Below are 72,089 nucleotides of genomic sequence, written 5' to 3' on the forward strand. Positions count from 1 at the left end.
GGACCTATTGCTCCGACGAATGCCGGAAGTTGGATGCGCGCCTGGTGTAGTTTCATATAACACACTCCTCAAGGGTTTCTGCGATGAAAAGAGAGTGGAGGAGGCACTTGAGCTGCTCCACATGATGGCTGATGGTCAAGGTAGTATCTGCTCACTAGATGTGGTGTCATATACAACACCGTCATGATGGCTGATGGTTGATGGTCAGGTGGATAAAAACTTACAGCCTATTCCTTGAAATGCAGGTATTTCACCGAATATTGTGACATACAATACAATCATTGACGGCCTGTGCAAAACTCAAGCGGTTGATAGGGCCGAGGTTGTCCTTCAGCAGATGATCGATAAAGGTGTCAAGCCAAACATTAGGACGTACACTTGTCTGATCCGTGGACATCTTTTTACAGGACAATGGGAAGAGGTGGTTCGGAGGTTTAAAGAAATGTCTGCACGTGGTATTGAGCCAAATGATTTTACTTATGGTTTGCTTCTGGACTATCTATGCAAGAATGGAAATTGCAGTGAAGCTCGAAATTTTTTTGATTCTATGATTAGGAAGGGCATAAAACCTAATGTTACTATCTATGCCATTATGCTTCATGGATATGGTAACAAAGGAGCTCTTTCTGAAATGCATGATCTCCTGAGTTTGATGGTAGCAAATGGTATTTCACCTGATCATTACATCTTTAACACTGTGATCTCTGCATATGCTAAAAGGGCAATGATAGATGAGGTGATGCATATATTTATCAAAATGAAGCAGCAAGGTTTGAATCCAGATGTCGTCAGTTATGCAACATTAATAGATGCACTTTGCAAGTTGGGAAGAGTGGATGATGCTTTGCTCCAATTCAATCAGATGATCAATGAAGGAGTGACTCCTAGCATTGTAGTTTTTACCTCCCTTGTTTATGGACTTTGCACTGTTGACAAATGGGAGAAGGTTGAGGAATTATTTCTCAAAATGTTGAATCAAAGAATTCGCCCTAACATCGTTTTCTTCAACACAATATTGTGTAACTTATGCAGAGAAGGACGGGTTATGGAAGCCCGGAGGCTCACTGACTCGATGGTATGCATGGGTGTCAAGCCTGATGTTATCTCATACAACACATTAATAGATGGCCACTGTTTAGCCAATAGAATTGATGAAGCGTCACAGCTACTTGATAGTATGGCCTCAGTTGGCTTGAAACCTGACATTTTTTCTTATGATACATTGCTTAATGGCTATTGTAAAGTTGGCAGGATAGACAATGCATATTGTCTTTTCCGAGAAATGTTGAGGAAGGGAGTTATGCCTGGAGTTGTGACTTACAATACTATGCTGCATGGTTTGTTTCGGACTAGAAGATTTTCTGAAGCAAAGGAACTGTACCTCAATATGATTAAAAGTGGAAAACAGTGGTCCATTCGCACATACAGCATAATTCTAAATGGGCTTTGCAAAAACAATTGTGTTGATGAAGCATTCAAAATGTTTCGGAGCATGTGTTCTAAGGATCTTGAACTTGACATTATTACTTTCAACATCATGATTGATGCTTTGTTCAAAGGCGGCAGAAAGGAAGATGCCATGCATTTGTTTGCTGCTATCCCTGCTAATGGTTTGGTTCCGGATGTTGTGACCTACCGCTTAATAGCTGAAAATCTCATAGAAGAAGGGTCGCTAGAGGAGTTTGATGGTCTGTTTTCAGCAATGGAAAAAAGTGGTACTGCTCCAAACTCACGAATGTTAAATGCTCTAGCTAGGAGGTTGTTGCGTAGAGGTGACATAAGCAGGGCTGGGGCTTACCTCTCCAAGCTTGATGAGAAGAACTTCTCACTTGAGGCTTCCACTACTTCCATGCTTATATCAATTTTTTCGAGGGAGGAATATCAGCACTATGCAAAGTCCCTGCCTGAAAAGTATCATTTCTTCAGTGATGCCAGCAAATGAGTGTTGAAGAAAAAATGAGTTCAGTTTTCAACTGTGCTGATCATCTTTATGTGACATGTAAATTTGTTGGAGTGACTATTCTGTCTTGTGCTCTAACTTTCTTGGCCATGCTCTGTGGTATTCTTCTAGAGAAATGTTCTCTTGTTAGTGCACTTCAGCATGAGGTTTGTCTACAGGTAAAATAATCGTGTGCGCAGTCCTAGTTAGTTTGACAGCAGCAATCAGATGCATTTATTGCATAATTTGTGAAGGAACCCTACCCTCCCGGGTTCTTGTAATCAAATGGTTGCACTTTAAGCATTTCCCATTAGATACTAACTGGACCCTATTATTATTGTTCTTGTAACAGGGAAAGAAGATAAGAGTTTCTTCCTCCTAGGATAAGGAGACACTATTATTGCAAATGTACACTATCATTTGGACACTGGGTGATTTAAAAAATACAGTGGAAGAAGTTGGCTCAGGAGTTTAAAAGTCTCTAGAAGGTATGGATAAAATAGTAGATTGTTCACCACCTTTAGTGTGCATTATTACAGTTGGTTTAATCTGAATGGCACCAATTTCAGATGACAATAAGGGTTATGGCTTTATCGAATACTACAAGCAGGCATGCGTAGAATATGCAAAGCAGAAGATGTCTACTCCAGAATTCAAAATAGATATAAATGCTCCTACTGTCAGTTAGGCAGATCCAAAGAATGGTGGTGAATCTGCATCTATTGCGCAGGTTTTTTTTAGCATCATATGACAGAATGGTACCTTTTATGTTTCTTCTTTCATGATATTGTGTATAAGTGTATGGATGTGCATTTTTGTCTTCGTGTTAAATCTCTATATGTCAAAAAACTGCCCAAGACTGTTAAGAACAGCTGAAAAGGCTGTCTGAGTGCCAAATTCCAGAAGTCGTTCTTTCTCCTGCAAAATGTGGTCATGAAGATGGGTGCTGTTTTGTTTACTTTAAGGGACAGTCCATGTCCAAGATCCTGATGACGAGTTTCCTTCGTTCTCTGACATCTTTCTGTAGCCAGTCAATTTTTCTCCAACAGGTGAGCTTCTGGATTGTTCACATGCAAAACCACCTGCTGATAATACTGTAAAGTTACCTACCGCTAAAAAGGAGGCCCTTTGCTCCCTACTTATACCCCACTGGCCCACTTGGATAGGAACTGGCAGGATCTTATAATTACTTGCAAATGACTGGCAAACGCTTACAGTAACACAGATGTTTATGGTGTGCTTCCTGGTCATGCTTCACCGGTAGATGACATTTGACATCTTATGTTTCAAACCGGCCCAAATGTGTGTGTGTGTTTGAAATAAGCAGTAGAGTTGACACAATTATTTTAAGAATATGAAAAAAAGAGAGCAAAATACAAAAACCACACTGAAAAACACAGCTCGCATTGGCCCAGTACAGGAGGATGGTATAGTTCTTACTCTTGTATATCTTGTTTTGGGACAGGACACTCTTGCACTTGTGCAGGCAATGTTGTTTTCTGCTGCTGCTGCTCCACCAAGTTAACAATGATCCCAATGGTTCTACCCGATGGCCATCTAGTATATGTGTAAGTATTCTGATCTATTCTAAGTATTCTTCTAGAAAACTCATATAGGATGCATTCCTTTTTTTCGCGAACATGCCAGGGCTAGCATTCGGATGCATTCCATTGATGAACTAATTAGAGTCCAGCACCAACTACATCTGGATTCCATTGTTTGTCTTGTAAACCTGTTGATGATGAAGCAAATGGTGGTCTCTTGTTCATACATTATCTTACAGAGAAGAAATGGCTTCATTAGTGTGCCCATAACCTCCTCTATTCAGTATGTGCACGATAAAAGTAGTGACCGAGAAATATAAAAGTGTGGCACGCCTGTGAAAAATCTTGCCTCTGTGTTAAAATCATAAAATGCATGTAATTTTGTTTATTATTTACATCTCTTAAATCTGAAAACAGACACGGTCTGTGTATTCAATGAAAAGATCATCTCTGTTGAAGAAGGAAGTTGTTTTATGAATTTTTCCATGGTCCAATAGTGTGGTGACATGAGATCGTTATCTTTCATCATATTTTTTTGTTTCCTCATCTTAAATCTTAAGAGCAGCCATTTGAGCTGTGGCAGTGTCAATCATTTCCACTGTTTATTCAGATTTTTCCTTGGTCTTTGGCAGACGACAGCCTGCAGGGCAGCAGCCTGTGCCTGTGACTTCGCCTCGGCCACAGCATGGTAGTCTACAGCAGCAGTGGTAGATGCAGCTTCAGTGGAAAGAGGAACAGGGGAAATGACCGTGCTAGCAATAGCAGCAACAGCCGAAGGGTCTAACAGTGTCCATATTGATGCTTTCAAATGTTGCTGTCAGTGCTTAGAAGTTACTAGAACCTTATATTTCTGTGTGCAGTACCATGCTGGGTATCAGCTAATGCTGCATCTATAAGAAGATGCTTTGGTAACACCGATCTGATCACCCCTCTCTAATTTAACATGCGAACTGAAGATTTTTTTTTCTTTGAAAGCTGAGCTGAAGATTTGTAAGTTGAAAGTGAATGCCAAGCAAGTAACGATGCTTAATGGCAGGGTTGGATTTGTGATCAACTAGCAGCAGCAAGTGAAGTTGAGGTGGTAAAAGTGATCAAATGAACAAGGCTGAACTCTGAATACTGAACTGTAAACATTCAACTCTGAATACTGAAGAAGTCCAGAGCTCATATGTAAAAAATCCCCACGCAGGAAATAAGAGGTCTCTCTGTACGCCCTCCGCTTATGTGGTGGAAAAAATCCCAAATTGAATTGAATATATAAAAATACTAATATTTGTGATGTTTAAGAAATAGTATCATTAGATTAATTCTAGAATATATTTTCGTAATAAATTCATTTAAAGTTTCTATTAATTTAATTTATTGGAAGCGGCTAATGCACGGCCGGCCATGCTGTTGGTTCCCCGCACGCACAGTCCATTTTAGGAAATAAAATTCCCACCGAATTAGTTTTTTCCTTTTACGGTAAAAGTTGCTTCCACTCAACGCTAGCCAGCTGCCCCCTCACAGTTTCCCCGCACTGTGTGTGCCATCTCGTCTGCTGAAACTTCCTACGCCCTCCCGCTTAATAAAAAATTGAATTAAGTTGCTGGGCCCTGAACACTGTTACGCTAACAAGCCAAGTTCATTGGTAATGCACACACACATATTGAAAAGGGAAGCAAAAGAAATTGCGTAACAATGCTTAAGGATCTCAAAATATATACTTTTTGTACAAAAGTGTCAACGGTCAACCTAATCTACAATTCCTTATAGTTCATGTTATGCTATTGCACAAATATCTCCAGCTGCCGCATCATTCATTATCCCCTGGCAAAAAAATTACATTTTGTCGTGAAAACCTATGCATCAGAACAGCACATTAGGTATCATTCAGTACATTAGGCATCATCAGGCAAGTCTGCACAAAGAACATCACATCAGTACATCACACATCTTCGAATTGCACAATCAGAAAGTGGGGCAAATTAGAATAGCACAGGAAAAAATACTGCAGTCACATAAGCTTCCCTGCTAAATACTTGATATTTGCTTCCTACACGACCTGCACTGGAGTGACAAAAAAGGCTATAATCAGATAACTGTAGTACAAGCAAAGAGAAAACACATGTAATGATGAGAAAAGTCAGTTTTGGGGACAAAAAAACACATGTAAAGATCAAAAGAAGTTGCACCAGGAACCAAAAAAAAAGTACTATTAATTAAGCCATTATAGAACTCAGTGCATATAAACAAATCTGGCTCTATGTAGAAAGGTAACATTAGTTAGAGGAGAAAAACTACTAACTTGTTAGACTGGATTAGAACACCAATATTAACAAGTTCATAGTTGTATATGGGCTTCTCTGTCTCATTGTCACTATTATCAAGTCGTCCAACTAATCGCGACTACGATTAGTGGTCCTAGTCGGATGGCCTTTTTGACTAGTAAGAAAAGGCTAAATTACCTATCCAGGTGCACATTGTTGCCTAACAAATGACACTTAAATTGCCTAAGAAAATGCGAAGGTGCTAACATGGGGCTGCTAGGAAAAATAGGTGACACCGGATTGCTCACCTTCGTGTGTTGTCATCCGCCTTTTCGCTTGACCATGGATGTTGATGCTCGCTGGTGGAGATCACCCCGCTGCTTGCAGCTGCAGCTCCACCCGGAACGTGGCTCCGCCCGCCTTAGCTTTGCCCAACATCTGGCAAGAAGGAGGAGCAGAGGACACTGATTAACCATTCCGAACAGTTGGAAGGCAACACAGACTGCAGAGGAATGATCTTGTTCAATTGATAAAGCCCAGGGGCATACCACTAATCTCAATTGATGAAGCCCAACACAAACAAACAGACGACTATTCCTATAAAGAAATATATGTGTAACAAAACAGTGCATTGAACTGTTTAAAATACATGGGTATTAGCAAGATGTAGCAACTGAAAAGAAGTACCTAAAAAGTGTTAGGGGATGTTCCTGGAGTCTCTATTGGTGATGAGCAGGTTGCTGCTGGTAATGCTGTAGTGGATTGCATTTTCTTAGACAATTTAAGTGTCATTCATTAGGCAATAATGTCTTCCTAAATAGGCAATTTATGTATTCTGAAAAAGCAAGTATAGTGTCTGTGTTCATTTGCAACCCATAGCCCCACCCACACCCACACCCACACCCCCGGTTCATTTGCAAAAAAAAAAAAAACATATCAAATAGAGACAAGGTGATGATGACAAAAAACTAGTTTTGTGTCAAAAAGCAGAGGTAATGTTTCAAAGTGGGCTGCTATGGCACATACACACATTCTAGAGCGCAACGAGCATTTTCAGCACTTATACAACATAATGTTTTTTAATGTTGCAGCATAAGCATTAATTACAAGAAAACATTACAAAACTCACTCATAATTATTTAACAAATTGAAACATTAAGGTTGAACCTGTTCTAAAATGCAGCCTGCCTACAAATCTGCAACATAAGGCTAAATTGCCTATTTAAGAGCACATTGTTGCCTAACAAATGACACTTAAATTGCCTAACAAATGACACTTCAATTGCCTAATAAAATGGTTCTGTTTTTCTTTTGCGTGTGTGTAATCATACCTTGTTCCTGCCATTGGACGCTGGCACACACACTCCTTGAAACCTCTGCCTCTAGGCATTGTATGAAGAACTATCCCTGTGAGCTATCAGGAACTTAAAAACTATAGTGCCAATTCACCAGTGCAGAATTACTGAGATATATCAGTTCATCACTCTAAATGTTGAGTACCCAAAATCTATCAGCTATCAGTACATCACAAATAGCCAGAGGCATAAATCTACCAGCTTATTTTCATCACAGGCTTTCTAAAACATAGATAGTTGATCTAAAAGGATTAATACAGGAAACTAAAAATCACCATTTGAAAGACCCTCTGCTTGCATGCCATTTGCTGCATCATCATCTTCATCTCTATCTGCTCCTTTGTTAATTCAACAATATCGAAATACTGGGCATGAGTTGTTGTTGCTGCTGCTGTCAACACAATATCAAAAGCTTACTAGCTATCAAACAGCTAGTAAAACTGGATTAAATAAAAAAGCAGTTGATCTGAAAAAAGTTAACCAAGAATAGAATGGAACAACCTTCAGGGATAGCTACTGACAGAGTATTGAAATTTGCAAAGAACAGAAGCTAATAGCATACATATAAGCAACATGCTGGAAGCAATTACAAGCCAAAAGAAAATGATTAATAGGATGATTAAAAGCTCAGAGCAATGATTACTTCACTATTTACTGAAAGTGACACTTCCCAAATTCAAGATGTTCACTGAACTTTACTTGAGTTCATCAGCTTGGTTTGATGCTTACACCAAGAAGCTACTGCTACTAGCCAAACTGAGAAATGAAAGGTCAAGGCTCCTATATTGCTTACCTGCGCAAACTGAGAGGAAAATAATATCGAGCTGTTCGACACCTGCTGTTGTACCTGTGATCGACTGCCATTGAGCTGCTGCTAGAGAGACCGAGCTGCAGCATGACCTTAGGAACGCAAGCACAATTTTTGCTGCACAAATCCGCAGCTCTGTCATTGTGCACCTCAGGAAGGACATGAGCCATTAGCTCAGTTGGCAAATTTTGAGCCTTCTCCATCGCTTTATGCTCAGATACCAAAGCTTCTTCAAAAGTTAAATTAGATTTTCCCAGGAAAAAGTCTACTTGACCCCCCCACCGATTATACTTGGTCTACTTTACCCCCTCAACTATGAAACCGTCTGTTTTACCCCCTGAACTTTCTAAAACCGTCTATTTTACCCCTGGGCGGTTTTTCAGCGGCGGTTGCTACAGTAACGGCGGGCTTGCTACAGTAACGGTGGGCTGCTACAGTACCGGTGGTTTTGAATTTCCTTTTCTATTTATTTTCGGTGAATTTTTGAAAAATCATAGTAAATCATAAAATGAAAAATCTAATTTTATTGGACTCCACATGGGTAGATCTACACAGTGAATATATAATACGGTATGCTTTAGTACAAATTTTTTTTAGCTTTAGATTAATTGGAAAATCCAATTTTGTCTGTAATTAATTAGAATTTATCTATAACTAAGTTATACATAGTCCAATGAGTACGAAATTTTTACTATAGTTCAAGCATACAATAATTAGCGTACCATAAAAATTTCACCACAATTGGACCATAGAAGCTGCAGTTATGAATTATTCCAATTAATTACAGACAAAATTAGATTTTCCAATTAATCTAAAGCTAAAAAAAAATTGTACTAAAGCATACCGTATTATATATTCACTGTGTAGATCTACTCATGTGGAGTCCAATAAAATTAGATTTTTCATTTTATGATTTTTCTATGATTTACTATGATTTTTCAAAAATTCACCGAAAAGAAACAAAAAAAATTCAAAACCACTGGTACTGTAGCAACCCGTCGTTACTGTAGCAAAACCGCCGCTGAAAACCGCCCAGGGGGTAAAAATAGACGGTTTTGGAAAGTTCAGGGGGTAAAACAGACGGTTTCATAGTTGAGGGGGTGAAGTAGACCAAGTATGATAGGTGGAGGGGTTAAGTAGACTTTTTCCATTTTCCAGATATCTTACATGTCCAGATATCTAAGCTAGAAATGATTCCAGTAGAAAATGGAAAACCCGACGCATCAGAGCAGAATGTCGAAACTTGCTCTTTCGTTGCCCACATCAAGTGCAGCGCATCAATGGAACACCATCACAAGTCACACTAAGCCGCCTAGCTAGTGGCGGAGGACGGAATAGAAGGTATGGCAAGGTTTATAGCATAAACACTAAATTTTCAGATTATAAACCATGGAATGTAAGGTCCATCACCACTATCAATTTATTTATGTATTAGCATAAACAGCAGGTGCTCTGCTTTTTTCATTTCAGTAGAGGTGATAGTCAAAAATTACAGAGAAACAAAGACAAAGTTACACAAAGAAAGAAGACTGAAAAACAGCAACAGGAGTATAGACCAAGTTACATGCTAAACCCATGATGAAAAACAAAGAACAAGTTGCTTGCAATCAATTTATTTTTACTGAACCATCACGGTTGGTTCACAAAGCATATAAGAACACGCACATCAAATAATTTTGGGCAATCCGCAAAAGATTGCATATTCAATATGTACTATTTTGGCATTAGCATCAGCCCTTTTAGATCCATCTTTATTTTCAAGGTCGCAAAAACTTGTAACCAACGTCAGTGCCAGGTTTCAGTCGATTACTGCGATAAAAAATGCAGAATATCCAGGCACAATGACAGATCCTACGCCCTACTACTTTCTACAGCAATCAAATAAACTATTAAGCAGCCAAGCTGGAGGCGGCGGGTCGTCCGCGCGGGAGGGTCTCAGCCGGCACGGGGGCGAGTGACCCCGACGGCGGCGGAATGGCATGCGGGGGCGGAGCTGGTCGAGCGGGCACGGGCTGCGGGCGTGTTTGGGGAATGGGGTTGCGAAGAAGAGGAGAGGAGTCGCGAAGATTGAGAAGTCTTTACCTACAATTGCAGAAGGACGGCTGGATCGGATGTGCGTGCGTCTTTACCTAATCTATTTTTTATTATATAAATTTAGAATCTCTACTATAATAGACCAATTAAAATTATACTAGATTCCCAGAAAAAAGTCTCCCGCTGAGAGCCTTCAACCATTATGCACCTAGGAAAATGCACACAGTAATTCATCTGCATTAAAATCAAGGACTAACAAGACATCTAAACCAAATCCGATGACCACGATTAGATGTGAGATGCCAAGCTTCTCACCCCCACGCCCTCCTCGCACGCCGCGACTGTGATTTAACGCTCGAAGCCAATCATCACCGAATAAAAAAAACACGTTCAAAACCTTCCGGACCGCCGCCGCGCCGTTCGATGTTGAAACATTCCGATCGCCCACGCCCATGCCCACACCCTTCGTGGAGAGGAGGAAGCCGCAGCGCGGGGCAGCCGCCGGCCTCCGGGGAGGCATCGTCGTCTTCGGCCGCGGCAGCACGGGAGGCTGCCGCCGCCGTCGCGTGCGCCCTGACGGCCGCGCCTCCGCCGGTCGCTCCTGCCTGGTCACGCAGGCGGGCGCAGAGCCGCGGGGCCACGCGTACAGGAGCAGGCCGCACAGGCGCAAGGTCACGCAGGCGTGCGCGGAGGCGACGGGGCCGCGGCGGAGCTCGAGGACGCGCGGAGACGCGGAGACATGCAGGGGCCAGGACCGCGGGGTCGCAAGACGGCAGGACTCGCGGGACGCACTATTCGCCGGGGCCCAGGACGGTAGGACTCGACGCCCCGCTCCAGGACGCACGGCGGTGGCTGTAACAGAACCGACCAATTATACGAAATTAAGTAAGAAAATCACCCGCTAAAACAGACGATTTAGCAAACTTAAGCCCGTATAACCCGGTAGTCCGTGAAATCACGAAGGATTTCAAACCAACTCACATACCAGCCAAGATCGTAATAAGTTTAGCGGTCACCATCACATATTACATAAAAGTTCGCATCACAGATACATCAGAGTTTAAACATAGTTATTACAAAACGAGTTCAAATAGAAGTAGCGGAACTCATTTGTTCAAAACCACACACACTCACATGGAGTTCAAATACAGTGCCAGCTAATGATCATCTCCAACAAAAGCATCAGACGAGACGTAAGGAATGACCATGCCCATGGTCCTAAGCATCACCCATCGCAGGATAAAGGCAGTTGATACAGTAGCCGTAATACATCTGTCCATCTGCAACAAGTGGGAATAAAACCCTGAGTACGAGAAGGTACTCAGCTAGACTTACCCGACATAACCGAAAATAAAGTGACACCAAGGATTATGAAGGGCTTTATAGTAGGGTAGCTGACTCATTTGCAAAAAGAGACATTTTTAGTATTTCAAGAACCTTTCCAAAAGCATTATTGTCAAGTTAACTATTATTAACCTGTCGACTACATTTGCACCTATACTAGAGCAAGCATGTGATTAAGCAAATAATGATAACCAATGATCATTAACAACTTCCATAATGTCATATTCATAATAACTGTCCAAGTGTTCCATCAACATTACTACGATGAAGTCACTCAAGTTAAGTGTTCATTATCCAGGAGCGATGGCGATTCGAATCGATTCCTAACCAGCTGGTGATTTATTCCTTACACAAACCTCACTCACCCGCTAAAGTGAGGTATCGGTCACCGAGTCAACTATCCAGGAAAAATCTCGAGTTTGTTAGGAACCACATGTACCCGGGGGCCGACCGACTACCTTTCGGTCTTATCATCGCGCCCCCGTGTCCTACCACACCTGCTCCGGTATAGTGCGCTGCGGGCAATCTACTCGGCCCGAATAATCTCCCAGCTTCGCGGTCGAAAGGTACTTTATTCGGCCAGCTAAATGTAAGGCATGCGTTCAACATGACTCGAGGCCCAACAACGGTCGGTCCTTAATCGACACATACGGAAAGCACTACAGTCCAAAACTCTGTAAGTCTCCGTCCGGTCTCAACTTCAATTAACACTTAGTTATACCATGACTACATAGTTATCCAAGAAGATCCAGGTAACCACCTATAGCTCGCAGGTGACAGGAAATCACCCGACTTCTACCGGTCTAAGCCAGCTAAGCATTGACTCGACTGCGGATACTAGGGTAACAAGGATATAGTATAACAAAGGTAGACAAGGTATAATGCAGCAACGGTTGCAAACAACTCCTGAACGTAATGCATCAATTAAAATAAAGAATTAATTAATAATCGCAAATCGGGGAGAAAAATGCTCCGGGGCTTGCCTCTCTCGAAGGAGCTCGGGCGGTGATCGAGGCACTCCGGAAGTTCCTCAACGTCCTCCTTGTCTGCTTCGGTCACTTCCTGCGGTTGCACCTCGAGCTGCTCCTCGGGCTTCTCGGGTATGACGACTGGGCTCTCGGTTTGCGATCCTGTATGATGCATGTGCGTAAGTGCTTATGCAAAAGGTGCATCAGATAAAATGAACACAATGAATATGCTTGCATGCAAGGTAGTCAACATTATCCAAAAACATGTACTACAAGCACATGTTATCTACTGCATTCTCTTCTACTACTAATATGCTACGTCAACACATCTCATTAAATGCTTCAAAGATACACCAAAGCTTCACTAATTTCTTAATCATGCATAAAGCAACATTTGATTAAACCCTAATTAATAATAGGTTTGAATAGCATCATCTATTTTTATAGCATAGAAAAATCTTAGAAAATTACCATAGCACAGTACTACCATAAGTGGTCTACCATCAATTTTTTATGGCATTTGAATAATTGGATTAGCCTACACAAAAATGACAAGCTACGGCATAATTATGATCATGAAAATATTTTGTACTGTGAAAAGTGTCAAACAATAGATATAATATTTTTCCTATGTTCTACACAGTAAACAATCACTGCACAAAAATTATCACATGCATGTTTTATACAAATTTTGCTCTCTAGCAAAAATAACAAAAATCAGCCATTAAAGGCACTTGAACTACACCTCATAATTTTTCTACAGGACATGCATGGCATATATTTTTCCTAGAAAGTATATTACACAAGAAGAGTAACAAACTTGGAAATCATATTTTTCTGATACATATAGGATTTACTAAATATTTTACAAGATATCAGCAATATCAAGAATTAAATAAAGCTCTACATTAAAGTATCTCAAAAATGACATGCAATATTTTTATCATGTAGATCTGGTGACAAGGAACACAACAAAATTTGTTTCAACAAATTTGGAGCCCTTTTGAGCAAGTTAAAAATTTCCAAAGCATTTAAATAGAAATCTGAAAATCATTTCTTAAATACTTTCAGAAATCAGCCGATGAAAACGCTGGGTGCACCCGGTGCTGTGCACCCAGACCCGAGTCAAGGCGCTGACGAGCGGGCCCCCACGGTCAACGGCCCCCACCTGTCGGTCAGACCGAGACAGGGGGCGGAGCTGACCGGCCGGCTCTCGCCGACGGTGAGCCAGCCGGCGGCGCAGCCAACACCAGTAGCTCACCCACGACGAGGCGGACATGGTGCACCAAGAGAAGGCACGAGAGGAGCTTGGGATGGGGCTCGACGACGTGAATGGCGGAGCGGTGGCGCGGCTCACCGACGGCCGGCCATCTCCAGCCGAGAAGGGGCACGAGAGGTGGCGCGAGAGCTTCACCGAGTTCATGCGGTGCTCGTGCGCGTGAAGGGAGAGCGAGAAGGAGGACGGAGGGGCGAGGTCCACGGAGCGGAGCGCTCCGGCGAGCTCGGCCACGACTCCGGCGAGAGATTCCCGGGGAAGGGGAGCTTCCCATGGCTTATCGAGGTGAGCACGAGGTGCGCGAGGAGGAGGCGATGCTCAGGGCAAGATGGAGATGGCTCCGGCGCACTGGAGCGGTCGGAACGGCCAACTCCGGCGATGGCGCATGGAGGAGGCGAGTGTTGCGGCTGCTGCTTGCACTGGCGGAGGTGAGTGAGCAAAGTGGAGGAGTGAGGAGGAGCACAGCATGGTCGGGCAGGTGAAGGCGCGACAGGAGGGCGCGGGGCAGGCCGGGGCTGCCGCGCGGCGTGCTCGCCGGCGCATGGCGGCCACGCGGCGTGCGCGCTCTGACGTGGCCGGGCGCGTGCGCGGCGGACGGGCGTGGCGCGCGGGAGTAGGGGCGCGGCGTGGAGCAGGCCGGGCCGGCTTGCGCGGCTGGGCCGAAGGCGAGGCGCGCGGCCCATTTAATGAAAAATGTTCTTTTTCAAATTCTTTTCAAATCCTTTTTCATTCAAATGAAATTTTGAACTATTTCAAAGCAGTTTCAAAAGTTGGTGTAAAAATGAAAGTTGTTCCATTTTTCAAGATCTACAACTTTGATTTTATGACCAAAGTCAAATTCCAAATAGATTTTGAATTACAAAATAAAATCAATATTAATTCAAAACCCTAATTTTGGGGAATTAATTTTAAAGGCAAAATTTGGCAAAAATCCAAATATAAACTTTGCTCCCAAATTGTATCCTAAATATTCATAAGCTATCTTAGTGATCAAAACAAGAATTCATGGCATTTCACATTGTTTTAAACATAATGAAGTTTAATCAACTTAAGCAACACATGAAATGATACTTCATTTCTTTCGAAAGGAAATGCATGAATGTTGCTTATGCATGAGGTGATGATGATTATGCTCGTGGGATGAAATGGTAATGCACGCTTAACACCGAGGTGTTACAGCCCTCCCCCCTTATAAAAATCTCATCCCGAGATTTGGGTTACGAACCATTTGTTATAAAAATCTTCATAAGCTTTTTGTAGATATTCTCCCGTTTCCCAAGTTGCATCTCCCTCATCATGATGATTCCACTGTATCTTGTATGTTTTCACCACACTATTCCGAGTAGCACGTTCTTTAGTGTCTAACACATGGACCGGTTGCTCACGATACACCAAATCTAATTTGAGTTTGATGCCCTGAGGTTCTATTCTTTCCTCCGGAACACGCAAACACTTCTTGAGTTGTGATACATGGAAAACTAGAAATACGGTACTCATTGTCTCAGGTAACTCTATCTTATAAGCTACTGGACCTCTCTTTTCCAAGATCTTGTATGGTCCTATGAATCTAGCAGCAAGCTTTCTTCGGATTCCAAACCATTTCTTCTTCATTGGCGTGACCTTCAGATAAACATAGTCACCAACTTCAAACACAAGGGGTCTCCTTCTTCTGTCTGCATAACTTTTCTGACGCGATTGGGCCGCCTTCATATTTTGTTGAATAATATGAACTTTCTTCTCGGCCTCTTCTACAAAGTCAATGCCATAATACCTTCTTTCTCCTGGCTCGACCCAATTCAGTGGTGTTCTACATTTTCTGCCATACAAAGCTTCGAATGGAGCCATCTTGATGCTTTCTTGATAACTATTATTGTAAGCAAACTCAGCTAATGGTAACCATGACTCCCATGAACCCCTAGAAGACAACACATAGGCTCTTAACATATCCTCTAGAACATCATTCACTCGTTCAGTCTGACCATCGGTCTGAGGATGATAAGCGGTACTACAAATCAAACTAGTTCCCAAGCCTTTGTGCAAATATTCCCAAAAGTGAGCCGTGAACTGTGGCCCTCTATCAGATACTATAGTCTTTGGTATACCATGCAACCTCACAATTTCTACAATATACTTCTCGGCATATTGAGGTGGTCGATAATTTGTCTGGACAGGTAAGAAATGAGCGGTCTTGGTAAGACGATCCACAATCACCCAAATCGAATCATGTCCCTTTTGAGTAGTGGGCAAACCCGAGATAAAATCCATACTTATATCATCCCACTTCCAACTAGGTATGGACAAAGGTTGCAACAACCCGGCAGGTTTCATATGAATAGCTTTCACTCTACAACACGTGTCACATCTGGCAACATAGGCTATAACTTCTTTCTTCATCTTGGTCCACCAATAACGAGGTCTTAGTTCTTGATACATCTTACTACTTCCTGGATGGATAGATAGCTTAGAAAGGTGAGCTTCATCCATGAGTTTATTCCTAAGCTCTCGATCCTTGGGAACCACAAGACGGTCATCAAACCACAACACGCCCTGTTCATCCATTCTAAAATGCTTAGACGGCTTTTCTTTTATTTTCTCTTTGATGTGGAATATTCCCATGTCTGTTTTCTGGACTTCTATTATCTTACTCTCCAAAGAGCAACTAATCTGAATACTATGTAACACAGCAGGACGCATCAGATCGAACCCATCTTCAAGTAATGGCTGCACATTCAAGCAATGTGACTTTCTACTCAAAGCATCTGCCACTACATTGGCCTTTCCAGGATGATACTGCACATTCAAGTTATAATCTTTGATCAATTCTAACCACCTTCATTGTCTCATGTTCAGCTCTGGTTGGGTAAAGATGTACTTGAGACTCTTATGATCTGTGAAAATATTGCACACATTACCAAGTAGATAATGTCTCCAAATTTTTAGGGCATGCACAACTGCAGCAAGTTCAAGATCATGTGTCGGATAGTTGACCTCGTGCTTTCTCAACTGACGTGAGGCATAAGCAATGACTCTCCCTTCTTGCATAAGAACACAGCCCAAACCAGTTTTTGATGCGTCGCAAAACACATCAAATGGTTTCTCGATGTCCGGTTGTGCTAGAACAGGAGCAGTGGTCAACAGTTTCCGCAAGGTGTGGAAAGCTGCTTCACACTCCTCTGTCCACACGAACTTGTGATCTTTTTGTAGCAGACTTGTCATTGGCTTGGCAATCTTCGAGAAATATGGTATGAAACGGCGATAGTAACCAGCTAATCCTAAGAAACTTCTAATCTCAGGAACTGTGGTCGGTGCCTTCTAATCCATAACCTCTTGCACCTTACTTGGATTGACTGAAACTCCATTTTCTGACAGAATGTGACCAAGGAAAGGAACTTTCTTCAACCAAAATTCGCATTTGCTAAACTTAGCATATAGCTTATGATCTCTAAGTCTGGTCAAGACAATTCTCAGATGCTCTTCATGATCCTTCTCATTCTCGAAGTACACCAGAATGTCATCAATGAACACAACCACAAACTTATCCAATTCTGGCATAAAAACTGTATTCATCAAAAACATAAAGTATGCAGGAGCATTTGTCAAGCCAAAGGACATGACAAGATACTCATACAACCCGTATCTGGTGGAAAATGCGGTTTTTGGTATATCTTATGGTCTAATCTTGATCTGATGATAACCGAATCTCAAATCTATCTTGGAGAACACCTTAGCCTTGGCTAATTGGTCAAATAGAACATCAATATGAGGCAAGGGATACTTATTCTTGATGGTTACAGCGTTAAGTGGCCTGTAATCCACGCACATTCTCAACGTGCCCTCTTTCTTCTTCTTCACAAACAAGGCGGGACATCCTCATTCAGACTTGCTTGGCCGGATAAACCCCTTTTTCGATAACTCTTCTAGCTGCTTCTTCAGCTCAACTAATTCATCCGGAGGCATCCGATAGGGTCTCCTTGAAATCGGAGCTGTTCCGGGGATTAACTCAATTCCAAATTCAATATCCCTATCTGGCGGAAGACTAGGTAACTCGTCTGGGAATACATCCGGAAACTCACACACTGTCGCAGAACTGACCAATTTATAAGAATACAAGTACAATGGCAATCTGCAAGGGGTCGCACTGTCATACTTGAACCCATATAAACCCGGTAGTCCGTCGAGTACCACGACGGGTCTCGATAAACGATTTACAACAACCAAGATCGTACAGGATTCAACATACATGCCACAATTTACATAAAGTTCACAGATACATTTCGTCATCAGAGTACGAATAAAAGTTATTACAAACCGAGTTTGATAAATAAAGCGGAAGCAAATAAGTTCGAAGATAAAGTTTCCAACATAGTTTGATACAGTGCCAAGTAAGATCACGGTCCACAAAAGCAAGGATAGGAATTACTAAAGAAGCCTGCCCAAGGCTTACTCCTCATCCACAGCGGGATAGAAGCAACTCTTGCAATAACCATGATACACAGTGCCATCTGCAACAATGGGAAAATAAACCCTGAGTACGAGAAGGTACTCAGCTAGACTTACCCGTCATGAACCAGAAATAAAATGACTCCAAGGATTATGCAAGGCTGTATAAGTGGACATAACTTGACAACATTTTGCGTAAAAGGCAATTGACCCGTTGTACAATTATGATTCCTTTATCAAGTTAATTATAACTATCCATTTCTAGATTAGCAACTATCCTGTGCCAAATATGTGGTATATCATTTAGAAGCATACAATAGTAACCATAGCAGGTATTGTAATTCCATTTTCATCCGAACCATCATGTTTCATAACACAGTTACTACGATGTTGGAGCTAGTCAAGTTTCTCACTATCCGAGAGAGACGGCGATTCGAATCGATTTCAACCAGCTGGGAATTTATTCCTAACACAAACCCAGGTCTACCAGCCATGATAGCCTTAGGTCACCTTTGGTACAACTCCGGTACACATTTCGCGGGTCCGTACTGCACCGCACAATCTGGAACACCAGATGCCAGGATGCTCAGGCCAAGCCTACCCTTGGGCTCAGTCTGATCGTTCCCCGGAAGGAGCGCACAACAGAACGATTCCCGGCCTGAGTTGAATTACTCGGCTTCGCGGTCGGAACGAGTTATCCGGCCAGCTAAGTGAGAGGCATGCGTTCAATCTTGTCAGAAGTTCCAACAACGGTACGGTCCTTGATTGACATAGATGGGGATAGATCCACACCCAAGACCTCCATGTCTTGTCGCTTCTCTATCGACCTGTCCGGTCTTGATTTACTTTTACCTCATGGTTCTGTTCCACGATGGAAGATATAGCCAACCGTGCTCCGGTATCCACCTATATCTCGTAGGTGACAGGACATCACCCGACTTCTACCGGTCTAAGCATGGCTAAGCATTTATTCAATCCTGGACCTATACCGGTTAAAGGTGTAATATCTGGACAAGGAATGTACATGCATCAAGTGGTTTCATTCAACTCTTATAACCTAATGCATCAACCATAAATACGTAAGTAAACATTTGTAAATTACTGGGAGACTTATAATGCTCCGGGGCTTGCCTCGCAGAAAGGAAGTAGGGCGGTGGTCAGGGCACTCCGAAAGCTCTTCAGGGTTCTGCTCCACGCCTTCGGGAGCTGCGGCTTGCGGATCCTCCTGCTGGTTCCCTTCCTCTGCTTCTTCGAATTCCAGCAACGTGATCTCTTCCTCCGATCCTAGATGCATGAGTATGGCATAAGTATTACGAATGCATAAATGTTAGCAAGTGCATCATGTTTATTGAGTAGGTGCATATCTCTTCTCGATTATTACTTAACTACTTCTATGATGCATCGACTATGCCACAAACAGTAGCTACTTGTTTCACTCATAACTGGAGTTCTACTAATCCAAAAACAGTGATCCTGGACTTTCTGGAAAGCTTATCAAATTCTCTACAACTTGGTTATTAACCATTTTTATAGTACACATCAGTTTCAACATGCAACTCATCAAACTCTAGAATCAGTTCGGAAATTATTTAATATGCAATATAAAGTAATAATACTTCTACTTCATGTAATCATTCAAAATTTGACAACATAGAATCTACCAACAGTTTAAGCATACCCAATACATTTAAGATAATACAATGGTGAAGCCCAAACTATTTATTTAATTGCCTTTATTATTTTATTTAGATACCTAGGTTAAATAATAAACATATACCAGATACACTTCATAAATTCTCAAAAATTTACAGTGCCTTACTAATGCTATCAAAGGACTACTATAAAAATTTCATGTCATTTTACCAAGTAGAACATCCTATACAAAAATGATAAGGCAGCAAGGCTTGAAATAGCATAAATGGAAAACCCTATTGAAAATTGTCAAGCAACAGATTTCCTATTTTTCTTAGCATCCATATGGTACTAGGATTACCTCCAACAAATTTCATGAATTTTGGAGTCATAATTAATTTATAAAAATTCATGCAAGGATTGACTATTCATAAAAGAAAAATCTATAACTATAAATCTACACATGCACTGGTCCTCAAATTTTTAACAGAGCTCATATATGCTAAGACTAGCTTACCACAAAAATTTCATAATTTTTTGAGCACAGGAACTCTAGATATAAAATAAACAAATTTGAATGCATTCAAAAGCACCTTTCAAATCCCCATTTAAATCTCCAACAATTTCCACTGTATAAGTCAAGAACATATTTTTCCTAAATACTACACTTCCTAAGGAACACTCACAAATTTATTTCACAATTTTAGGGGCTATCAAACTGAAGATACAAAAATAACAAAACACATGTGAATCTGCATTCAAACTGAACTGGATTTGAAACATGGAGTCGCTGACACGCGGGACCCACTGGTCAGCGGGACAAAAACAGAGCCGGCGGCGCTGCTCTACGGACGCGGCCAGAACTCGACGGCGGCGAGTTTGCCGGCGGTGACATCTTCACCAGACTTTCTACTCGACCTAGCGCATCTAATGAGCCACTTGGCCGGCCCTATTGTCGACTCTAGAGATGACGGCGGCGGCTATGGCGGAGCGGCAGGGCTGGACTACGGCGGTACGCCGGTAGAGGCCATGGCGAGGCACAAAGGGGCGTGGACGAGCATCCCTGAACTCAGGCGAACCTAACGCGCACGGCTACATAGTCTACGGTGGAGGGACGTGCCCCAGCCACGGTGACGGACTTGGCGGTGGAGCTCCGGCGAGCTTGCGCACGACGCTGGCGCTTACCGAATGCTGTCAGCGGGCACGGGAGGAGGCAGGGGGTTGCTGGGGTGGCGATGGAGTGCTGCGGTGGTGATAGAGTGGCTAGGCACGAGCTTGTGCATGGTTATGGCGACGGCGGAGCTGCGGGAGCTCGGCTGCTGCTGCTGGCGCTGCGAGACGACGGAGGAGCGGGGAAATGCAAAAGGGAGTGCGGGAGGGGTTGGGCGGTCGCTGGCGATGTTAATGGCTCGCGTCGGCCTGCCTTGGCCACGCTGGGCAGAGCGCTGGTGACGCGCGGCCGTCGCGGCCACCACGCGGCGCGCGGGTTCTGCCGGTGTCGGCCACTGACGACTGAACGATCGGCGGATTCAGTTCATTCAGTCGCGACATGCCGAGCCTGACGACGGGTTTTCACGTTGATGCAACGGCTAATCCATGACTCCAATTCGTAACTGACCTAAACAACTTTTGTAGACCTAAGTACCAGCTACAAATCTTGTTCAAAGAACTTGTTCTAATTCGCAACAGAAACGGAGTAATATCGCCCCAAACATCGGCTGTCAGTCTGTCAGTTGAAAAGGACTTGGTGAAATTTGCTAAGTGTTGAAATTGTTGATTTCTTTGATTTTTGTGGGACCTATTCAAGCATGTTAGAAGCTAAATCAGTTGATGACCCAAAAATAAAAGTTGTTCCTTATGTCAAATACTACAACTTTGCTTTAGTGATCTCCTCCATGCAAGGTCTCTAACACATAGTTCCAAATTGGTCAAACATGTCACATTTAAAAGATGAAACACATCAAAGCATGGCTTAATGACCAAACTAGCCCTAGCCCTAAATACCAAAGTTGTTCATGATGATATCCTAAGCATGTTTAAGCAATTTGCAAGGCCATTCAATCATTTTATGTAGTAGTCACTCATAGAGCTAGTTAGGGCAATCACAGGAAACATGCCTTAAAGGCTTGATTAAGAAAAGTGACTTTCATGAACAATGTTCCATTTGTGAACCTAAGCATTGCCAAAATATTTTGGTGACTCAAATCTACCAAGTACATGTTTACATTCATGATCATTTGCAGATACACATGGAGACATGAAATAACGAGAAAGGTTGCATATGATAATGAAACATGTGATAACAAGCAAATGTTGCAGATGTTTCAATCAAATGTTTCAATTGTAAATGCTTGTTTATGAATGCGTGATGATCATGCTCATGTTATGCAAGTCAAGTTATGCAAGGCTAACACCCGAGGTGTTACACACACTACCGGAATCTGATGAATAGGAATAACTTCAGTAGCACATGTCACACTTATAAGGTCTGTTCTCCGAGGCAATGGTACTTGGAAAGTACCCTCACCCAGGGGATCCTTAAGGGTAAGTACTCGACTTCCTGTATCTATAACTGCTCCCCAATCCTTCATCCAATTCATCCCTATAATAACATCCAGAACTAGTCCAGGCATAACTATCAGGTTCACTCGAAACTTTCTGCTACCTAATTCAAGGGTTGCCCCTCGAACCATCCGATTGGTCAAAACATCAGCCCCTGCTGAACTTATACGGTAACCATAACCCAATTCTATGCATAGTTGTTCATGTTTCCGTGCAAATGCTTGACTCATAAAAGAATGCGATGATCCAGAATCAAATAGAACAACTGCAGGGTTTTGGTTGACAGGAAACTTACCAGCGGTTATGGGCTCTCTCTCAGGAATCTCATCCACAGTCGTACTATGCACCCGAGCAGTATAGGTCTGCTGCTTCTTCTTCGGCGGATAAGGACAGAACCTTGAGAAGTGGCCGGGTTGATCACAATTTTAGCAGGGTCCCCTTACTGTACCAGCAGATCCCACAGCTCCCTTGGAACTACCCTGTACCGCAGTTGCGGCTGCCTTGTTGGACTGCACTGCCATCTTGTAAGGCTTCTGTGGTCCTCTGAAATTCTGACCTCTCTACTGTGGTGGCCTGAACCTAGCGCCAAGTGCAGATGGACGATACGGAGGATGGCCTCCCGTAGGTGCTCTTGCTTGGGACGGACCACCTTCTAGTGCTCTCTTGTGAGTCTTGGCGGCGGTGCTGGCGTTGTTGTTCTTTTTCTGCTTCAGACAATCACTGAAAAAGTCATTGAATCTGGCGCGGGTGTTGGTACCCACATGCTTCATCATCTTTGGATTGAGTCCTCTCTTGAAACTGGCGATTCTCTTAGCATCGGTGTCAACCATGTCGGGAGCATAACGACACAAGTTGTTGAAGGCATGCAAATATTGCGTCACGGTTTTGGTGCCCTGATTCAACGCCAAAAACTCTCCCAACTTCATCTCGGTCAGCCCGGGTGGAATATAAACTTCACGGAAGGCCTCAGCGAACTCTCTCCACGTAATCTGAGCATTTGGAGGGAAGGTGGTGCAATGGTGCTTCCACCACATTCCCGCTGGTCCTTGCAACTGATGTGCAGCATACTCAGTTTTTAATACCTCAGTCATCCTCAACACACGAAATTTATCTTCCATAGTGTTGATCCATTCTTTAGCATCGAGTGGTTCCGTTGCTTCCTTGAATATTGGCGGCCTAGTGTCCATAAAATCTTTGAAGCTGCTGTACTGATTCACCCCAATGCCACCACCCTGATTGTTACCGCGCTGAACATTGTTGGTGATGGTACGCAGAAAATCCTCCATGTTCTTCCGGGATTGTTCCGTGTTGCGCTGACTCCCGAGCAACTGTGCGAAGAACACCTCTGGGGTGAGCGGGGGAGGAGGTGGCAAGTGCGGTTCATGGGGGGCTCATTGTTGTTGACGTGGTTTCCACCACCACCAGTCCTAGCACCATTAGCACCGGTCTCAGCGGCCTCATAAGTGGTACGGCGAGTATTTGTCATCTGCATATTTCAGCAACAAGTAATGATTGAGTGAAGCTGTAATAATTGTGAGTGAAGGAAAAATTATGTCGTACTGAATTTACTGGAGAGAATAAATTCATACAATAAAACAGAGGCACAATAATCGCATCCCAATTAAAGCAACATCACTAATTAAATTACTTCAAATGCAAACATCGCGTCCATACAACTGAGTTGCCAGCATACATATACTGGACTTTTATGCGTTCAGATATCGCATTACTAGCCAAGTTCCAATCACATGCCAAGTCTCATAAGTTCGAAGCAAGATACATTAGGTTACATGCCGACAAAAGAAAGGTCATCGCGACAGGACCTAAATACTAGCGCAAGGCAACTAGCCTACTCCTCGGGGCCGTCGTCGAGGTCAGAGACGTCACCATCGCCCCCAGGTGAAACTATAGGCTCGTCCTCGTCGTCGTCGTCGATGTCCATGCTAGCGGCGTCTGGAGGAGCATATGGGCCAACCCCATTGTAGAGCCCGTGAAACTCCTCGTGCAGGTTGACGTTGTACTCCTCTAGCTCATCGACCCTCTGCAGCAGAAGGTCCCTCTCGTCCCAGGCTTCATTCCTCTCCTGAACCAACTGTCCAATCATGCAGTCTGCATTGTTGTTGGCCTGAGTCAACGTATGCACCCGCTGCATAGCTCTATCACCTCTCTCTACCGCCTGGTCCCGCTGTAAGCTCATATCAGCCAACTGCTCCTGCAAACTAGCTATAGCACGTGCCTGCTTCTTCTTCTACTTTCTTACCTTGAGCTTATCATGACTACACAAGCCAGTCAAAGTCTAGTAGGTACACTCAAGACCTTGATACGCTCTGATAGCGGCAAACATAGCATTCATAGCATGGTTGTCGCTAGCCTGTCCCTTAGCTGGTCCTCTGACCAAAGCACTTCCCTGAGGCTGAACCCAAATAGCATCACAAGGATCATCCCTAGGAAAGGTGCCAGCTAGAGCTGCTACAAGCTCACTGGGAAATCTGCTCATGATGTCTCTGATGACACGGAAAGCTGCTCCCTCTGCACCCTCAACAGGAGTGCGACCCTCAAACTCCAAGTGCCAACCATCCCACTCTAGAGCATCACCAAGAGCAGGAACTATGATCTCTACCACTGCAAGTCCATCCTCTGCTAACTGGCTCCCATTCCAAGAGTACACCGGCTCTTGACCCTCTGGGTACCCCACATCATGGAGCACTCTCCAAAGCAAGGTCAGCATGCCAAACTCGCTCAAGAAGGTGTCTGTGGTGCGGTGCTCCCTCAGGGCCAACTGACGTCGAGGTGCTCTTCCTCCGGTGGACTTACGGGCGGTCTGCTTCGTGCGGGCCATCTGTAGCAAAATTTCTTTTATTACCCCGTGGGAACATACTTTAGGTGATACAACTTTTATCAAAAGGAGATAATCAATTTATAAGGGGAGGAATGCATGACATGAATGGAATGCACAAGTAATATGATGTATGTACGTACCGTACGTTCTCACAAACTTATGAAATAAATAATTTCTAGCGACGAATTCGGTGGCATACAAACGATCTCTCAAATACGTATCTAATACGTTCTACATGACAACGTTGTTATGTACCTGTAGAAGATTCATTTCAGCCAAATTCCCAATGAATGCATAAAAGCAGTAAATTTTATCTACACGCTCTACACGAATCCCCAGATGCGTGTACAATGGTAGTAACTACCCGAACCATCGTCCTATTGACGGCATCGCCTCAACGGATGGAATACCCACACATGAGATACCTTTGTAAAACATGCATAGAACATGTAATTACTCCAGCATCATATAAGCATTCACCCTAGATCGGCGGTGTATCCGATCATGCTCTCACAACTCACACTTACCGAGGCGTAGAGGCAAATGATCCATACACTACCACTCAAACAAGTGGCACTCATACAATAGCACGCCGTATGAGCAACGAAAGAGAAATATGATGCAAGAACCCCAAGTCAGTAATTAATTAAGCCACCTAGAGTCCTTAACTGGGCATAAAGGATATGACCACTAGCACACTTTTTAGTTTGGAAATCACATTTTTCAAATGCCTTTTTGTTTTAAATACACTTATGAACAGTAACATGCTAAACCATGCTCTGATGCCAGCTGTAACAGAACTGACCAATTATACGAAATTAAGTAAGAAAATCACCCGCCAAAGCAGACGATTTAGCAAACTTAAGCCCGTATAACCCGGTAGTCCATGAAATCACGAAGGATTTCAAACCAACTCACATACCAGCCAAGATCGTAATAAGTTTAGCGGTCACCATCACATATTACATAAAAGTTCGCATCACAGATACATCAGAGTTTAAACATAGTTATTACAAATGAGTTCAAATAGAAGTAGCGGAAGTCATTTGTTCAAAACCACACACACTCACACGGAGTTCAAATACAGTGCCAGCTAATGATCATCTCCAACAAAAGCATCAGACGAGACGTAAGGAATGACCATGCCCATGGTCCTAAGCATCACCCATCGCAGGATAAAGGCAGTTGATACAGTAGCCGTAATACATCTGCCCATCTGCAACAAGTGGGAATAAAACCCTGAGTACGAGAAGGTACTCAGCTAGACTTACCCGACATAACTGAAAATAAAGTGACACCAAGGATTATGAAGGGCTTTATCGTAGGGTAGCTGACTCATTTGCAAAAAGAGGCATTTTTAGTATTTCAAGAACCTTTCCAAAAGCATTATTGTCAAGTTAACTATTATTAACCTGTCGACTACATTTGCACCTATACTAGAGCAAGCATGTGATTAAGCAAATAATGATAACCAATGATCATTAACAACTTCCATAATGTCATATTCATAATAACTGTCCAAGTGTTCCATCAACATTACTACGATGAAGTCTCTCAAGTCAAGTGCTCACTATCCAGGAGCGATGGCGATTCGAATCGATTCCTAACCAGCTGGTGATTTATTCCTTACACAAACCTCACTCACCCGCTAAAGTGAGGTATCGGTCACCGAGTCAACTATCCAGGAAAAATCTCGAGTTTGCCAGGAACCACATGTACCCGGAGGCCGACCGACTACCTTTCGGTCTTATCATCGCGCCCCCGTGTCCTACCACACCTGCTCCGGTACAGTGCGCTGCGGGCAATCTACTCGGCCCGAATAATCTCCCAGCTTCGCGATCAAAAGGTACTTTATTCGGCCAGCTAAATGTAAGGCATGCGTTCAATATGACTCGAGGCCCAACAACGGTCGGTCCTTAATCGACACAGACGGAAAGCACTACAGTCCAAAACTCTGTAAGTCTCCATCCGGTCTCAACTTCAATTAACACTTAGTTATACCATGACTACATAGTTATCCAAGCAGATCCAGGTAACCACCTATAGCTCGCAGGTGACAGAAAATCACCCGACTTCTACCGGTCTAAGCCAGCTAAGCATTGACTCGACTGCGGATACCAGGGTAACAAGGATATAGTATAACAAAGATAGACAAGGTATAATGCAGCAATGGTTGCAAACAACTCCTAAACGTAATGCATCAATTAAAATAAAGAAATAATTAATAATCGCAAATCAGGGAGAAAAATGCTCCGAGGCTTGCCTCTCTCGAAGGAGCTCGGGCGGTGATCGGGGCACTCTGGAAGTTCCTCAACGTCCTCCTCGTCTGCTTCGGTCACTTCCTGCGGTTGCACCTCGAGCTGCTCCTCGGGCTCCTCGGGTATGACGACTGGGCTCTCGGTTTGCGATCTTGTATGATGCATGTGCGTAAGTGCTTATGCAAAAGGTGCATCGGATGAAATGAACACAATGAATATGCTTGCATGCAAGGTAGTCAACATTATCCAAAAACATGTACTACAAGCACATGTTATCTACTGCATTCTCTTCTACTATTAATATGCTACATCAACACATCTCATTAAATGCTTCAAAGATACACCAAAGCTTCACTAATTTCTTAATCATGCATAAAGCAACATTTGATTAAACCCTAATTAATAATAGGTTTAAATAGCATCATCTATTTTTATAGCATAGAAAAATCTTAGAAAATTACCATAGCACAGTACTACCCTAAGTGGTCTACCATCAAATTTTTATGGCATTTGAATAATTAGATTAGCCTACACAAAAATGACAAGCTATGGCATAATTATGATCATGAAAATACTTTGTACTGTGAAAAGTGTCAAACGACAGATGTAATATTTTTCCTACGTTCTACACAGTGAACAATCACTGCACAAAAATTATCACATGCATGTTTTATACAAATTTTGCTCTCTAGCAAAAATAACAAAAATCAGCCATTAAAGGCACTTGAACTACACCTCATAATTTTTCTACAGGACATGCATGGCATATATTTTTTCTAGAAAGTACATTACACAAGAAGAGTAACAAACTTGGAAATCATATTTTCTGATATATATAGGATTTACTAAATATTTTACAAGATATCAGCAATATCAAGAATTAAATAAAGCTCTACATTAAAGTATCTAAAAAATGACATGCAATATTTTTATCATGTAGATCTGGTGACAAGGAACACAACAAAATTTGTTTCAACAAATTTGGAGCCATTTTGAGCAAGTTAAAAATTTCCAAAGCATTTAAATAGAAATCTGAAAATCATTTCTTAAATACTTTCAGAAATTAGCCGATGAAAACGCTGGGTGCACCCGGTGCTGTGCACCCAGACCCAAGTCAAGGCGCTGACAAGCGGGCCCCCACGGTCAATGGCCCCCACCTGTCGGTCAGACCGAGACAGGGGGCGGAGCTGACCGGCCGGCTCTCGCCGACGGTGAGCTAGCCGACGGCGCAGCCACCACTAGTAGCTCACCCGCGACGAGGCGGACATGGTGCACCAAGAGAAGGCACGGGAGGAGTTTGGGATGGGGCTCAACGGCGCGAATGGCGGAGCGGTGGCACGGCTCACCGACGGTCGGCCATCTCCGGCCGAGAAGGGGCGCGAGAGGTGGCGCGGGAGCTTCACCGAGTTCATGCGGTGCTCGTGCGCGTGAAGGGAGAGCGAGAAGGAGGACGGAGGGGCGAGGTCCATGGAGCGGAGCGCTCCGGCGAGCTCGGCCACGACTCCAGCGAGAGATTCCCGGGGAAGGGGAGCTTCCTATGGCTTACCGAGGTGAGCACGAGGTGCGCGAGGAGGAGGCGATGCTCAGGGCAAGATGGAGATGGCTCCGACGCACTGGAGCGGCCAGAACGGCCAACTCCGGTGATGACGCGTGGTGGAGGCGAGTGCTGCAGCTACTGCTTGCGCTAGCGGAGGCGAGTGAGTGAAGTGGAGGAGTGAGGAGGAGCGCAGCGCGGTCGGGTAGGTGAAGGCGCGACAGGAGGGCGCGGGGCAGGCCGGGGCTGCCGTGCGGCGTGCTCGTCGGCGCATGGCGGCCACGCGGCGTGCGCGCTTTGACGCGGTCGGGCGCGGCGCGCGGGAGTAGGGGCACGGCGTGGAGCAGGCCGGGCCGGCTTACGCGGCTGGGCCGAAGGCAAGGCGCGCGGCCCATTTAATGAAAAATGTTCTTTTTCAAATTATTTTCAAATCCTTTTTCATTCAAATGAAATTTTGAACTATTTCAAAGCAGTTTCAAAAGTTGGTGTAAAAATGAAAGTTGTTCCATTTTTCAAGATCTACAACTTTGATTTTATGACCAAAGTCAAATTCCAAATAGATTTTGAATTACAAAATAAAATCCATATTAATTCAAAACCCTAATTTTGGAGAATTAATTTTAAAGGCAAAATTTGGCAAAAATCCAAATATAAACTTTGCTCTCAAATTGTATCCTAAATATTCATAAGCTATCTTAGTGATCAAAACAAGAATTCATGGCATTTCACATTGTTTTAAACATAATGAAGTTTAATCAACTTAAGCAACACATGAAATGATACTTCATTTCTTTCGAAAGGAAATGCATGAATGATGCTTATGCATGAGGTGATGATGATTATGCTCGTGGGATGAAATGGTAATGCACGCTTAACACCGAGGTGTTACAGTGGCCCTCGCCAGGCCTCGCGGAGCTGCGCTTGACGCCATGCCCCAGGCCGCACGACGGCGGCCCTCGCTAGGCTGCCCGGAGTCGAGCTCGAAGCCCTGACCCAGGCCACGCGGCGGCGGTCCTCGCCAAGTTGCTTGGAGCCGCACTTGCCGGCCCGCTCAGTGCTGCGCGGCGGTGCCCTCACGACCTCACTGGATCTTTGTGCTCCGCCACCTGCAGGTTATTCCCTCTCCCTTCCCTAAGCCCCTTCTGATTCATAATCCAATATTGCTTCCTAATCCAATAGGCTTTGTGTTCCGCCATGGATTTGTACTCCCTGGAGATGTTGGAAAGCGTCCTTTTTTAAGCCCGGAAGATGTTCGACAAATGGCAGAGTTGAATGGCGCACTCATGGTCAAGCAATGCATTTGCACCAAGGTACCTGGCAACAACAGAATTCTTTGATTCTTGTCAATTTAAGCTCCAAAAAGAAACTGTGTTACATTTGTGAGTGGATGCTTGTGGCACTTTGACCACACACTCCTTATATCTATAACCAGCTTGCCAAATTCCATCCCATGATTGTATAATGTCTGGTCCGCTCTTTTAAAAGTTACTTCAAGCTCGGCTTCCTTCACCAAGTGTAGCTGGATACCAGAGCTTATATTTCTGTTTCAGGGAAAATAGAGAACTGACTCTTCAGCAAATTGCCGTGCGCCTACAGTCTATAATATGCATTGATGAAGTGCTAATGTTCTAATGATGCCCTTTCAGATGTGATCCAGTTATCTAATCTGCATTGATAAACTAATGATATTATACTTTGCCCTTTCAGGTGTCATCACCAGGGAATTAGTTACAATCTAATATGCATTTCTAGGATGCTTCTCAAGGTCAGTATACCCATGCATCAGTACATCAAATATATTGAATATAACGAATTTTGCAAAATCAAAGGTATAGCTATGACAGGACCCTATCAACAACAGAGAGGATTACCATATTTTGTCACTTCCATGTTTCTGTCATAGGTTGTCAATCATTAGACTACGAATTTGATAATGATGAGTTTCATGCAACTGTTCATGGTACCATGCCATATCACAATATGAGGCCTGACCCTGTTTTGAGGACCCTCCTACTTTCAATTCCACGGAGAAAAATAGTATGAAAAGCAACCAGTTTTTTCTGTTTTCTTGCTGTATTCTGAAATGATATGTTTGGAAAAATGGTCACGGAGAGCATTTGTATCAACCTATATTTGGTTACTGCAGGTATTCACAAATTCTGACAAAGCTCATGTGGAGGAAGCTCTGCACAGACTGGGTTTACAGGGTTTACTGTGTTCACAAATTACTAGGACATGGCAGTGAGTATTCTTTTCTCTTCTCTATGTGCAAGATGGTAACAGTGAAAGAGCTAGGACTTCAACACAGCACAATGGACAGTGGAGCCAGTATTTTATTTTCCATTCTTCATCCATATGCGAGAGTTACACATATTTTAGTTTAAGAGTATAATGTTTGGTGTAGGTTTTCTAATGTGCGTCCTTAAATGATGCAAGCCAAATTTAGATCCCCTTATAATATTCAATTATTAAGCCATTGCTGACATGGCGAGCAGTAGAGCTTCCTCATCCTCTATTCTTTGTTTGACGTCGCTTTAGGAGCTCCTTTTCTGTCTCTGATAGATGTAGTGTCGAGCCATTTGCTATCAAAATCATTGAATGCTACATCACCAAATTATATTTTTCCAGGTGCCAAGATTTATGGTTTTTAAAAAATTAGGCAAAGAATAATTTATGTTTTCAGACTTAGGGCAGGAGCTCTGCCTAATCAATTCAATGAGAAGGGAGACTAAAGATTAATTATATTTGAGTTTTACTAGATGAAAAAGAAAAAAAAGCATTGCCAATCTAAATCCCCTACAGGATAATACTATTTGAGTTTTTGGTACTTTCTTGCATATAGGATTAGTACTGTTGCACTGGCATGAAATTTCACAAGTTTATTTTCCCTAGCCTGTCCAATTGCACTGCACTCTTTTGTCATTTCTTTAGAATGGATTTTGTTGGTTGCTTTGAGTAGAGGGCCACACTGTTGTTATCTAGCTAAGATGTGCTTCTCTGCTAGCTCTTTTTCGGGTGTCATATTTTGGTGCACGATTTATGGCGGTGGTTATTGAATGAATATATGCTGATGCAGTGCTTCCTAGAGTTTCCTATTTGAAAAGGATGCAGTGCATTTCTTTTACATCAATCAATTTATGTATATTGTGATTGTGATACACTTATCCTTAATCCTTCGTTCTATCTGACCTACTCAGGTTTGGAGTTCAGTCATTATTCTTGGGAAATCGGATGGATTGCATCTCCAAAATAAAAACTTTGGTAAGCCTGCATGGTATGTGATGTACTTCTTCCCTGATTTAGTATGTGCTCATCTTCATCTCACTTTCAACAATCGTCTCTCCAAATGTTTTAATTTTTCAAAAATTTCAGGGGTTATTCCTGTCTAGAAATACCAGCAAATTGCTTTCAACTGGAAAGAAGTTGAAGATTGCATCAGCTATGACCTACATACAATTTAAGGTGCAACCAATCTCTTTTACTTCATAAATAAATTGAAAAGAAGCAATACTCAGATTATTGTTTGTTAACAATGCAGCATCGAGCCATCAACGAATACTACTTAAAAATAATTTTTAGACTGGTCCATAATTTTTAGGACTACACTACTTGATTTATGGTAGAGGCGGGCGCCTGCTGGATGCCCGACCTGCAGCACCAGGATCGCCGCTGCCATTGCTTGCTCTTTGCGAGTTTTACTGATGGGTACGATTTATGAATGACATGTGTCAGGAGCGGTTACGACGAGGAAATTAATAATTTAGCTTATTATCTGCCATGTACAGCTATCAACTTCCCTGAGGATGGAATTCTTGGCGGACATTTTGAAGAGCCGTGCAAACAAATGTTTTGACAGCTTCCCTAAAGATCTCCAAGTCATGATTAAGGACTTAGGCAGAATGTAACTTAGATGGTTAATACGAGAAATAACTTTACTATGCCTTCTTATGCAAAAGTATTTCTCAGATTGTAAACATGCTCAAATACAATTGTGTAAAAGTTGAACTATGAAAAAAAAATCATTGATTGTTTTTATATAGATCTCCAAGATAAAGCCATGTCATTAGCACGGGCCTTATACTGCTATAATTAGTTGACTACTCGTCCGAAAACAAGATTTTCGTTCCCTCTCGAGACGCACGGACGGAGGGGTATACAATACTTTTGCTGTTGCTGTGCTGTGGAGTCCGCAACTGCAGCAGCAGGCCAGCAGCTCGTCGGAACAAGCCCGTAGCTATAGATCCCAGCAGCACCTGCGCCCACCGCCGCCGCCCACCAGCTGCCCTCACACACCCCAGGCCACGGCACACGCCACGCGGCCCCGCCCAGCTCACGTGATTGCTCTGCTCGCTTCACGGATCCGTAGGCGGACGCAGCGCCGGCCGCCCCGCCCGTGCCTCTCCTCGCCGGGCCACTAGCCCCATTAGCCGCGCTCCGTCGGCATGCGCCGCTGCGTGGACGCCGCGCAGGACCGATGCTTAGAGCTGGAGCGCGCCATCGCCGGCCGCGCCCGCTCGGGAAGCCTCCGCCTCGATGACGCGCTCAAGCTGTTCGATGAATTGCATCCTCACTCCAGGGCTGCCTCGGTTACCGCCTTCAACCAGCTCCTCACCGCTGTGTCTCGTGCCTCGGGCCGACGCTCCTCCTTCACCTCAGAGTCAGAGCTCGTCGTCTCCCTCTTCAACCGGATGGTACGTGACTGCTCCATCAAGGTGGCTCCCAACCTTTGCACCTACAGCATCCTCATTGGCTGCTTCTGCCACATGGGCCGCCTGGAGCATGGCTTCGCCGCCTTTGGCCTTATCCTTAAGACGGGCTGGAGGGTGGATGACATAGTCATCAATCAACTGCTCAAGGGCCTCTGTGACGCCAAGAGGGTGGGTGAGGCCATGGACCTATTGCTCCGACGAATGACCGAAGTTGGATGCACACCGGATGTAGTTTCATACAACACACTTCTCAAGGGTTTCTGTGATGAAAAGAGAGTCGAGGAGGCACTTGAGCTGCTCCACATGATGTCTGATGGTCAAGGTAGTAGCTGCCCACCAGATGTGGTGTCATACCCCACCATCATTAAAGGTTTCTTTAGTGAAGGTCAGGTGGATAAAGCTTGCAGCCTGTTCGTTGAAATGGGTGTTTCACCGAATGTTGTGACATACAACACAGTAATTGATGGCATGTGCAAAGCTGAAATGGTTGATAGGGCCGAGGGAGTCTTCTAGCAGATGGTTGATAAAGGTGTTAAGCCAGACAATAAAGGGGGGGCAGACCTAGTGCCGGAGGCTCCCACATGAGTGGGGTCTGGGGAAGGGAAAAACCGAGGCGAGCCTTCCCCCCGCAAAATCTGCGGAGAGGCTGCTTCGAACCCGCGACCTGGTGACTCAGTGTTAAGCCAGACAATGAGACATATAATTGTCTGATCCATGGATACCTCTCTACAGGACAGTGGGAAGAGGTGGTTCGAAAGTTGAAAGAAATGTCTGCACATGGTCTTAAGCTAGATAGTTTTACTTATGGTGTGCTTCTGGAATATCTATGCAAGAATGGAAATTGCAATGAAGCTAGAAAATTTTTTGATTCTATGATTAGGAAGGGTATAAAACCTAATGTAACTACCTATGGCATTATGCTTCATGGATATGGTAACAAAGGAGCTCTTTCTGAAATGCATGATCTCCTAAATTTGATGGTAGCAAATGGTATTTCACCTAATCATTACATCTTCAACACTGTGATCTGTGCATATGCTAAAAGGGCAATGATAGATGAGGTGATGCATATATTTATCAGAATGAAGCAGCAAGGTTTGAATCCAGATGTCGTCAGTTATGCAACATTAATAGATGCACTTCGCAAGATGGGAAGAGTGGATGATGCTGTGCTCCATTTGAATCAGATGATAAATGAAGGAGTGACTCCTGGCATTGTTGTTTTACCTCCCTTGTTTATGGACTTTGCACTGTTGACAAATGGGAGAAGGTTGAGGAATTATTTCTCAAAATGTTGAATCAAGGGTTCGCCCTGACATCGTGTTCTTCAACACAATATTGTGTAACTTATGTAGAGAAGGGCGGGTTATGGAAGCCCAAAGGCTCATTGACTCGATGGTATGCATGGGTGTGAAGCTTGATGTTATCTCATACACGACATTAATAGATGGCCACTGCTTAGCTGGTAGAATGGATGAAGCGGCGAAGTTACTTGACGGTATGGTCTCAGTTGGCTTGAAACCTAACATTGTTTCCTATAATACATTGCTTCATGGCTATTGTAAAGCTGGCAGGATAGACAATGTATATTGTGTTTTCCAAGAAATGTTGAGGAAGGGAGTTACACCTGGAGTTGTGACTTACAATACTATACTACATGGTTTGTTTCGGACAGGGAGATTTTCTGAAGCAAAGGAACTGTACCTCTATAATTAAAAGTGGAAAACAGTGGGACATTTACACAAACAACATAATTCTAAATGGGCTCTCCAAAAACAATTGTTTTGATGAAGCATTCAAAATGTTTCAAATCCTTTGGTCTAAGGATCTTCAACTTGACATTATTACTTTCAACATCATGATTGATGCTTTGTTCAAAGGTGGCAGAAAGGAAGATGCCATGGATTTGTTCGCTGCTATCCCTGCTAATGGTTTGGTTCCAAGTGTTGTGACCTACCGCTTAATGACAGAAAATCTCATAAAAGAAGGGTTGCTAGATGAGTTCGATGGTCTATTTTCAGCGATGGAAAAGAGTGGCTGTGCTCCAAACTCACATATGCTAAATGCTATAGTAAGGAGGCTGTTGCATAGAGATGACATTAGTAGGGCTGGGGCTTACCTCTCCAAACTCGATGAGAAGAACTTCTCACTTGAGGCTTCCACTACTTCCATGCTTATATCACTTTTTTCAAGGGAGGAATATCAGCACCATGCAAAGTCCCTGCTTGAAAAGTATCGTTTCTTCAATGAAGCCAACAAATGAGTGTTGAAGAAAAAAGGAGTTCAGTTTTCAACTGTGCTGATCATCTTTATGTGACATTTAAATTTGGTGTGACTATTCTGTCTTGTGCTCTAACTTTCTTGGCCATGCTCCATGGTATTCTTCTAGAGAAATGTTCTCTTGTTATTGCACTTCAGCATCAAGTTTGTCAACAGGTAAAATAATTGTGTGCAGTCCTAGTTAGCTTGACAGCAGGATTCAGCTGCATTTATTGCATAATTTATGAAGAAACCCTGCCCTCCCAGATTCCTATAATTTAAACTTGTGTACCCCCCCCCCCCCCCCCTGCCCCCCCAGTTAGCGGTGTAAGATACTTGCTATGTTTTTACCTCACACAAGCTATGTTAGGAGCAAGTCCTATACATATTTCTACAAGACACTCCTCGCTTTTTTTTCATCTCATAGTATCCGCCTTTCGTATGCTGCGTTGATCATCAGTGCAGCTGTGCATATAGCGCATCTCTGCAGTTCTTTGGAAATGCTGTTAGAACTTTCCTCCTCCCTTTGTAGTCTGCACACCTCTAATATTCTTCCATTGGATTGAAATACTTAGCTGGGTTAGTTGCGGGAGATGTCTCTGTACTTATTGTCCACTGCAAGAGGAACAATGTGTAATTAGCAAGAGAATTCCCTGCATGATGACCAAGTGGTTGCGTTGTACTTGAGTTGTACTCGAGTGGTTACACTTGAAGCATTTTCCATTAGATACTAACTGGACCCTGTTATTATTGTTCTTGTAACAGGGAAAGAAGATAAGAGTTTCTTCCTCCCAGGCTAAGGATACACTATTATTGCGAATGTACACTATGATTGAACACAGGATGATTTTATAAAATGCAGTGGAAAAAGTTGGTCAGGGGTTTTAAAAGTCGATCTCAAGAAGGTATGGATAAAATGCTAGGATTGTTCAACATCTTTAGTGTGCATCATTACAGTTGGTTAACTCTGAATGGCACCAATATCAGATGGCAATAAGGGTTATGGCTTTATTGAATACTACAACCAGGCATGGGCAGAGTATGCTAAGCGAAGATGTCTACTCCAGAATTCAAACTAGATATAAATGCTCCTACTGTCAACTTGGTAGATCCTAAGAATGGTGGTGAATCTGCCTCTACGGTGCACTTTTTTTTAGCATCAGATGAGAGAATGGTACCTTTTATGCTTCTTCTTTTCATGATATTGTATATTCTTGTGCATTTTTGTCTTTGGGTTAAATCTCTATATGTCAAAAACTTGCCCAAGACTGTTACCCAAGAGTAGCTGAAAAAAGCTGTCTGAGTGCCTTAGCGAAGTTACAGAAGTAGTTCTTTCTACTGCAAAATGTGATCATGAAGACGAGTGCGGTTTTGTTTACTTTAAGGAACAATCTATGTCTAAGATCTTGACGACGAGTTTCCTTCGTTCTCTGACATCTTTCTATAGCCAATCAATTTTTCTTCACGTATCCAGGAGGTCCTACTTTTTTTTTTCTCCAACAGGTCAGCTTCTGGATTGTTCACATGCAAAACCTCCTGCTGATAATACTGTAAAGTTACCTACTGCTAAAGGAGGCCCTTTGCTCCCTACTTATACCCCATGGATAGGAACTGGCAGGATCTTATAATTACTTGCAAATGACTGGCAAACGCTTACAGTCTTACTTGAAAATGGACTGACATTCGCTTAGAATCCACTTGGAAGTGGACTAACAGTAACAAATGTTTATGCTGTGCTTCCTGGTCATGCTTCACAGGTAGATGACATTTGACATCTTATGTTTGAATGGTATGGTCTCACTTGGGTTGAAACCTGACATTGTTTCCTATAGTTCATTGTTTCATGGCTACTGTAAAGCTGGTAGGATGGACAGTGCATGTTGTCTTTTCCGAGAAATGATGGAGAAGGGAGTTACGCCTGGAGTTGTGACTTACAATACTATACTATATGGTTTGTTTCGGACAGGGAGATTTTCTGAAGCAAAGGAACTGTACCTCAATATGATTAAAAGTGGAAAACAGTGGTCCATTTACACATACAGCATAATTCTACATGGGCTTTGCAAAAACAATTGTGTTGATGAAGCATTCAATGTGTTTCAGAGCTTGTCTTCTAAGGATCTTCAACTTGATATTATATTATTACTTTCAACATCATGATTAATGTTTTGTTCAAAGGTGGTAGAAAGGAAGATGCCATGGATTTGTTCGTTGCTATCCCTGCTAATGGTTTGGTTCCGGATGTTGTGACCTACCGCTTAATAGCAGAAAATCTCATAGAAGAAGGATCGCTAGAGGAGTTTGGTGGTCTGTTTTCAGCAATGGAAAAGAGTGGTACTGCTCCAAACTCATGTACTCCCTCCATCCCCAAAAGAATGCAATTTTGGAACAGTGTCATGGTTTTGTATATCAAGTTTGACCAATTATAGATAAAAAAGTATAAATATTTATTATATCAAATAAACATCATTAGATTAATTACAAAATGTATTTTCATAATAAATTAATTTGGAGCCATAAATATAAATACTATTTACTAGAAATCTGGTCAAACGTGAAGCACTTTAACTGGCACGCATGCCATAGTTGCATTCTTTTCACGACAGAGGTAGTATGTTAAATGCTCTAGTTAGGAGGTTGTTTCATATAGGTGACATAACCAGGATGGGCTTTCCTCTCCAAGCTTGATGAGAAGAACTTCTCACTTGAGGCTTCCACTACTTCCATGCTTATATCACTTTTCTCGAGGGAGGAATATAAGCACCATGCAAAGTCCCTGCCTGAAAAGTATCGTTTCTTCAATGATGCCAACAAATGAGTGTTGAAACGAAAAGAGTTCAGTTTTTTTTTGGCCATGCTGTGGTGTGAATGATGAAATTATTTAGAGAAATATTCTCATGACCTATATCATGAGTCACTGAAAATATAAGTATGTACACTTGTTATGGTTTGGTACCCCAAAATTTCAATGCTACCCTGGTGGCCTGGTGCTCTGTATGCAAATACATCTTTACTTTATATTCTCTTACTGAAGAATCTGCTAAATATTCTCTTGCTTACAAATTGAGCTGACATTAAAAAAATTGTATTCTTGAAACTGATGTGTTCATTTAGGTTCTAGTTTACCCCTACACCATTTCTGTCTGAGTCTGCCCATTCCTGTGATTTTCTTCCATATATTGAACCTCATGTGGAAATAATGGGTGATGCCTGTTGGAAGAGGGTATTTATCTCATGAGTGATACAAGTGTTGGCAATGGAGGAGGTAAGATGCGCGCGCACACACCAGGAGGTTGGTATTATAATGTACTTGCCGGCATCAGATGTTCTCCAAAGGAAGGAAATTACAGAGGAGTTCTTCAATTATAGGAGCCTGACACAAGCAAATCTCTGGGATGATTATTCTGCAATGAACACTGGGCCAAAACTGAGGTACCAATTTCTACTGCTAGTTTCAATATTTTTTTCAGACACTATTTCTGTTCTTGCCTAGACTTATTTTAACATATGAATGAAATAGCATCAGTCTTGATAATTTCAAAAAGTATGACCTCTTCACTTGCACGAATACCTGGCTGAGCTCTTTACACCTGGATAAATTTCATGCCTGGTTAGCAGATAGAAGCTGGCTAGCTGATCAATCCAACTACCGAAACATCGATTTCAGTTTACAGTTGAAGCTGGCTAGCAGATAGATCCATTGTCCCTTATTTTCAATTTTAAGTCTATTGTTTTGCTATGCAGAGTTCAGACAATGTAATGTACAAGTATGCACTATGAAGTACACTTGATAACTCATGAAAAATTTGCACTAACTGCTTGCTAACATCATCTTCTGTTCTAGTGTTCCAGTGGTGAAAAATTTCAGAGGCTAAAGTTTCACTGATGTTAGCAAGGAAATGACAGACTAAAATTTCACTTTGAAGTAAATTTTTTATGGAATACTTATAATCTCACAACACTGTCTCTGTCAAGTATGACCCAAGATGATGAAAAGTCTGAACATCTTGCTGCCATGAAATGTTTCAAGAAGACGCTTTTTCCTGAAAGCGTATAAGTATGTATACTCTTGCCCTTCCTGTTTCCTGAAAGTATATAAACATATAAGTTTGAACATCTTGGGTCAGTGTCATTTTGTGGGTGACGCCTTTCCTGTTTTGATGTTATATGCCTGATAGCCGGTTGCTGTTAATTAGCTAAGATCTCAGATGGTCTTGTTTCTTGCAGTTATAACTACCTGGAGAAGCAGAAGATCAATATGAGGAACATGTTACCTGTCTAGCAAGCTGTTGTACCAGATAGCCAGCTGTTGTTGTGATCATGTCTCAGGTCATGATACATGTAATGTTGGTCATGATACTCTGTAACCATGAGACCCGGTCGCTGTACATTTTTTTCTCAAGTGTGAACTCTTTTCTTGCTAGTGTGAACTGATGTTGCTGAGTGCAATCTGCTGCCGTGAGGATGAACTAGTATGAACTAGATGCTTTTATGAAATGGTAAACTAGTATGAACATGCTGCTTGTATGAACTGGAGAACTGCTACTGACTATATGTTTTAAATCCTAACGCCTCTGTTCCAAAAGAATATTATTCTAGGTTTAAACTAACTCAATTTTCATGAAGTTGACTAGGTTTATCGAAAATATTATCATATTTATATCTCCAATATGTTTATTATGAAAATATACTCCATAATTCATCTAATGATACTTATCACGCATTAAAAGTATCAGTACATTTTTGTATGTATCTAATTAACTTTAAGGTTTATTGACTCCTCGAAAATTAAGAATGACATTCCTTTTTAGAACAGAGTGAGTTACCTCCCAGTGTACTGCACTTAACTATGGAAGCAAATCGTGTTCTTGGTACAATAGCCCAAATAAACTTAACGTGTGTTCTCCATGACCTCATAAAAAATTAATTGAACCTAATAAATAGCGACCAAATATCTCATATACGTTCAGAGAGTGCAGCTCGTGTTGTATCACTTGATCGATAACTCTGATATGTGATTCCAAACAATTATAGATTGCGTCAATCTTTGTCTGACATTTTGCTTTGTATGCAGTAGTAGTACTATCTCCATAAAAAGAATATAATTCTAGGTGTATTCTTTGTTAGAGTATCTAAAATTTGACCAAATGTATAGGTAAAAATATTAGTATTTATCACACTAAATATGTATCTCTATTATAATGGACCAATCAAAATTGTACTAGGTCCCCCCAGGAAAAAGTCCTCCGTTGAGAGCCTCCAACCATTGTGCACTCAGGAAAATACACACAGTAATTCATCTGCATGAAAATCAAGGGTTAATAAAACACCTAAACCAAATCCAATGACCACGATTAGACGTGGGATGCCAGGCTTCTCACCCCGCGCCCTCCTCGCACGCCGCACGCCGCGACCCGCCGCGACTGCGATTTGACGCTCGAAGCCAATCATCACCGAATAAAAAAAACGCGTTCAAAACCTTCCGGGCCGCCGCCACGCCGTTCGTGCATCTCTCTCTCCTCGCTCCCGACGTGGCGGCGCGGCGCGAGTGCGCGAGTGCGCCCCGGCAGTTGGTGCCTCCCGCCACGGTCGAGCGTGCCGCCGGCGTAGCGCGCTCGGGCGGTGGGGGGAGGGGAGACTCGGCGGTGCGGGGCGAGCGCCCCCGACGCGGCGGAGCGGTGTCGGCGCGTGGGGCGGGCGGCCCCCCGGCGTGGCGTTGCCTTGGCGCGGGTGCGCTCCCCGGCCGGCCGCGCGGTGGGTGCGGGCCGGACGTCGGTGGGCCGCTCCGGCGTGTGCTTCACCAACTCTGCGTCCAAGCTTCTTCTATCTCATCCTTCCCTCTCCTTTCCTGCTCTCTCTCTCTCTCCGACTTCCCTCTTCTCTATGCTCCGGCGCGTGTTCCGGCATGTGCTCCAGTAACTCCACCTCCAGAAGTGGTGCCTCCATGACCGGATTTGTGCATCCCACCATTCGAGCGTCCGTCTCCGGTACCCCTGCAGCTGGATCCGTCGGTCCCCTCACCGGATCTGTGTCTACTGGGTACGAGGCTCTCCGCACTTGCGTGCGCTGGGAAAGACGTTTTTCTTTGGTTTGTGCTCTCCTTGCCAGCGCCGGGAAAGTGTACGCGTGTGTGGATCTGGCGTGCCGGCCTTTATCGCTGGAGGAGCCCCACACCAACGCATCTGACCCATTGCGCATGGCGGGGGTGCGCTCTTCCCTCTTCCCTGACCTCCCCCTCCCCTAGGAGGCCATAGGCTGTCGGCTCCCGCAGGCACCTGCCGTTCTCTTGTTTTTAGATGTGCAGAACTGATATCCTTCGTTGCACAATGATGATTGATTGTTTCCTTCTTTATGTTATCTACTGAGGTTTTGGGATTGTGCAATGATGGACTTTTGTTAGACTGAGACAATGGAATTGTGCAATAATGCTTATAGTTATTTCATTCTTCCATGAATTTTGCTATTTGCATTGTTCTTGTGATGGCAATGTCATTATATCTTAGCGATTCTCTTTTGCATGTGTTATGATGGCGGTGTCGCTATTGCTACATTCTGTATGTTTGTTACTGAGCAATTGAGCATAAATCCATATTCAATGATGTCTTTACTTCACGTAATTTGTTGGTTGTTCTATTACTGAGCACACCCCATTGCCGATGATGAATTTATCCCTATCCATTTCTCTCCACTTTTTTGCAGGTTAGTATATATTCTGCTACAATTTCCTTTATTTTTGCTTAAATTTGCTTCATCCATTTCTTGTTTTTGCTGTATGCTATAAATGCCAGATACGGTGCTGGAATTGGAATTTCATGGGCATAAAAAAAGCAGTTTACTATGCTACAGGTGAAGCATTATCGCTTTCTTAGGTCTTATTAAGATTCTGGACAGAGGTTCCCTTTTCCATAAAGACATTGGTGTATGGTTTTCTAGAAAGGTGTGGCTGGATTGGTAAAGCTTCTGTGTGTTAGCAAAGGCAGCATTATGAATTTCTTGCTCAAACTCATGTCAGCTCAACTGATGCACATCTTGTTGAGTTTTCAGAGGCTATGGCATGTAGGGATAGACATACTTTCTACTTTGAATAAAGTCAAAAATGTGCTACAAAAATACAAACATATGTAGAACCTTCTCCATATTTGGTTCTCATGACCCCTTGTCCTTGTTTTTTTTATCTCAGGACACCAACATATGAGCACCAGTTTCATATGGTGGAGGGAGACTGTGGGGGTATTAACCCCTATACCCTTACGGCTAGGATTGGGCCGGCCCGGACCAGGGGGTCCGGCCCACTAGAAGATGACGCGCGGCCCAGCCGATCTACTCGGAGTCTCGCGCAAGGAATCAAGGCAGACTTGGAGATCAAGCAAGATCCTGGTCGGTTAGAATAGGAATCCTTATCCGGCCACCTATGGCAATTGTAACTGGTTAGGATTAGTTTCCATATCTGTAACCCTGCCCCCCCCCAGACTATATAAGACGGGCAGGGGACCCCTCTCAAAAATCATCTCATTGACATACAGCAATACAATCAGACGCAGGACATAGGTATTACGCCTTCACGGCGGCCGAACCTGGATAAAACCTCATGTCTGTCTTGCGTCACCATCTCGTTCGTAGCTTGCGCACCTGTCTGCCGATAATCTACTACCTTGGGCATACCCCTAGGTAGACTGCCGATCATATTTCGTCAACAGTGGCGCGCCAGGTAGGGGGTGTGCGTACTGCTCCCCAGACGAACAAGATGGTCATCATCCCCGGTTCCATGGCTACGCCGAACGGCCTCACGTTCACCATCGGCCAGATCACCTGGACCACTGGCTCCGACAACTTCATCGCCATGACCACAGAGGAGGCGCGGATCCAATCTGCGTCGACCACTGCTTCACCAGCATCAGCTACGGCTCCGACCACGTTGGATCTGGCTTCGGTCGCACCAGCATCGTCTTCAGCCACGCCGACAACCCGTCGTTCGCTTCCTCGCTACAAAGGGAGGCAGATCGACAACACCGACTGCTCGACTCCATCGATCGGGTCGGCACCAAGCTTGCTGAAACCCTAGCTCTGGTAGATTCGATTCAAAATCAACCTATCGAGCAGGTAACCACTACCCACAACAGATCTACCCGACCAGCTCGGGCCAGTCGTCCTGCACAACTCGGTACGGATCTCGTGCTCACGTCTACCCCTGAAGGGCGCTCCGTTCGTCGCCGACTAGCCCCCGCAACGGGTCTTTGGCTCTCCGAGTGCAAAGCCTTGATGAAGAATTACCAGGCTCAGCCCTACGGCCTGCAAAACACTGCTTCCAACTACGCGTACAATATACAACGCTGCTCGGATCTGTGTTTTATACATCGACCTCGGCCAAAGCCACGCAACTTTATCAACATGGTTCGGATTGAGGAGTATCAAGAAGGATCTGTCCACACAGTTCAAGAGGGCGGTTCAAGCTCCCCGTCCAGCATCGCATCTATCGGCTCTGTCCACACCGAGCTTCAGCATTGTGACAATGAAGGAGTTGAATACGATCTGGATATCCCAAACCACTCCTCGGGTTTCCCACGATTCCCATCCTTCCCACCAAGGCGAGGAGACTTGATCAATGTCGTCAGTAATGACGAACCACCGGCAGTTGGCGAAACAGAACAAGAAAGGCTAGCACGCGAAGCATGCAATATTGACCGGTTTAATCATAGACAAGCCAAAGCCGAGGCAGAAGAGGAGGCACGACGCATAAGGTTCCAGCCACGCGATCTCAACAATGCCTTTGATAGGGTAGGGGAAAAGCAGGTCTTCAGGACTCCAAGCGCCAACGTAGCTGTTGCTATGGCGACAATGCAATGACTACCCAATACCCCAGAAGTCTAGGCAATTCATGATGATGTACAAGCCAACCTGACGACTGCTATAGCCTAGAGACGAATTAAGAGAAGCAGCAAATCAATTTGGTGATAGAGACTGGTTTTTGATCTAGAAGGTATTTGATTTATGGCCATCCCTTGGGTGTTGTTTCATTCTTCGTCGAAAGCTTTCTTTTGACCTCTAGGCTGCTTGCTAACAACAATCCATCGGTGGATAAAGGGTGGATCTCAAAGCATTGCATTAAAAATAGATATACAAAAATATACAACTAGAGTCAATACGGAACTGCCAATAGTTTCTAGAATTTGTATGGATAGTTCATTACTTTGTGGTGCATGCTATTTTTATGTAATTTGTGGAGAAAATCAGTTACCTTTTGCGACTCAGTTCAATTATGTTTATCATCACGTTTGTCATGTCAGGTCTTGTTCTGTATTGCATTCATATGATTGGATCTGTGTTCAACTTTCTTCTCCGATTTCCATATTCCTTAGTAGTGTTAAAAGTGTTGTAGGTTTATAAGAGTGAATGAGTGAACAAATGAAAAAAGATATCCTTTTCTGATTTATGAAGATAAATACACAATGGAATGTGATTTCTTTTATTTTACCCTACCATCTTAATGTCTTATAAGGTTGTAGGTTTTTAATTTCCTTTCTTTTTGCCTTTGATATACCTCCCTTGCATGTTTTTTAAGATCCGACTATGTGGTTGCCGACAAAAGATGATCGGCAATCCACCGAGGGGTATCCCACGATGGTAGATTTGTCATAGAGGTGAGCGAGATCAGGAGCGAGATGGTAATACAAGCACCAAGACACAAGATTTAGATAGGTTCGGCCGTCAGTATGATATAATGCATATATCCTGTGTTCTGATGTATTGCATTGAGATCTATGGATCGTGTCCACTAGGGGACCCCTGTCTCTCCTTATATACTTTGGAGGGGTAGGGTTACAAGGAAAGTAGACTATTTGGTACTATACAATAGCTTGCGGTGCACGCCGAGCAGCGCCGTGCACGCCTTGATCTTGCGGGCTGGGCCACCTCTGATGGTGCAGCCCATGTCTTGTCTTGTGGATACCGGGGGCCATACCCCCTCAGCTAGTCCCCGAGCCTGACAGTAGGTGACGTAGTCATGTGGTGCCAGGGTCAGAAAGTAGAAGACCAGCCGAGCAGGCAGTCAGGCCCCGGACGTAGCCTCGAGATGAGAAAAGCGCAGATTCACCGCAAGGTGAAGTGTGCCCACTTAGTCCCCGAGCCTGCTGGAAGATGAAGAATGAATCTTGTAGCAGGGTCAAAGAAAAAGAAGTCTAAAAGCTTTGCCGACATCATCCGACATGCGCATATCAAGACCCCAGATGTGCTGCCTAAGATCAGCACCCTGATCTGAACAGCATGGAGCAGCTTGATAGCACACCGACGAGACGTAGCAAGATCCGAGCACCGAGGAGTCCCCGGCGTAGCCGGCGATGTCCAACCACCTAGGTGGACTAATTGTGTTTATGTGAGATACACAGGTGATTAGTCCACAGGTACATGTGTGTGAGCAACATATGCCATGAAGGTGAAAATGGCTTGGAGATGTTGCAAAGCTCACACATGTGATGATGAAGGAGCTCATTGCACATGAGACATGACATTGAGTCATGTGATCAAGGTGGAGAAGATCAAGACAAGACTTGGCTTGATGGACCGGTTGCAAGCGTGAAGGGCAAGTCGAAGGCTTTGGAGTGATGGACCGCGTGGCGGTGAAGCTTGAGCAAGACTTGGCGCCGATGGACGATGGCAACGGTGAAGAGCAAGTAAAGTCAAGATCGATGAACCAATATGATCACGTGATGATATAAAGTGGATCATATCATTGTTGATCATGTTGGTGCATGTGTTGCATCAACATTGGAGGAGATGGAATGGAATGCACAAGGCAAAGGTATAACCTAGGGCATTTTATTTCATCGGTCATAGGTGTGTAGAGAAGTTGATGACCGGGTTTAGGATAGATGGCCGTACTATCAAGAGGAGCAAACTTGTTTGCATATCGGTCATCTATGTGCCACTCGAGTGATCTAACTTTGCATCGTCGCTAGGATTGAGTGGTGTGACAAGTTGAGTGGCTAACCCTTTGGGAAATGATTGTGAAAAGCTAACACACATACACATGGTGGTGTACACTTGGTGGTGTTGGCACATTTACAAAGGAGATGAAGTTGGAGTTGATGTGGATCAACTCGGTGAATAAACAGAAATGAGAAAGGTCCCACAGAGTGGACCGGACTCTAGTCACGCAGTGATCGGACGCTGAGGCTCAGCGTCCGGTCAGTGGTGGCAGTCAGCGTGCAGCGTTGGTCAGTCGACCGGACACTGGCTCTAAAAGTGACCGGACGCTGGAGGCAGTGTCCGGTCCTATTGTTGGACAAAGTAGTGTCAATGGAGAGTGACCGGACACTGGGGCTGCGTCCGATCACGTCCGACCGGACGCGTCTGGTCGGGGTCGGTACCTTACTGTAAACGACCGGACGCTGTGGGTCCAGCGTCCGGTCAATTGAAGCTGCTGCGTCCAGTCTAAAGATGACCGTTGAGATCGGAAGAATGCCGTTGAACGCAGGTGACACGTGGCTATCATCGGGCGACCGGACGCTGAGGTCCAGCGTCCGGTCAACACGATCGGAGCGTCCGGTCGACCCGACAGTTGCCCAGTGAAGGGTAACGGCTAGTTTAGCCCTTGGGGCTATAAATAGAAGTGACCTTCGGCCATGGCTGGTGCTAAGCACCTTGGGGGACTTTGTGTCCATGCTTGAGAGTGCTTAGGAGCCCTCCATCTCACACATACTTGATAGTGATCATCCAATTGTGTGAGTGAGCGATTCTAGTGCGATTGCATCATGAGGTTGCATCGAGTGGCACTAGGTGGTTGAGTTGCAAGTCGGTGGTGCTTGTTACTCTTAGAGGTTGCCACCTCCTAGATGGCTTGGTGGTAGTCTCTGTCGAAGCCCGCAAGAAGCTTGTGCTGCGCTCCAGAGAAGAGCTTGTGAGGGGTATTGTGCTCGCCCCGTGGGAGTCGCAAAGAGCAACTTTAGTAAAGCATGTCATTGAGCTACCCTCACTCAAGGGGTAGGTTCTTGCAGTGCCCGACGTGCGGGCTTGGCGGGTGATGCCAATTAGCCGCTGAACCACCAAGTGAGCGGTCGACACAACAGGGACTAGCGTGTTGGCAAACACATGAACCTCGGGAGAAAAATCATCGTGTCAACCTTGTTCTTCCCGTTGGTTTGCATCCTCGTTACACAAGCTTGTAATTACTTTCATATACATTGTGCTTGTGTAGTTGCTCTTGTAATTAGTTAGCTTGTGTAGCTTACTAGTTACCTTCTTGCTTGTGTAGCATAGAAGTAGCTCCCTTGCGTGGCTAATTTGGTTTGTGTAACCTTGTTAGTCACATTGCTTAGTTTGTGTAGCTAAGTAATTGCGCTCTCTAATTTGGCATTGGTTGCCTTGTTATTGAGCATTGCTAGTGAGCTTAGTTGGCTTTGTGCTTTTGCTTACTAGCATGTGTAGGAGCTCCCTTGTCGCTTAAAGTACTAGTGGCATAGGTTTGTGTGACCTTGCTTCTAGAATTGGTTAGGAGAGCTCTAGCTAGCCCGGCACCTTTGTTGCTTAATTAGTATCTTTGAAAGGTGCTAGTGAATATAGATAGAGGGGTGTAGTCTTGGCTAGACCGATAGTTATAATCCGCACTTGTTTCGGTTAGCCGACGCGATTGAGTTTTAGAAAAGACTATTCACCCCCCCCTCTAGTCGTCATCTCGACCCTTTCAATTGGTATTGGAGCTAGGTCTCTCATTTGTGGTCTTCACCGACCTGAGAGGATGGCGTCTAATGGGCTAGATGTTTGTGAGGCACATATTTTTTATGGCACAAACTTTGCACTTTGGAAAAATCACATGCTTGATCATTTTTGTACAAAGGGACCTAAATTTTGGTGGGTTGTCACAAGTGGTCTCACCCATGTCTTGGATCATAGAACTCTAACCAAAGCTCAAAGAGTCCTCTATGAATTTGATGCACATGCTTGTTGTTTTCTATTGGATGCTTTACTTTTTGATTTGATGAAGCAAGTAAACTACAAGGGGACCGCTCGTGAGATATGGGAGTCCATCAAGGAAACCTTCGGTGATTCCTCCACATGGGATGATGGCAAATTCAAGAAGGAGGATGAACCAAAGAAAGAGGCGCATGAGTGTGTTGAGCATAACCACAATTTGGTGATTGTGGAAGATTGCTCCACCTCATGGTCAAGTGATGATGATGATGATCGATCTGCTACAAGTTCACTTGACAAGGTTAATGATGATGCCACAAGTGTTGCAAGTGATGATGCTACCCCATGCACACTTGATGGTGATGATGGTTCATGCTCAAGCCATGATGATGCTACTACAAGCCCATTTACTACACCACATTGTCTCATGTCACAAGGTGACACCAATGTATCAAATGATGATGTGGTTGATCATGTTGATTCATATGATGAGCTTGTTAGTAGACTTGCTAGCATGACCATGTCTTTAGAAAATGAGAAAGCTAAAACATTGAAATTAGAAAATGAAAACTCATTTCTAAAGAACTCTTGTGAAGAACATAAGAAATTACATAATGCTTATAAATCTTCACTTGATGAGCTTAAATTGAATCATGAGACACTACTTGCATCTCATGATGAATTATTAGAACAACATGCTTCTCTCATTAAAGTGTTTACAAAGAAACTTAAAAATAATAAGAGCTCATCACATGGATCAAATGATAAATCACAAATTGTTGCTAATCCTTGTGATGTAGGAAAGAAGCATGTATCCACCTCTTGTGATGATTTATTAGATATGCCATGCTCTTCACAAATAGATGCTTGTTCTACTTCTGTCTTGTGAGACTAACATTTTGAAGGAGAACATTGAGCTCAAAAGTGAAGTGAAGAAATTGAGCAATAAGTTAGAGAGGTGCTACAACTCAAAAGTCACCTTTGAGCACATGTTGAAGACTCAAAGATACTATGGTGACAAGTGTGGCCTTGGCTTTAAGAAGAAGATGACAAAGGGAGAGAGAGAGATAAATATGAAGAAGCTACAACAAAGAAAGCTCTCTCATACCATGTGCTACCGGTGTCATGAAGCGGGACACCTTGCAAATGGTTGCCCTAACATTGAGAAGCTCATGAATATAAAAGAAGAAGAGAGGCTAAAGCATGTCAAATGCTTCAAGTGCCGCACTTGGGGTCATATTACCTCAATGTGCCCAACCAAGCAATTGGTGAAGCAACAAGTGAAGCCTCAACCAAAGCCACAAGCTGAGCAAGAGAAGACACCCCAAGAGCAAATCAAGATCAATCATGAAGATAGGGGTGACTTGATGATAAAGAAAAAGAAAACAAGAAGGGGTGGAAAGGCAAGGCATCAAATGCAAACTCAAGTTGCCAAGATGATGAGCAAGAATGAAGACGAGAAGAAAGATTATGCTCACATCAAGTGCTTCAAGTGTGAAAGTACGGGACACTTTGCCTCTAAGTGTCCTACCAAGCTTGAGAAGAAGGCTCAAGCAACTCATGAGAGGCAAGGCAATGAAAAGCACCACATGAGCAAGGAAGAGAAGGCTCAATCAAAGAGAAAGTGCTACTCATGCCGGGAAAGGGGACACATGGCACATTCATGTCCCCTAGGTGACATTTCTAAGCCTATTTCAATTGTTGATAATAATATGCTTAGAAAGGATGGTAATGGTACCTAAATGGTTGCTATTGCAAAACATCCCGCTACTCATACTAAGGCATTGCCTAAGTATGTTGCTCCTAACTAGAGAGGACCCAAACTTATTTAGGTACCATCAAAAGGTGGATGAATGTGTGTAGGTACCATGGCATTGGAGGCTTGATTCAAATTGTGTTCATATTAATCATCATATGTTGAATCAAGCATTAAGCTTAGTGCATATCCAACCCAATGCCAAGTGAAAATTGAGTGAAGTCCAAGTGCTATCAACATACAAGTGCTATAATTCGAAAATTGAGTGAAGTCCAAGTGCTATCAACATACAAGTGCTATAATTCAAGTTGTTGGTGATTCATTAGATATATTTGATGACTTGCAAACAATTGAGTTGAAGCTTGCTAGTTGGATGATCATAAGCTAACCAAGGTATATCTCTTGTTGATTATTTTATTTGGGTGCATATGAGTTGATTGAATTGAATAAATATGCAATGTTGCTTGCTATGAGATGATTGAATGGATAATTGATTAGTAGTCAAGTTTGGATTGATTTATGTTGGATAAGTTCATAATATGACATTTAGTAAGTGATTTGAATGGATATATGTCTTATGGAAGTATTCAAACAAGTTAGCTTCAAGTTTGATTCATATTTGATGAAGTATAGCTCAATTGTTGAAATCTGCCCTATAATTGAGAATCTGAGCTAGCTGTGATCTTAGCCATGTTTGAGTAATCAAAACCTATTGGATTGGCATAAAAATTGGTGTACATGCTCTAGACTTTTGGTATAATATGCTGTACAATTTTCATGAGAATTGGATAAGAAATGCTTCAGTTTTAGAGTGGATCTTGTCAGCTATAGTGCAGTAGTTTTCAGCATGTAGCAGTGGTGGAAGAATTGATATATGGCAGCAACCTAGAAGTCAAATGAAGCTCAAATTTTTACAGATGCTAGATAACTTAGTAAATAACATCTCCACCAAATTTCGTGGCATTTGGATTTGTACTTTGGGAGATATGCTTATTTCTTTGAAGGGTACAAAATCTGTCAGAAAAGTAAGAAATGTTGGATTGATCTAGAGTCACTTTGATTGAAAGGTCCTCAAGTTGGAAACATGTTTACAAGTGCTTGAGGTACCTATGTTTGGTTTTGAGATGATCTAGAAGCATGACAAGATATGAGTACAAGACTATTTGATTGTGGAGTGTACTTTGCACACCTTTGGTACTCAAGATGAAGATCAAGATCAAACTCAAGTTGAAGTTAAAGTTTAAGTTCTAGTGACTATTGGAAATCATTTGGTAGAAAAAAAGGACTTAAACTAGAAGAAAGAAAAGGACTTAAAGAAGGAATCAAGGTTACACACCAAGTTAAGTCCATCACTTGGATCAATCAATCAAGTCATTTCAAGTGAGTATCAAGAATGATTCTTGGAGAGAGGTCACTTCTCCCTAGTGTAGGGGCTTACCGCCTATGTGTAGGTGAACTAAGTGTGGTACTTGAAAGGCTAACATGGAAGTGGTGATCCGAGGAACATTTGAGATGCTTAGTTGAAGCAATCAAAAGGGTTGATCAAGAAAAGCAAGCAACACCCAAAAGAGAGCTAGTCATGATATTTCAAGTGGTATTCTCAAATTGATGCTCTCATGCAAGCAAAGATCAAAAGATAAAGCAAGCCAACCACAACAAGAAAGTGTACTTGATCATAAGTGGTATTCATTTCATATGGGTGAAGAATAAAATTCAACATGGTATCTATTGGTCTTCACCAAGCTTATAATTGGACTTCACATTGCTATTGGAGTAATGGATTGGAATATATGTGACTATCCTCTACTCCAAAATAGCAAAGGTATCATTGTAATGTGCATGATCATTTCATCCCTCACTAGTATGCGGTTAGTGCATATAGTACATGCTTCATAGGATCATGCATAACAAATGAAATGCTTAAATTCATAGCCTACCACTATTGTTTGGATGATTACTTGATCTAGTGGTTAGTATATGAATTTGTTCATGAGCTAGTAAACCCAAGTACTTGATTTAATTTGGATTGCAAATAAGTGACAAGTACAACATTGCCAAGATAACCCTTGCAAGAGGTGTGAAGAAGCTTGTCATTGGTTCAAACCGGACTTGGTAGCTTAGGCAAATCAATTTAGTTCAAGTCAACATTAGAAGCTCATGATAATGATAAGAGTACAAGCACAAGACAACAATGCAAATGGATATCTAGTTTGTTTGTTTCAAATGGTATCTAGACTCAAGTATTTCATCAAGAATCAACAAGTAATGTCTAGATCAACTCACAAGTAATATCCTATAAGTGGTACTCATGAAGATAGCAAATGTTCAAGAAATGGACTTTATTAATAAATCAAACAAGTGGTTCCATACTAGAAGATTCTTTCAAATGGTATTCACTTCCTACAAGTGATATCTATACATAGTATCAATCATGCAAGATGATGGTTCCACAAGTGATCCTCAACTTTAAGTGATCATCAAATGAAGAATGCATCCCTCACCTACAAGAGCTCAAGTGTATCAAATGGATGACCCATGCTATCACATAGGGGGAGGTGTCCCACAAATTGATCATAAGATCAAAAATCTTATGTGTGGTATCTCAAGAAGCCCTACATAAGATACAAGTGGTATGAGTTACAAGTGGTATCTACAAGTGGTGTCATTCCAACAATCAAGTGATGTCCATAAAAAATGCAAGATTCAAGCCTCAACCATCTACCCCAAACGTATACCTTTGCATCAATGAGAAGCTCACCTTTTATAGAAATTGATGACAAAGGGGGAGAGATTGTACAAAGATATAAAAGCTTTTATAAGGGGGAGAGATAAATTGTGTAAGGGGAGAGATAAGATATGAAAGCTTAAGAGGTTGGACGTGAATATGGACAAAGGGGGAGCAACATTGAAGAAAAGAGATGGATCAAAATTCTTGGACAAGAGAAGCACACAAGTAGGGGGAGCAAGCTCATGAACTTTGATTGATTGCATTTGATATGTGCATATTCATGTGCTTGCTTGCATTGCATAAACTTTCAAATTCAATATGCATGCTTGTGTGGTGTATGCTAGTTGTAAAACTTGAATGATGATTTGATAACTGGCATGCATAGGATGATAGCTAGACACTTGGTATGCTTTATAAATAATCCTAGTACCTTGCTTTTAATGTTGATCTCACGAGGTATCTAGTGATTTTATTTCCAAGTGACATCTAGCTAACCATGGTGCTAAGGATGAACTTAAAGATGCAACACTGATTGGTACACGCTTCAAAGGTTTATTCTATACACCTTAGCATCATTCGGTAGTAATTACTCTCCCACTTTTTTAATCTATCATATGTGTGATCTTCAAATCAAACACTCTAGCACATATGTAGGGGGAGCTAATACTACCATTTCGGGTTTGTGGTACTTGTCCAAAATCATTTACACATGGTAAAATTGCTTGGGCAAGCAACATGAATCCAAAAGAGCTTAATTTCTATATCTTTGTAGAGTTGTCATCAATTACCAAAAAGGGGGAGATTGAAAGGTCCTTGTTTGGTTTTAGTAATTGAGTGACAACCTAGGTGGACTAATTGTATTTATGTGAGATACACAGGTGATTAGTCTACAGGTACATGTGTGTGAGCAACATATGCCATGAAGGTGAAAATGGCTTGGAGATGTTGCAAAGCTCACACATGTGATGATGAAGGAGCTAAAAGCTCTAGTTTGGTTTTGTTTAATTGATGAAACCCTAAGTGCTAACCTAGTTTATCAAGATGATTATGAGATAGGTAGCACCACTCCAAGTGATGAAGGAATGGTGAAGATCATGACAATGGTGATGGCATGGTGATGGTCAAATGCTTAAACTTGGAAAAGAAGAAAGAGAAAACAAAAGGCTCAAGGCAAAGGTATAAAAAGTAGGAGCCATTTTGTTTTAGTGATCAAGACGCTTAGTGAGTGTGATCACATTTAGGATAGATAGCCGTACTATTAAGAGGAGTGAAACTCATATCGAAATGCGGTTATCAAAGTGCCACTAGATGCTCTAATTCATTGCATATGCATTTAGGATCTAGTGAAGTATGAACACCCTTGAAAATGTTTGTGAAAATACGCTAACACATGTGCACAAGGTAATACACTTGGTGGTTGGCACATTGGAGCAAGGGTGAAGAAGTTAGAAGTGAAAACGAGTTGGTCGCGAAGATGCTGGCGTTGGTCAACTGACCGGACGCTGGGTCTGAAAGCACCGGACGCTGGCAGCTTGCGTCCGGTCGAACTGGTCGATCGGCACAGTACCTAGGGTATTGCACCGGACGCTGGTCTATGTCCGTTCAAGGTGGACAGGACGCGTCCGGTCGAAGAAATACGCCTCGGCGAGCTTACTGGAAACGACCGGACGCTGGGGCATCAGCGTCCGGTCAGTTTAGCCGGAGCATCCGGTCAACTACGTAGCCGTTGAAATCTGACGAATAGCGTTTGAAGCTGGTGACACGTGGCATGAATCAGTGGACCAGACGCTGAGTCCAGGGTCCGGTCAATATGATCGGAGCGTCCGGTCAGAGCGCGTTTTGCCCAGTGAAGGGGTATAATGGCTCTATTTGATGGGGGCTCTATATATAGCCCCATGGCCGGCTCAAGCCACAACTCTTGCACATTTTCATTGACATAGCAACCTTGTGAGCTTAGCCAAAGCCCTCCCACTCATATCCATCATTGATCCATCATCATTGTGAGATTGGGAGAGAATCCAAGTGCATTGCTTGAGTGATTGCATCTAGAGGCACTTGGTATTCGTGTTGCGCTGTGGATTTCGCTTGTTTCTCTTGGTGGTTGCCACCACCTAGACGGTTGGAGCAGCGGTGGAGGATCGGCACAAGTTGGTGATTGTTCGTGGTCGCCTTCGATGATTGTAAGGGGAGTTGTACCTTCCCCGGTGGAGTGCCAAAAGGTAACTCTAGTAAATTGCTTGTGTCATTGAGTTACCTCACTTGTGGGTTGGTTCTTGCGGTGTCCAATCATGTGGACGAGGTTTGTGAAACACCTCTTAGCCGCCGAACCACCGAGTGTTGGTCGACACAACGGGGACTAGCGTGTTGGCAAGCACGTGAACCTCAGGAGAAAAATCGATTGTCTCTTGTCATTTGCATTCTCCCGATGATTGGCTTAATCGTCATCTTGTGATTGGTTCATCCCCTACACGGCGGTATAATCACCCTACTCACTTATTTACATTCTTGCAAACTAGTTGATACAAGCTCTTTAGTGTAATTAGAATTGAGAGCTTGCTTTACTATTTACATTCATCTAGTTGAGCTCTTTAGAGTAGCAAGTTTGGGTGCCTAATTAATCATTGCAACTAGAATCGTTGGATAGGTGGCTTGCAACCCTTGTAGAGCTAGAGCAAGTTTGCATTACGCTATTTGTCATACTAATCAAATTGCTCTAGTTGATTTGTAGATTTTTAAATAGGCTATTCACCCCCCCCCCCTCTAGCCATATTAGGACCTTTCAAGTGGTATCGGAGCCATGGTCACGGTTTGATTAAAGGCTTAACAACCTCGGTGTCAAATTATGGCTCAAGTTGTGTTCAACCATGTGGGGGGCAAACCACCGTTCTTTGATGGCACATGCTATGGTTATTGGAAGAGAAAGATGAGGATGTATCTTGGTTCAATCAATGATCAAGTATGGGAAGTGACCGAGAATGACTATGCTATCATTGATCTCGATGATCCAACCAATCAAGATAAGATCAACAAGCAATGCAATACAATGGCTCTCAACACCATATACAATGCCATTGATTCCAAGGTGTTTGAGCAAATCAAGGATTGTGATAGAGCAAATGAGGTGTGGAAGAGATTGGAGGAAACATATGAGGGCACACCGGCGGTGAAGAGTGCCAAGTTGTATATCCTCAAGGATAAATTGACAAGCTTCAAGATGAAGGAAGATGAGAGCATTCCGGAAATGTTCCATCGATTGCAAGTCATTGTCAACGACTTGAAGGTATTGGGAGAGAAGATCAAGGATGATAATGTCTCCCATCGATTCTTGATGTGCTTACCTTCAAGACTTGAGATGTTAAGATTGCTCATCATAAGAGGAGGATTAAAGGACATTATCCCCAACCAAGTACTAGGTGATGTCATGATACAAGAGACATACCATGTGGAAAGGGAGAGGGATGACAAGGAGGACAAGAAGGAAGAAGAGGATAAGAAGAAGAAAAGCATAGCATTCAAGGCTAGTTCATCATCATACAAAAACAAGGGCAAGTCCAAGAAAGAATCAAGTGATGATGAAGATCTAAGTGATATTGATGATGAGGCTATGGCTCTCTTTGTGCGCAAGATGGGCAAGTTCATGAAGACGAAGGGCTATGGTGCAAGAAAGAGAAGAGATCACACCAAGAAGAAAGAGTATGTGAGAAGATGCTACAATTGCAAGAGCCCTGATCATGTAGTAGCAAATTGTCCATACAATAGTGACAATGATGAGGATAAGAAGAAGAAGCACAAGGAGGATAAGAAAGAAAAGAAGGAGAAGAAGGAAAAGAGAATGACCTTCCAAAAGAAGAAGAAGGGTGGAGGCTATGTAGTCACTTGGGATAGTGATGGCTCATCGGATAGTGATAACTCTAGTGATGATGGCAAGAAGTCTATCAAGAGAGCACTAGCAAGCATCGCCATCAACAACAAGCCCTCCATCTTCGGCACTCCATCAACATGCTTCATGGCAAAGCCTACCAAGGTAAAATACGATGAGAGTGATGATGATGAATGTGAAAGTGACTCTTGTAGGAATGATAATGATGATGATGAGGAGGAGGAGGAGTACTCCAAGGAGGAGCTCTTGGACATGTGTGAGCAAGTGCACGCTTGCAATGAGATGAAGAGAAAGGAGTGCAAAGAATTGCGCAAGAAATTAAAATCTCTTGAGCAATCCTTTGATGAGCTAAATGCCACTAATGAGAGGCTAATGGAAGCCCATGAGAAGCTTGGCAAAACTCACTCTAAGCTTGAAAAAGCTCACTCCTCTCTCATTGAGCAAGTCAAGAAGGAGGAGGCCAAGAAGAAGCAAGTGATAATTACATGTGATGTGGGACTAACATGTGATATTATTGATGACCCTTTTATGCCCACTATAGTTGCTCCCACTAACTCTTCTTATAGCACTACCACTTCTCCACCTATGAATGATACATCACTAATGGTGGAAAATGAGAACCTCAAGAAGGAGGTAAATGAGCTCACTCATGCCTTAGGCAATGCCTATGGTGGAGAAGCCCACTTGCTAAAGTGCTTGGGTAGCCAAAGATTTTCTCTCAACAAAGAGGGATTAGGCTATACCCCCAAGAAAGGCAAGGCGGCCTTTGTCACTCCCAAAGCTAGCTTTGTGAAGGGCAATGGTCGGTTTTGCAATAGATCAAGTTGGACATATAGAGCAAAATTGCAAGACTAACAAGAACAAGCTACCGAATGTATCCTCAATCAAATTTGATTCTTGTTACATGCTTTATAAGGGTGCCAATGGTGTGAAGGCTAAGTTCATTGGTACACCAATTGTGGGCCCAAAGAAGAAGGCCATTTGGGTACCAAAGATCTTGGTGACTAACCTACAAGGACCCAAGCAAGTTTGGGTACCTAAAAAGAATTGATCTTCTTTTGTAGGTAAATTATAAAGCCGGAGGAAGGCATTGGGTGCTTGATAGTGGGTGCACACAACACATGACCGGTGATTCAAGAATGTTCAATTCAATCAATGAAAGCAAGAGCAATGGGATTGATAGTATCACATTTGGTGACAATGGCAAAGGCAAGGTCAAAGGGCTTGGTAAGATTGTAATATCCAATGATTTGAGCATTTCCAATGTGCTACTAGTAGAGAGCTTGAACTTCAACCTATTGTCGGTAGCTCAATTGTGTGATCTTGGTTTCAAGTGCATATTTGGTGTGAATGATGTAGAGATCATAAGTGTAGATGGCTCTAACTTGATATTCAAAGGATTTAGATATGAGAATCTATACTTAGTTGATTTCAATGCTAGAGAAGCTCAATTGTCAACATGTTTGATCACTAAGTCTAGCATGGGTTGGTTATGGCATAGAAGGCTTGGTCATGTTGGAATGAAACAATTAAACAAATTGATTAATCATGACTTAGTTAGAGGCTTGAAAGATGTCACATTTGAGAAGGATAAGTTATGTAGTGCATGTCAAGCCGGAAAGCAAGTTGGTAATACACATCCTAAAAAGAGCATGATGAGCACATCCAAGGCATTTGAGTTGATGCATATGGACTTGTTTGGACCAACCACATACACTAGCATTGGTGGAAACAAATATGGATTTGTGATTGTGGATGATTTCACTAGATACACATGGGTATTCTTTCTTGGTGACAAGAGTGATGTGTTTGCAATATTCAAATCATTTGTCAAGGGCATTCACAATGAGTTTGAAACAACCATCAAGAAAGTTAGAAGTGACAATGGTAGTGAGTTCAAGAACACTAGAGTTGATGAGTTATGTGATGAATTTGGAATTAGACATCAATTCTCGGCCAAGTATACTCCTCAATCTAATGGGCTAGTTGAAAGAAAAAATAGAACCTTGATTGATATGGCAAGATCAATGTTGAGTGAGTACAATATGAGTCATTCATTTTGGGCTGAAGCAATCAACACGGCTTGCTACTATAGCAACCGACTCTATTGTCATCCCATGATGGAGAAGACACCTTATGAGTTATTGAATGGAAGAAAGCCCAACATAGCATACTTTCGGGTCTTTGGTTGTAAATGCTATATATTGAAGAAAGGCACTAGATTGAGCAAGTTTGAAAAGAAATGTGATGAAGGTTTCTTGCTTGGTTACTCCACTACTAGCAAGGCTTATAGAGTTTGGAATTTGGCTAGTGGCACTCTTGAGGAGGTTCATGATGTGGAGTTTGATGAAACAAATGGTTCCCAAGAGGAAGATGAGAATCTAGATGATGTAAGAGGCACTCAATTGGTCAATGCAATGAAGAACATGGACATTGGTGAGTTAAGGCCTAGAGAGGTGATTGATGTTGAAGATGACAAGAATCAAGTGCTCTCTAACTCAAATGTGCAAGCTAGTGGTTCTCATGATCAAATCCAAGCAAGCACTAGTAATGGCAATGTACAAGATCAACAAATGGCTAGTTCATCATCTCAACCAAATGATCAATCAAATGTTAGCAATCAAATGCAAGTGCTTCAACCAACCAATGTTGCAAGAGATCATCCATTGGACACTATCATTGGTGATATTTCAAGAGGTGTGCAAACAAGATCAAGATTGGCCTCATTTTGTGAGCATTTCTCATTTGTGTCATCCATTGAACCTAAGAAGATAGATGAAGCTTTGAGAGATGTTGATTGGATAAATGCTATGCATGAAGAGCTAAACAACTTCACAAGAAACCAAGTATGGGATTTAGTTGAGAGGCCTAAGGATCATAATGTGATTGGAACTAAGTAGGTCTTTCGGAACAAGCAAGATCAAGATGGGATAGTAATAAGAAACAAAGCAAGATTAGTGGCTCAAGGTTACACTCAAATTGAAGGTCTTGACTTTGGAGAAACATATGCCCCGGTTGCAAGATTGGAAGCAATTAGGATCTTGTTAGCTTATGCTTGTGCCCACAACATCAAGTTGTACCAAATGGATGTGAAAAGTGCATTTCACAATGGGTACATCAATGAGCTTGTGTATGTTGAGCAACCTTCCGGTTTTAAAGATGAGAAGAAACACAACTATGTCTACAAGTTGAGAAAGACTTTGTATGGATTGAAACAAGCACCTAGAGCATGGTATGAGAGATTGAGGGATTTCCTACTCTCCAAGGGATTCAAGATGGGAAAGGTTGACACCACTCTCTTCACCAAGAAGCTTGGAAATGACTTGTTTGTGATGCAAATCTATGTTGATGACATCATCTTTGGATCAACAAATCAAGAATTTTGTGAGGAGTTTGGCAAAATGATGGCAAGTGAGTTTGAGATGTCAATGATTGGAGAGCTTAGTTACTTCCTTGGTCTTCAAATCAAGCAAATGAAAAATAGCACATTTGTGAGTCAAGGAAAGTATATCAAGGACATGCTCAAGAAGTTTGAAATGGATGAGAGTAAATCTATTAGTACACCAATGGGGACAAGTGGAAGCTTGGATAGTGATGCAAGTGGCAACATAGTGGATCAAAAGATGTATCGGTCCATGATTGGAAGTCTACTCTATGTGACCGCATCAAGGCCGGATGTGATGTTTAGTGTATGCATGTGTGCTAGATTTCAAGCCTCGCCAAGAGAAAGTCAATTGAAGGCAACTAAGAGAATATTGAGGTACTTGAAGCATACACAACATGTTGGATTATCGTATCCCAAAGGAGCAAGATTTGAGTTGATTGGATATTCGGACTCCGATTATGCGGGATGCAAAGTTGAGAGAAAGAGCACATCAGGCACATGTCAGCTATTGGGAAGATCACTTGTGTCTTGGTCATCTAAGAAGCAAAATAGTGTAGCACTTTCAACCGCCGAAGCGGAGTACATTTCGGCCGGTAGTTGTTGTGCTCAATTACTTTGGATGAAGGCTACCTTGAGTGACTTTGGAATCAAGTTCAAGCAAGTGCCATTGCTATGTGACAATGAAAGTGTTGTAAAGCTCACCAACAACCCGGTTCAACACTCAAGAACAAAGCATATAGATATCCATCATCACTTCATAAGAGATCACCAACAAAAAGGGGACATTTGCATAGAGAGTGTGGGCACCGAAGATCAACTTGCCGACATATTCACCAAGCCACTTGATGAGAAGAGGTTTTGCAAGCTAAGGAATGAATTGAACATACTTGACTTCTCCAATATGAGTTGATGCACCCCCACTATATGACATGCCTCTCCTTCGAGCCAAGCAAGGTAAAGTTGATTGACATGTCATTCATCCATTGCTAAGGACTTGTTTAGTGCATCTAGTCATTCCTATCATGTCCTAGGCTCATTCATGAAAATCAAATGAATTTGATGCTTGTATGGTACCACTATTGCTTGTATGTTTGAAATGGTCTAGTGGTAGCATATGACATGTTTGTGGGCTTGTAAACCTAGTGTTTGATTTAGAAAATGAGCTATGAGTGTTTAACTCAACATGGTACAAGATAACCCTTATTTAGAGGTGTGAAGAAGCTTGTCCTTGGATCAAACCGAGTTAAATATCTTAAGCAAGTAATCTAGATTGAACCAAATTGGGAAAATGATCCTCATTTCGCATGATTTCACCCCAACATATCCATAATTTGAGGCCACCTTTTGTGTAAATTATTGACATTAATAATCCTACCCTATCTATACTTTAAGCCTTTGTGGTCATTGATGACAAAGGGGGAGAAATAGTGTATAAAGATAGTGAAACAAAGGAGGAGAGATAATATAATATATGACAAAAGAAGGGGATCAATTAAAATTTTGAGCATACAAATAGGGGTGAGCATACAAATAGGGGGAGCAAGCTCATAAACTTGTATGGTGCATTTGAATGAGCATTACATATGTTTGCTTGCATGGCATAAATTTTAATTTCAAATATCCATGCTTGTGTGGTGTATGCTAGTTGTAGGTTTGAATGTTGAAATGAAAAACTAGCATGCATAGGCTAAGTAACTAGACTTATGTTCTTTCTATAGAAACTAGACCCTTGCATGTAATGTTGATCTCACGGGGTATTCTAGTTTTTTGTATATGTCTAGTTACTAATGGTGCTAAGGATGGTATATTGGTGCACTCCGATTGGTATCATGCTTCAAAGGTCCATCTCTTATACCTTAGCATCATTTGGTAGAAATTGACTCCTATATTTCCTATCTAATCATAGGTGCAAAGCTACAATCCAAACTCTTAGCACATATGTAGGGGGAGCAATTGCTACCATTTGGAGTTCATGAAACTTGTCCATATTCTTTACACATTGTAAATATGCTTGGGCAAGCAACATGGATTCAAATGAACTTTAATTTATATCTTTGTATAAGGGTTGTCATCAATTACCAAAAAGGGGGAGATTGAAAGCTCTAGTTTGGTTTTGGTTAATTGATGAAACCCTAAATGCTAACCTAGTTTATCAAGATGATTATGAGATAGGTAGCACTACTCCAAGTGATGAAGCAAAAGGCTCAAGGCATGGTGATGGCATGGTGATGGTCAAATGCTTAAACTTGGAAAAGAAGAAAGAGAAAAACAAAAGGCTCAAGGCAAAGGTATAAAAAGTAGGAGCCATTTTGTTTTAGTGATCAAGACGCTTAGTGAGTGTGATCACATTTAGGATAGATAGCCATACTATTAAGAGGAGTGAAACTCGTATCGAAATGCGGTTATCAAAGTGCCACTACATGCTCTAATTCATTGCATATGCATTTAGGATCTAGTGAAGTATGAACACCCTTGAAAATGTTTGTGAAAATATGCTAACACATGTGCACAAGGTAATACACTTGGTGGTTGGCACATTGGAGCAAGGGTGAAGAAGTTAGAAGTGAAAATGAGTTGGTCGCGAAGACGCTGGCGTTGGTCAACTGACCGGACGCTGGGTCTGAAAGCACCAGACGCTGGCAGCTTACATCCGGTCGAACTGGTCGGTCGGCATAGTACCTAGGGTATTGCACTGGACACTGGTCTATGTCCAGTCAAGGTGGACAGGACGCGTCTGGTCGAAGAAATACGCCTCGGGGAGCTTACTGGAAACGACTGGACGCTAGGGCATCAGCGTCCGGTCAGTTTAGCTAGAGCGTCCGGTCAACTACGTAGCTGTTGAAATCTGACGAATAGCGTTTGAAGCTGGTGACATGTGGCATGAATCAGTGGACCAGACTCTGAGTCCAGGGTCCGGTCAATATGATCGGAGCATCCGGTCAGAGCGCGTTTTGCCCAGTGAAGGGGTATAACGGCTCTATTTGATGGGGGCTCTATATATAGCCCCATGGCCGGCTCAAGCCACAACTCTTGCACATTTTCATTGACATAGCAACCTTATGAGCTTAGCCAAAGCCCTCCCACTCATCTCCATCATTGATCCATCATCATTGTGAGATTAGGAGAGAATCCAAGTGCATTGCTTGAGTGATTGCATCTAGAGGCACTTGGTATTCGTGTTGCGCTGTGGATTTCGCTTGTTTCTCTTGGTGGTTGCCACCACCTAGATGGTTGGAGCAGCGGTGGAGGATCGGCACAAGTTGTTGATTGTTCGTGGCCGCCTTCGGTGATTGTAAGGGGAGTTGTACCTTCCCCGGTGGAGTGCCGAAAGGTAACTCTAGTAAATTGTCCGTGTCATTGAGTTACCTCACTTGTGGGTCGGTTCTTGCGGTGTCCAATCGTGTGGACGAGGTTTGTGAAACACCTCTTAGCTGCCAAACCACCGAGTGTTGGTCGACACAACGGGGACTATCGTGTTGGCAAGCACGTGAACCTCGGGAGAAAAATCGATTGTCTCTTGTCATTTGCATTCTCCCGGTGATTGGCTTAATCATCATCTTGTGATTGGTTCATCCCCTACACGGCGGTATAATCACCCTACTTACTTATTTACATTCTTGCAAACTAGTTGATACAAGCTCTTTAGTGTAATTATAATTGAGAGCTTGCTTTACTATTTACATTCATCTAGTTGAGCTCTTTAGAGTAGCAAGTTTGGGTGCCTAATTAATCATTGCAACTAGAATCGTTGGATAGGTGGCTTGCAACCCTTGTAGAGCTAGAGCAAGTTTGCATTACGCTATTTGTCATACTAATCAAATTGCTCTAGTTGATTTGTAGATTTTTAAATAGGCTATTCACCCCACCTCTAGCCATATTAGGACCTTTCAGGAGCTCATTGCACATGAGACATGACATTGAGTCATGTGATCAAGGTGGAGAAGATCAAGACAAGACTTGGCTTGATGGACCGGTTGCAAGCGTGAAGGGCAAGTCGAAGGCTTTGGAGTGATGGACCGCGTGGCGGTGAAGCTTGAGCAAGACTTGGCGTCGATGGACGATGGCAACGGTGAAGAGCAAGTAAAGTCAAGATCGATGAACCAATATGATCATGTGATGATATAAAGTGGATCATATCATTGTTGATCATGTTGGTGCATGTGTTGCATCAACATTGGAGGAGATGGAATGGAATGCGCAAGGCAAAGGTATAACCTAAGGCATTTCATTTCACCGATCATAGGTGTGTAGAGAAGTTGATGACCGGGTTTAGGATAGATGGCCGTACTATCAAGAGGAGCAAACTTGTTTGCATATCGGTCATCTATGTGCCACTCGAGTGATCTAACTTTGCATCGTCGCTAGGATTGAGTAGCGTGACAAGTTGAGTGGCTAACCCTTTGGGAAATGATTGTGAAAAGCTAACACACATACACATGGTGGTGTACACTTGGTGGTGTTGGCACATTTACAAAGGAGATGAAGTTGGAGTTGATGTGGATCAACTCGGTGAAGAAACGGAAATGAGAAAGGTCCCACAGAGTGGACCGGACTCTGGTCACGCAGTGACCGGACGCTGAGGCTCAGGGTCTGGTCAGTGGTGGTAGTCAGCGTGCAGCGTCGGTCAGTCGATCGGACGCTGGCTCTAAAAGTGACCGGACATTGGAGGCAGTGTTCGGTCCTGTTGTCGGACGAAGCAGTGTCACCGGAGAGTGACCGGACGCTGGGGCTGCGTCCGATCACGTCCAACTGAACGCGTCCGGTCGGGGTCGGTACCTTACTATAAACGACCGGATGCTGAGGGTCCAGCGTCCGGTCAGTTGAAGCTGCTGCATCCGGTCTGAAGATGACCGTTGAGATCAGAAGAATGCCGTTGAACGCAGGTGACACATGGCTGTCATCGGGCGACCGGACGCTGAGGTCCAGCGTCCGGTCAACACGACCGGAGCGTCCGGTCGACCCGACAGTTGCCCAGTGAAGGGGTAACGGCTAGTTTAGCCCTTGGGGCTATAAATAGAAGTGGCCTTCGGCCATGGCTGGTGCTGAGCACCTTGGGGGACTTTGTGTCCATGCTTGAGAGTGCTTAGGAGCCCTCCATCTCACACATACTTGATAGTGATCATCCGATTATGTGAGTGAGCGATTCTAGCGTGATTGCATCGTGAGGTTGCATCGAGTGGCACTAGGTGATCGAGTTGCAAGCCGGTGGTGCTTGTTACTCTTGGAGGTTGCCACCTCCTAGACGGCTTGGTGGTAGTCTCCGTCGAAGCCCGCAAGAAGCTTGTGCGGCGCTCCGGAGAAGAGCTTGTGAGGGGTATTGTGCTCGCCCTGCGGGAGTCGCAAAGAGCAACTTTAGTAAAGCGTGTCATTGAGCTACCCTCACTCAAGGGGTAGGTTCTTGCGGCGCTCGACGTGCGGGCTTGGCGGGTGATGCCAATTAGCCGCCGAACCACCAAGTGAGCGGTCGACACAACGGGGACTAGCGTGTTGGCAAACTTGTGAACCTCAGGAGAAAAATCATCGTGTCAACCTTGTTCTTCCCGGTGGTTTGCATCCTCGTTACACAAGCTTGTAATTACTTTCATATACATTGTGCTTGTATAGTTGCTCTTATAATTAGTTAGCTTGTGTAGCTTACTAGTTACCTTCTTGCTTGTGTAGCAAGTAGTAGCTCCCTTGCGTGGCTAATTTGGTTTGTGTAACCTTGTTAGTCACATTGCTTAGTTTGTGTAGCTAAGTAATTGCGCTCTCTAATTTGGCATTGGTTGCCTTGTTATTGAGCATTGCTAGTGAGCTTAGTTGGCTTTATGCTTTTGCTTACTAGCACGTGTAGGAGCTCCCTTGTCGCTTAAAGTACTAGTGGCATAGGTTTGTGTGACCTTGCTTCTAGAATTGGTTAGGAGAGCTCTAGCTAGCCCGGCACCTTTGTTGCTTAATTAGTATCTTTGAAAGGTGCTAGTGAATATAGATAGAGGGGTGTAATCTTGGCTAGACCGCTAGTTATAATTTCGCACTTGTTTCGGTTAGCCGACGCGATTGAGTTTTAGAAAAGACTATTCACCCCCCCTCTAGTCGTCATCTCAACCCTTTCAACCGAGGAGTCCTCGACGCAGTTGCGACGTCCAAGCAATGAGGAGTTCTCAGCGTAGCTGGAGACGTCTGAGCAGCGAGGAGTCCCCGACATAGGCGGCGATGTTCGAGTAGCGAGGAGTCCCCAGCGTAGGCGGCGATGTCCGAGCACCGAGGAGTCTCCGGCGTAGGCGGCGATGTCCGAGCACCGAGGAACCCTCGACGTAGGTGGCGATGTCCGAGCAGCGAGGAGTTCCTGGTGAAGCTGGCGAGGTCCGAGCACCGGCGTAGCTAGCGACGTCCGTGCGGTGAAGTGTGCCCACTTAGTCCTCGAGCATGAAGAATCCGAGCGCCGAGGAGTAACCGGCGTAGCTGGCGATGAAACACGAGCGATGAATAATCTGGTCAACTGGTCGGTGGCAAAGTGAGCATTGAGTAGAAGCGATCGGCGAACAGTCTGATCAACTGGTCGGCGACGAAGTCCATGAACCAAGCGGTTTGACCAGTTGATCGGTGGAGAAGTCTGAGCACCAGGTGGTCCGATCACCTGGACGATGATCCTGCAATACAAACATGTAGAACGGGTAGTACATGATGTAAAAATATATGAACTTCGGAGAAAAAAAATAACGTATGTAGCTCGACGGTCAGTTGGAGCGAAGATGCATTTATATTTAATATAAACCGCCCGACTAGTTAGTGTGTAGCTGAGTCTCTAGCCCTAGCTAGCCCATAGTCCATAACGTCGAGCGCGGAGCCCGTGCATGTGTAGGAGGAACAGGCGTCACCAAGAAACCGCAGCCGACCACCCATAACGTAGAGCGCGGAGTCTGTAGCACATGTAGGGAGGAGCCGGAGACAGGGCCGTCTCTAGGGACATCCGAGCGTCAACATTACTGTTTGGGGGTTTAGAAAATCGTTTGGAGAGCAAACATGGAGAAAACAGCTCGGAGAAATATTATGACGATATATGGAGATTGGAGAATATTTAGGAAAATATTAAAGCGTGACTTAGCTATAGACAGAAAGTCTAGTCAGCGGCGTATGGCGTTATCTGGTCGGCGTTGACGAAGTTGCCCGGCGCTCAAGCTTTCTGATCTATCGTCATGGCGGCGGTCGCGGTTGTCACGGCGTCGTTCTTCGCGGTGATCATCATTGCGACGTGGTAGGTGGTCGGAGTAAGTAGTCCGGGCAGCTCGCTTAGCGGCTCTAGCGGGAGAGTGGAGTCGTAGTAGATTGATTCCGTCGCCGAGTTGCCGCCGTATGGTGGAATCGAGGTCTGCCATCTGGCTCACCATGGATCAAGTGCACACCCCTACCTGGCGCGCCAACTGTCAACAAAAGATGTTTGGCAGTCCACCGAGGGGTATCCCACGATGGTAGATTTGTCGTAGAGGTGAGCGAGATCAGGAGCGAGATGGTAATACAAGCACCAAGACATAAGATTTAGACAGATTCGGCCGTCAGTATGACGTAATACCTACATCATGTGTTCTGATGTATTGCATTGAGATCTATGGATCGTGTCCACTAGGGCACCCCTGCCTCTCCTTATATACTCTGGAGGGGTAGGGTTACAAGGAAAGTAGCCTATTTGGTACTATACAATAGCTTGCGGTGCACGTCGAGCGACGCCGTGCACGCCTTGATCTTGTGGGCTGGGCCACCTCTGATGGTGCGGTCCATGTCTTGTCTAGTGGATACCGGGGGCCATACCCCCTTAGTGGTCCTCCTTGACTTTCATGTTTTGAAGTTCCAGTCATGTGCTCTGTCTGGTACTCTGGTTACAGATTCAGTTACTAGCACAGCTTATAGCTAACACAGATAACATATGTTTCTGGCTTAATTTTGATGCAAGGTATGCCAATTTACGAGTCTGTTAAATTTGTATTTGACACATAATGTCAAATTAGTTATGTGCCAAACCAAATATTCACTTAAATCTGTACCTAGTTATCTTATCTTGGAGGAAACCCTGCTGCCCGCCGCTACTGCCAGCTGAAGATCCTCGCTGGTACTTCGTAATGTCTATGCCCCCGGAGATACACGCGATGCGCTAAGCGATATCACCAACATCGCAGGTATGCTTTCAGTATAAACAGCACTTTCGTCTGAATTATGACATCTGAACTTTTGGATGTTTACACAAACACCTTTCATTCAGCGGGTTGAACGGAGATGTATCATTTTACTTTGCCAAACTCAAAGCACTCGAGTATTTGTAACTACATGTTTTCAGTCATGTTAATTCTGCAGTGAATTTTAGTCAGTGAAGATAAATTTGTGTTTCTGAATTCTGATATATTTTCAGGGATTTATCACACAATAAGTTGGAGGGCTCAATTCCTAATGTCTTTTCATAGTTGTCATCTCTCATGGTTATGTGAGTTTTCTTATCCCTGATGACTTTCATGTCTTAGAGTTTAGCTATAAACAATTGCTAATACTAATCTAATCATTAAACACTACTAAAAAATGATTTTTAGACTGGTCCATAATTTTTAGGACTACACTACTTGATTTATGGTGGAGGCGGGCGCCTGCTGGATGCCCGGCCTGTAGCACCAGGATCGCCGCTGCTATTGCTTGCTCTTTGCGAGTTTTACTGATGGGTACGATTTATGAATGACATGTGTCAGGAGCTGTTACGACGAGGAAATTAATAATTTAGCTTATTATCTACCATGTACAGCTATCAACTTCACTGAGGATGGAATTCTTGGCGGATATTTTGAAGAGCCGTGCAAATGAATATTTTGACAGCTTCCCTGAAGATCTCCGAGTCATGATTAAGGACTTAGGCAGAATGTAACTTAGATGGTTAATATGAGAAATAACTTTACTATGTCTTCTTATGCAAAAGTGTTTCTCGGATTGTAAACATGCTTAAATACAATTGTGTAAAAGTTGAACTATGAAAAAAAAAATCATTGGTTGTTTTTATGTGGATCCTCAAGATAAAGCCGTGGCGTTAACATGGGCATTATACTAGTACTATGAAAATATATTCCATAACAAATCTAATGACACTTATTTAATATCATAAATATTGATAATTTACATATATAGATAGTTAAAACTCAAAATATTTTAACTTAGTAATATGTTAGAATTATATTTTTTTCTTGAGGGAGGGAGTACAAGTTGGCCTTCAGCCGTTAGACGAAGATCCAATAGCCCAACGCGAGTTCTCCACGACCTCTGCAGGTAGATATGATGTGGGCCACGAGCCCACGAGCCGGCCACCTCGGCTTCACAGGTGAATCGAATCCGGATAGAGCTATTTAACATATTTTAATTTGAATTTGAATCTGAATAGGGATACAGATATTATCGGATACGAATGAGAAGTGGGTGTCTTGAGTTTGGATTCACATTTGGATATCTACTTGATTTTAAAGATAGTGTACATAACATATATATATATATATAACTACTACCCTGTATAGAACTACTACCCTGTAGCTGGCTATAAAATAATTTATTCTGTAGCCACTTTGAGTTACGATAATTACTATGTTAATTTACGAGATTATAGTAATACCTTACTAAGTGGTTTACTATAACGTTATGGTAAATATATCTATGTGTTATAGTAACCCAACTATCGTAAATATGTATAGACATTATCGTAAACTAGTATATAAAATTATCGTAAATGGAGGTGGCTACAGAATAACTTATTTTGTAGCTGACTACTGAATATACTCTCCATATATATATATATATATATATATATATATATATATATATATATATATATATATATATATATATATATATATATATATAAATGTATTTATATGTTAAATATATAAAAAAAAATCATTCAAATATAGACAAATATTTTGATACACATGAATATCTATCTATAAAGAAATTTAAATTAAAATATTCATAAATATATAAATAAACTAAATAAAGTATTTAAACTATTATAAATAGTCATATTAAAATTAATTAAACTTAACATTTATATATTATTAATTATGATATTAAAATTAGCATAAATGTGAGTTTTAATATTTTTAAAGTATGATAAATATAAGTTTTAAACTAGAGCCTAGCTCAGTTGGTTAGGTTCCTTGTGGTGGAACATGCTCACCCGGGTTCAAGTCTTCGACTTGGCACGGGTGCTCGCATTTTTCTGGATATATTCTAGGATTTAACGGCGTTGTGCTTTCAGTGGTAGGTGACGTTCCCGTCGACAACGAGACGTCTGTGGTGACTTCGTCAATCTCGAGATGTGCTGGCACACTCTTTCGGAGATGTTTATAGGAGTAGGGTTTGTGTAGTGTGTTCCTAGGGGTGAGTGTGCGTGTGTGCTGGCACACTCATTCGGAGGTGCTCATAAGAGTAGGGTTTACGTACGTGTGTTCCTTGAGGTGAGTGTGCATGCGTGTTGAACGTCTGCGTCTGTACTTGTGTAATTCGCAAAAAAAATTAACCTTTATGATTGGCCTAATTAGTCATAGAGATAACTTTTAAATACTTTAAACAATTTGTATTAAAATAATTATCATTTACATTGTTAATTAGTTAAATATAAGTTTCAGATGTTACTTTGTTCTTCATGGATACAAATAAAGTCAGATATTTCATATTTTTTCGAATATGGATCTAGTATTGGATAGAGAAAAACAAAAAAAAACGAGTTACAATATATCCATTTAGCATCCATATTAAATCGGATATGGATATCCATATTAATGCTAAAACATATACGTATATCGAATCTTCCACCCTAATTCTATGTGAGAGTAGATTTTCAGTAGCTAAATTGTTTGCCAATGAACCATTTGGCACAAAATAGCTTTAAACAGTTCGTGAAGGCGATGAAGAAGTTGTGCCGAGCATGGTCAACAATAAGAGAAAATAAGAGGGAAAAAATTTGACATGTGCATACTATTTAATAATCTGACGAATCCCAATCGCAAGATAAAACGGAAAAGTCCAAGTTCAATAATGGTAAAATCTTAATCTTTTCCTATTTGGGTTCATGGCAGAGGCCTCCTCGTGTGCATAAAACCCTGCCCCCCTAGCTTCCGCTCCAACTCTCCAACAGAACAAATCTTGCGGCGAGTGGCCGCCGACGAACCATCGCGTGGTGAGCACGATCTGTCTTCCCAAACCCCGGTCTCTCTCGCCGCTTCGGTGTTTCCTCTTCCGATCCGTCGGAAACTTTCTCCTTTCTTTTACTGCGATCGTGGAAAGTGAAGGAGAGAGAGAGAGAGAGAGAGAGAGAGAGAGAGAGAGAGAGAGAGAGAGAGAGAGAGAGAGAGAGAGAGAGAGAGAGAGAGAGAGAGAGAGAGAGAGACCCTAATAAATCTTGTTCTCACGTATGCAAGATTTATTTATTAGGGTATCTCATCTGAAATTTCTTATGCGTTCTGACCTATATATGGAGCCTTCATTGTTTCGCCATTGCAAGATTAGATTTAACGACACACTGAACTTTCCAGCTAGTCGGCATTGTTTCCTCACGGATATCTCACTTGCAGAGAGCGAGGAACAATTCCTGGACTGGAAGAGGCCGAGCCATGGGCAACTGCTGTGTCACTGGTGATTGTAAGATTTTTTTTTCCCTATCTTATTATGCATCTCTGTGCTAGTTCGTC

At 43.0% G+C, this 72,089-nt stretch overlaps 1 protein-coding gene, 1 long non-coding RNA gene and 2 pseudogenes across 2 annotated transcripts in view; all 4 read left to right on the plus strand.

The window, feature by feature from the left end:
* LOC136483291 (protein Rf1, mitochondrial-like) overlaps positions 1-2,132 on the plus strand; it is a 2,581-nt gene extending 449 nt beyond the window's left edge. The window contains exons 1-2 of the mRNA XM_066480304.1: positions 1-134; positions 246-2,132. The exon at positions 1-134 is cut by the window's left edge and continues 449 nt beyond it. Coding sequence (XP_066336401.1) covers positions 1-134; positions 246-1,942 — 1,831 coding nt within the window. The 3' untranslated portion in view covers positions 1,943-2,132. The remainder of the gene's footprint in view (positions 135-245) is intronic.
* Positions 2,133-32,950: 30,818 nt separating this feature from the next.
* Positions 32,951-37,792, plus strand: LOC136483292 (protein Rf1, mitochondrial-like; annotated as a pseudogene).
* Positions 37,793-37,914: 122 nt separating this feature from the next.
* Positions 37,915-40,160, plus strand: LOC136483293 (uncharacterized). The gene is made up of 3 exons (XR_010765401.1): positions 37,915-39,182; positions 39,595-39,807; positions 39,978-40,160. It is a non-coding gene; the product is annotated as an uncharacterized lncRNA (long non-coding RNA).
* Positions 40,161-72,011: 31,851 nt separating this feature from the next.
* The window catches only part of LOC136481206 (uncharacterized), a 1,838-nt pseudogene continuing 1,760 nt past the window's right edge, over positions 72,012-72,089 (plus strand).

Source organism: Miscanthus floridulus, chromosome 9 (genome assembly GCF_019320115.1).
Source record: "Miscanthus floridulus cultivar M001 chromosome 9, ASM1932011v1, whole genome shotgun sequence".
Taxonomy (NCBI): Eukaryota; Viridiplantae; Streptophyta; class Magnoliopsida; order Poales; family Poaceae; genus Miscanthus; species Miscanthus floridulus.